Below are 72089 nucleotides of genomic sequence, written 5' to 3' on the forward strand. Positions count from 1 at the left end.
CCATTTCCTAGTGTCTTCTGCAATTTCCCACTTGAGTGTTTTAAAGTTTTTCATTGTAGAGATCCTTTACTTCCTTGGCTAGGTTTATTCCAAGGTACTTTTTTTTTTTTTTAAATACAATTGTTAATGGGAGTGCTTCTCTGATTTTATCCTCTGTGTTTGTTATCATATAGGAAGGGTACTAATTTCTGTGTGTTTATTTTGTATCCTGCTACGTGGCTAAAGGTGTTTATCAGCACAGTTTGCTGGTAGAGTCTTTACAGTCTTTTATGTATAGAATCATGTCATCTGCAAATCATGATAATTTGATCACTTCCTTTCCAATTTGTATCCCTTTCATGTATATCTCTTGCCTTATTGCTATGGCTAAGACTTCCTGTACTATATTAAATAAAAGTGGGGACAGTGGACACACTTGTCTTGTTACTGATTTTAGTTGGGAAGTTTCCAGTTTTTCCCCTTTTGGTAATATGTTGGGTGTAGGCTTGTCATAAGTAGCCTTTATTATATTGCAATATGTTCCTTATATTCTCAGTCACTGTAGGATCTTTTATCATGAAGGGATGTTGGATTTTGTCAAATGCTTCCTCTGCATCTAATGAGATGATCATGTGATTTTTTTGTCCTTCAGTCCATTTATATAATGTATTGCATTTATCAATTTGCATATGTTGAACCATCCCTGCATCTATGGCATAAAGCCTACTTGGTCAGGATGAATGATATTTCTGATATATTATTGTATTGTTTGCCATTATTTTCATGAGAATTTTTGCATCTATGTTCATAAGGGAGATTGGTCTGCAATTTTCTTTTTTTGTTCTATCTTTGTCTGGTTTTCGTATCAGGGGGATGCTGGCTTCATAGAAAGAGTTTGGTAAGATACTTTCTTTTTCTATTTTATGGAAAAGTTTAAGAAGCAATGGTATTAGTTCTTTCCTGAAGATGTGGTAAAATTCACCAGTGAATCCATCTGGGCCTAGGCCTTTTCAGTTGGGAGATTTTTGATAACTGCTTGGATCTCCATACTTGTTATAGGTCTATTTAAGTGATTAATCTCATGTTGATTTAATTTAGGCAGGTCATATAAATCAAGGAAATCATCCATTTCTTCAGATTTTCATACTTAGTGAAGTATGTTTTTATAGTATGGCCCTATGATTTTTTTTTTTAAATTTCTCTGGTATCTGTTGTGATGCTGCCTTTTCCTTTTCTAATTGTATTAATTTTTGTCTCTTCTCTATTTCTTTTAGTCAGATTTGTTAAGGGTTTATCAATCCTGTTTATCCTTTCAAATAACCAACTCTTTGTTTCATTGATTGTTTGGATTTTTGTGGGTTTTTTGTTTCTATTTCATTAATTTCTGCCCTAATCTTTATTATTTCTTCCCATCTACTGATTTTCGGTTTGCCTTGTTCTTCTTTTTTCCAAGGCTTTAAGGCAAACCATTGTGTTGTTTACTTGAGACCTTCCTAATTTCTTAATATAGGCATTTAAAGCTATAAACTTACCTCTCAGGACTGCCTTCATTGTGTCCCAACGGATTTGGTATGTTTTGTTCTCCTTATGATTTGACTCTATGAATTTTTTGGTTTCCTTCTTGATTTCTTCACTGATCCATTCATCATTTAGGAGTGTATTGTTTAGTTTCCATGATTTTGTGTATGCTCTATAGCTTTTCTTGCTTTATTGATTTGTAGTTTAATTCCATTGTAGTCAGAGAGAATACAAGGAATTATTTCAATTTTCCTGTATTTGTTAAGATTTGCTTTGTGTCCTAATATATGGTCTCCTTTAGAGAAAGTTCTGCCACTGAAAAGAACATATATTCTGCACAATTTGGATTAAATGCCCTGTATATATATTTGTTAGGTCCATTTCTTCTGTGACCTCATTTAATCCAGATGCCTCTCTGTTTATTTTTTCCTGGGATGAACTGTCAATTGATGAGAGTGGTTTATTGAAGTCACCCACTACCACTGTGTTTGGTGGTATCAGTGACCTTAGTTGTAATAGCATTTGTTTGATGAAGTTGGGACCCCCCATGTTAGGTGCATATATGTTTATGATTGTAATGTTCTCCTGTTGGAGTGTGCCTTTAATCAATATAAGGTGACCTTCCTTATCTTTTTTGACTAACGTTGGACTGAAGTCTACCTTGTCAGGTATTAGGATAGCAACCCCTGCTTGTTTTCTAGGCCCATTTGCTTGAAACAACGTTTTCCAACCTTTCACCCTAAGATAGTGTCCATCCCTTGTAGAAAGGTGAGTTTCTTGGAGGCAATAAATTGTAGGATCCTGCTTTTTATGGGGCATTGAGGCTGTTGATATTAAGAGATATTATTGAAAGGTATGTATGTATTTTTGCCATTTTTTTTTTTGTAGTTCTTTTGGCTTTAGCTTTGCTCTCTTGTGTAAACTAGTATTTGAGTATGGTTTGTTTTTTCTAGGATCCTTATATGTGTGCTTTTCTTTCTCTTCAGCATGGAGGATTCTTTCAAGTATTTTCTGTAGAGCTGGTTTTGTTTTCAAATGTCTCTCTCTTTAGCCTGCTTTTGTTGTGGAATGTACTTATTTCTGTATTTGAATGGATAGCTCTGCAGGATAAAGTAATCTTGGTTGACAGTTGGTATCTCTCAGAACTTGAATACATCAGTCCAAGCCCTTCTGGCTTTTAAAGTTTGTGTTGAGTAATCTGCTGTGATCTTGATGGGCTTGCCTTTGTAGGTAACTTGATTTTTCTCTCTAACTGCTTTCAATATATTTTTCTTGGTTTGTATGTTTGGCAGTTTAATTATAATATGGCAAGGAGAGGTTCTTTCCAGGTTTTGTCTGTTTGGCGTTCTAAAGGATTACTGTGTCTGCATTGGCATCTCTTTCCCAACTTGGGGGAAGTTTCCTTCTATGATTTTGTTGAAAATACCTACTATGCCTATGGACTGAAATTCCTCTCCTTCTACTATACCCTGAATTCTTATGTTTGATCTTTTCATAGTGTCCCAAATATCTTGAAATTCCCATTCATACTTTCCAATTAGTTTGTCTTTCTCTTTGTTGGACTATATTATACATGCCACCTGGTCTAGTTTAGATATTGTGTCCTTTCCTTCATCCATTGTACTGGTGAGATTTTCTAGGGAGCTTTTTATTTCATTGACTTTGCTCTTCATTGCTAGTAATTTGGACAGTTTTTATTATTTCTTGTAGCAGACAGATTCAGGTTCACTGAGATAAACTTCCAGACCAGGCAGTTATGGAAGAAGGGATACTTATTGAAGCTTAGAGATCCAGAGGAAGTTCCATAATGGCAGAAGAAGCTGGCCTGCCTTCACAGGACCACACACAGAGAGAAAAGCACAAGCCAAAAAGCCAAAATCCAAAAGCCACACAGCACACTTCAGGAACTCCAGCTAGGCACACTTTGCATATCTTTAGATTGAAATCTGAAACCCACCACCACACCTTAAGATCACCCAGTGACACTGCCTCCAGCCAGGTGGCTACAGATGCAAACTACAAACAAATAAACAACTGAATATATTGGGGGCTATCTATTCTATTCAAACCACCACATTTCTATTGCCTTATTTATGTCTTATATGGACCTAGTTCATTAAATTGGTTTCCTGTGTCTTCTTTGATTCCTTTGATTTCTTTGTGCATATTTATAATCATTCTTTTGAAATCTTTCTCAGGCATTTCTTCTAATTCATTATTACTAGAAGTCATTTCTGATGCATTAATACTTTTTGGTGGATTTATGCTGTCTTGATTTTTAGTGTTTCTTGTGTTATAATGTACATATTTTTGCATCTTGGATTAATTTAGTGCTTGCATTTTCTAGTTAGCTGTAGTATTAGATATATCAGTCAATCTGATGTTGTATATCTTCAGGGTTGGAGCTTAAGGTGCTAGGTATGGCTCTTAAGATACTCAAGAGTATCTACAAAAGTGATCCTTGATGTTGGGTTTGCCTGCTGTGAGAATATTCAAGTAGGCTGAGTGGAATAAAATACAGGCAGATTCTAAAATTTAACTAAGCAATGTACATATTTAATGAAAAACAGCAGAGTATTTATGCAAGAGTAGGCATTATGACAACCAGATCCTCTAACAAAGTCCCTTAGGGTGCGTGTGACCCACACCCTTAATCCTATCAATAAGAGGTTAAGATTTCTGGTCTGTAGAGGGTTCCAAGTCAGCTTGTGACCAAGTGAGACCCTTCCCTAATGAACAACAAAAGAAAACAAAGCCACTATAAATCAGGAAGCAACAAATAACAAGCCCAAAATATAGCTTATTTAAGAATGGCAAATCCGACCATCCATCAGATTTAACATATAATTTATCCTGATATGGAAGGTGCAATTAGCACTTCCGATTCAAGCCTATATACCAGGCTTACTTGGTGGATACTGACCTGGTGTAATCCCAGTTACCTTTTGGGATGATTTTGGTCTCAGTTATGCTGCACTCCTGCTTGGGTCTCTCTCTGGTGCACTGTGGGTTCAAGAAGGCTGGCTGGGTGCTGTGATCTCCCTTCCCCAGGACTCTTATGCTTGCTGGTGCTTGCACTGGCAGTGGGGGAGGGGAGGCTGTGGATGGTGGTCTAGTTCTCCCGCTGGTTTACGTGGTCCTCTACTTCGTGATCTGCTCCTCCATTGGTTGCTATGGCCCTCCCTTCGCATTTCTTGAGTTTGCAATGTCTGGTGTGAGTGGCAAATCCCCTCACCTGGCTTTTCTTGAGGTTCAAGCTAAGCTTTGCAGCTGTAGCCCCACGGACCTGCCGCCACCACTGCTGGAGCTGCTTATGCCTGCCTATGTGGGCTCTAGATGCTCTGGATCTCTCTTACTTCTCTGCTACTTTTGTTAATTTCTTACACACCTCACTTTTTAGTAGAAGAGTGTATTTTGCTTTTTTTTTTTTTTTTTTTGGCTTTTCTCCCCTAGGCTACTTTGGCATGGTTCTTAAGTGGCCATCTTTTTTTTATTTTTTATTTTATTTTATTTTTTTTTAATTTGAGAGCGACAGACACAGAGAGAAAGACAGATAGAGGGAGAAAGAGGGAATGGGCGTGCCAGGGCTTCCAGCCTCTGCAAACGAACTCCAGATGCGTGCGCCCCCTTGTGCATCTGGCTAACGTGGGACCTGGGGAACCTAGCCTCGAACCGGGGTCCTTAGGCGTCACAGGCAAGCGCTTAACCGCTAAGCCATCTCTCCAGCCCTTAAGTGGCCATCTTAACTGTACGTCCCCACCAGCTTTTTTTTTTTTTAAGGTAGGGTTTCACTCTAGTCTAGGTTGACCTGGAATTCTCTATGTAGTCTCAGGGTGGCCTCGAACTCATGATGACCCTCCTACCTCTGCCTCCTGAGTGCTGGGATTAGAGGTATGTGTCAAAGTAACAAATTTTATTTCATTAATCTTTTGTTTCGTCCCCACTTTATTACTTTCTATCCTGATCTTTACTTATTTCCATGTTTCTTGTTCATGATTTTCTAAAATTTGGTTTCTGATCTGATTAAATGTAGACACAGCTATAGGTTTCTTAGAACTGCTTTTATTGCATTCCAGAGGTTCTTATGAAGGCTTTTCATTTATATTTGACTCTAGGAATTTGTAATCCCATCCCTGCTGATGTCTCCAATGATCTACTCTCATAGTCAGCTCTATGTTTCTGGGATGAACTTCTAAACCAGGCACAGTAAATGGGAAGAGATTTATTAAAACTTAACAGATCCAAGAGAAGTTTAGTTCCATAATGGTGGAAGAAGTTGGCCCTTTCCACAGATCCATGCAGAGGAAAAAGCACCCCCACCAGCACCATAAGCAAACACTCCAGGAACCCCAGTCAGAGCTCAAGTACTCTGCATAATTTAGACTGAAATTCCAGACCCACCCCCAAACAAGCCTTAGAGCTGGACCCTAGGATCCACCCACAATGACACCTCTTCTAGCCAGGCAGCTGGAAATTCAAGCAGCTTTCATAAAACTGAATTTATTGGGTGTCATCCATTCAGACTACCACACCTACTAATCATCTCCAAACATACTATGTAATCTCCATGTGTTTATATAATATTTTTGTAGTTTCTCTTGTTACTAATTTTTTTTAGTCCATTATGATTTCATAAGATACAAGAAAATAAGATACAAAAAGTAAGTTCTTTAGAAAAATATTTATGTACATACATGAGAGAGAATGAACATACCAAGCCACTGCAAACAAACTCCAGACACATGCACCACTTTGTACATCTGGCTTTATGCAGGCCTTCAGGCTTTACAAGCAAGAGCCTTTAACCACTGAGTAATCTCTCCAGCTCCAGATTTTTGTACTTTTTTTTTTTTTTGGTTTTAGGGTAGGGTCTCACTTTAGCTCAGGCTGACCTGGAATCCTCTATGTAGTCTCAGGGTGGCCTCAAACTCATGGTTATCCTCCTACCTATGCCTCCCGAGTGCTGGGATTAAAAGCATGCGCGACCACGCCTGGCTCAGATTTTTGTACTTCTTAGAACATGCTCTATGATCTAAAATGTGTGCCCACACACATAAGAACACAAACACAGACATGCACACAACACCCATACACATGCAAAAAAAAGAAAAAAGAACGTTTGGAAGAATTAAATAACAAATAAAAATCTGATTACAAGGGGTTGGAGTTACTTTAGAGGTTAAGGAGATTGCCCTATAAATTCTAAGGACCCAAGTTTGATTCCTCAGGACCCACATAAGAAAGATGCACAAGGTGGTGCATGTATCTGGAGTTTGTTTGTAATGACTAGAGGCTCTGGCATGCCCATTTCTATGCCTCTTTCTCTCTCTCTCTCTGAAATAATTTTTTCAAAATCTGATTACCAAATAAAAATATGCAAATAAAATTATATAAAAGAATTAAAAATAATAAATACAAAGCAAAACGAAAGCAAAACTAATAAATATAATCAAAGAAAAAAAATGTAAGGACTGTGCCAGGCAGAGTGCTTTTGTAGCATGCATAAACCACTGGTTTAATCCCCAGAACCACATAAACTGGGTGTGGTGGTTCATGCATGCAATCCAGCATTTAGAAAGTAAGAAAATCTGAAGATTAAACTCACTTCAGCTACACTGTGAGTTTGAAATGAGCCTGGGATACATGAGATGGATATAGAGAGGTTGAGGGAGACAGGAAGGGTGACACTGATTTTTGAAAAGCAAAGCAGTACAGAAGCTTCTCTCCAAGTCCTTTAATGATGGACTCTGTCAGACTTTTTTTTTTGGGGGGGGGCGGGCGGGTGGGTAGTGGGTTACAGCTGCAGTCTAGTGTAGTCCCCTTTATCTTCAACATTCGGGTCTATGCTATTGCCTGTAGGATATGTTGTCTCTCAGGGGTGCATTAACTGTAGAAGTTTACTTTCTTTACACACAGGGAGCTGCTGGTAGCTCACTGATGGCCAGGCAGATTCCCACTCACTCCAGAGGCACCTCAGTCTGCACCCAGTAACAAACATGCAAGCACACTGAAATGCAAGAAAGCAAACAGTACTGAGTTCTACACACTGAAGCAGGGTATTCTACCTGATGGTCTCGATGTTTCCTCACCCTTCCCTGTGGGATGGAGAAGACAGCAAAAATACTGTGATCTGCTGGAGCTGGTCTCCCATCTCAGACCTATTCAGGAGCAATACACACAAGGCAAGGAAGCAGGTCTTAAAGTTAACCTAACCCATGACTATGAGCTCTTAGATGTCCCTAGTAACCAACTGGCAATGGGAGCTTGGATCTTACTTCACCACAGAAGGTAGAGCTGCTGACCACCATCCACTCTAAAGCTACCTAAACTTCTCAGCTGGGTGCATATCCAACTCCCTCCCTCTCCATGACTGTCTCTAGAGGCTATCTGTCCCACACAAATTTAGGATACCCCAGTCTGCCTGACACACAAGCCACCACACACATCTTTGCTAAAGATCCTCAGATTCAACTTCAAATATTACACTCCCTCTGAAGATGGTGCCTGTCTATACCACTCCAAGACAAAGAATGTGATACAATCAATTTATCTCCAGGGGTAGCTTGTCACTGTCACATGCCACCATCCCATTCACTCCTTACACTGTAAGATTTAATGCTTTGTTAAACTATAGCTTCTCCTACAGGTAGGACTGCCAGGGTGTTTTTACCAGGGCTGCCTGCCTTACCATGTGGTGTGACTTACGGTCTCTCTCACCCTTGCTGAGTCTGGAGTCTGGAGCTGTAAACTTTTTCTTATTTCCTTCCTGTTTCTCCTTGCTTTTTAGCTATTTGGTCACCTGTTCCTCTCTCTCTCCTTATAATACATAATCTTATAGTGGCAAGTTTTTGTTTGGTTTTTTTTTTTCTTCCCCTTTTCTTGAGATAGGGTCTCACTCTATCCCAAGCTGTCCTAGAACTGTCTCTGTAGTTCCAAAGTGGCCTCGACCTCACAGTGATCCTACCTCTGCCTCCCAAATGCTGGGATTAAATGCAAGTGCCACCACTCCCAGCTAATCTATTCTGTATTGCCATCTTTTCATGCAAGTCTCATGGAGTAAACTTCTAATCATCTTACCAAAACATAGGAACTTCTCATAGCCCTTTTGTGTCTATAGACTTACGTGATATTTCCACTTTAATTTGTGGCTTAGTAAGAGACTTGGAATGCTCATGTATACCCAGCATTAGCTAAATGTACAGTTCTTGTTTCAAAGAGCCCACTTTTGATTTCACTCAGTTTTTCTCTGCTCTATAATTATTTTTAATAGTGTCTGTTATAATTTATGTTAGACCTTTAAATTGATCTCTTTATAAATATAAGCATTTCTGTTATAAAGTTTCCTCTGAGCACTCAGATTGTCACAACAAAGTATTGCATATTGGGATAATCAAAATGAAGAAATTTATTCTTCCTCAGTTCTGAAGGCTGGGAAGTCAAGATTAGGGTACCAGATAGTTTCTGATAAGGCCTCTTTTCCCTAAATTGGAGATGGCCATAGATAAGTGGGGTGGGGGAACTTACCTTAGCATGTTGTTTTCATTTGTCTCAAAAGTAGCCCTTGTAATTTCTTTATATAATTGACTGGTTGTTTGATGATGTGTTTAATTTCCACCTATCTACTAACTTTCTACCATGCCTTCTGTTATTAACTAACTTCATACCAATGTGGTTGAAGATGCTTGGCCTGTCCTGGCAGATGGGATCTATCCTGGACAGCTGATGTTAGTGGGTAGTGTTTTGTGTCTAGGGTGCTTTAGTATACTGTACTATACTGTTCAAGAAGTGTATTTCCTTCTACCCACAAAGCAAAATATCGAAGACTCCAATTGTTATTGTAGACCTATTTCTCCTTTAATTTTCAGTATTTTCCTTGGCGTATTTTGAGCCTATTATTATAATGCATAAATGTTTATACAATTTATGTTGGACCTTTATTAACAACTAATACCCTTCATTATTTCTTAAACTATTATAATCTAGGCGGTTTAATGTTATTAGTAACAGTCATTCTTGTACTATTTTTATTACACATATAAAATTATTTTGTGGTAGCACACACCTTTAATCCCAGCATTCAGGAGGCAGAGGTAGGAGGATTACTGTGAGTTCAAGGCCACCCTGAGACTACATAGTTAATTCCAGTTCAGCCTGAGCTAGAGTGAGACCCTACCTCAAAAAAAATTTTTTTTGTATCTTTTCAATTACTCATTATTTTGGATCTCTTTTACAGATAGGATCTAATTGGATCAATTTTTTTTTTTTTTTGGCTGTGGGTGGTGGGGAGTTCAAGGTAGTGTCTCACTCTCTAGCCCAGGCTAACCTGGAATTCAATATGTAGTATCAGGATGGTCTCCCACTCACAACAATCCACCTACCTCTGCCTCTAGATGCTGAGATTAAAGGCTTGCACCACCATATGCCTGGTGGGATCATTTTTAAATCCATTCCACTAGTCTGTTTTTGACTATAAATACTGATTCACTTACAATTAAAGTAATCACTGATAAGGAAACTTCTGCCATCTTATTGTTTCTGTATGTACACTATAGTGCTTGTTCTTGTCCTTAATTTTTTGCATCTCTATCTCTATGTTTAACATATCTTGTTTTAACCTCCCATATTTTCTTTTTTTAAAAAAAAAAACAATTTTATTTACTAGAGAGAGAGAGAGAATTGGTGCACCAGGGCCTCTAGTCACTGCAATTGAACCCCGACCCATGTGCCACCTTGTACACATGTGCGACCTTGTGAGCTTCCATCACCTTGTGCATCTGGCTTATGTTGAACCTGGAGAGTTGAACATGGAATCCTGAGACTTTGCAGGCAAGTGCCTTAACTGCTAAGCTCTTTCTCCAGCCCACAAATCTTTATTCTTAAGCCCTCAAGTCCTTATTCTTATGCTTTTGAAAGTTGACTTGGGCTTAGGGGCAGCTAGGGACTACTATGCTAAAGGCAGAAATGGATTGAAGTTAATTTCAGTTTACTAGTTGAATAGACTCAAGTTTTAAGAGCTCTACCCTTAACTGTTGTCAAGGTTTAGAGATGGATTCCTGGTACTTTCTACAGTATCACCTTCCCTGAAATCATTCTGAGTACCTCTTCATATAAACTCCTCCTGCAGATCTTTGTTTTCAGCATGCAATACATGTAAGCACATCTATCCCTAAGAGGGAAATCTCTGTATCACAAAAACTACACTATTATAGTAGTAATATACAGGTATACTTTGAAAATGCCCTGAGTATAAAATGCTCAATGAGTAGATCATCTCTATTTTTTAAACTACATGCAAGGTTAGAAGTATACCTGTGTTCCTTTGTAGCCAAGAAGTGGTATCTTTAATATTTTAGTCTAGTATGTCTGCGGCGTGGTGACGCATGCCTTTAATCCCAACATTCTGGGGGCAGAGGTGGGAGATCACTGTGAGTTCAAGGTCATCCTGAGACTACATAGTGAATTTCAGGTCAGCCTGAGATCCTACCTCAAAAAACCAAAAAAGGCAAAATAAGCTGCCGGCTGTGGTGGCACACACCTTTAATCCCAGCACTCTGGAGGCAGAGGTAGGAGGATCACGTGGGTTCAAGGCCACCCTGAGACTACATAGTGAATTCCAGGTCAGCCTGGACTAGAGTGAGACCCTACCTCAAAAAGCCAAAATAATAATAATAAGTTTCCACAGAGATAGCTTTTATGGAGGTGCTGGGGTGTTATGCTTCATTAAATATGCAATTTTCACCAATGGTCTACTACAAAAAGAGATGGCACATTTAACTGCTGCAGTACCTAGGGTATTTTATTCTCACCCAGTTCATATTATTTGTTCATTTTGCATTTGTCCGGTAATAGTGATTCATAATAAACCAAAACAGAACTAAGTAAATCAAAGCTATTTTCCTTTGTAGGTTTATTTTGGATAAAATTGTTGAAGACAAGCTACAATGATACAGTGTACAAAAAGTCTAGAGAATAATTTAAGAGAGTATTTTAAGTACTCAGTTCTGATATACTCATACAAGTGCTTGCTCTCAAATCTGCAGGACAGGGCTGGCAGCCTTCTGCCTACAACTAAGTGGAGAAGCTTTCCTTACAAAAAACTGGGTTCTTCATGTATAACGAACCAAGATTTTCTTAAAAGTTTCTGCTCCACCAAAAAACCCACCATACTTGTGGCAATAAATCTTCCCAGTTCTGCAATATGAAGAAATCAACACTCCATCGATGCAGAAACACGGTGTACTTAAAATATTTGTAGTATTACGCAGTGACAAAAACTCCCCACACCTCTATAGAGTTAACCCATTTTCAGCTAAGCAACAAGCACTTTCATTTTGTTTCTTTCAGTTATTAGAACATGATTTCAATTTTATAAAACTATATCATACCAAACCAAGAAATAAACAGCAACAGTCTAATCAAGCAAAGTCCACTGAGAAGGACACTATCTCCTGTCCTTTTTACCAGCTTTCCTCTTTCCAGACAGTAAGTGCTTGGGCTTCATATCAAACACATGTCTATCTGCCTCCCCCTTCCTTCCCAAGCGATTCATCTTCTTCTGAGCATTCTTCATCATTGTCTTGGCTTTCTTTAGCATCTATAAAGGGACGAGTGGAGATGAGACATTAGTGAACACTACATTTCCACTGCCTGTTCTGGTAAATCTTATTCACCGTTTACTCTCAGGCCTACCATGTATCTGTAGGAACTCAGTAATTATTCATGTATACCTATGACATTTCAGAGCTAGGAGATTCCACTGATTCAACCACTTATACAAACCAACACACTGAAACTCTGGACCCTTAGACTACTGATAACTGCAAATGCCAATAATAAAACCCTATTTCAGTGGTGTCATCACAGAATTTGGGAGGCTGAGGTGGGAGGACTGAATCTGGAGGTCAGTATGGACTACACAGCAAGTTTTAGGGCCACCTAGAACACATAGTAAAACTGTGTCTCAATCAACTTCCAGAAGAAATGGCATGAGAGAATGAAAGCCTTGAGCTTCTATTAGAGATTGCTTTCCAGTTAAAATAGATTTTTTCTTGTATCTGGAGTTTTCAAAATGCTGAAACTAAAATTTTTTTGTTTTTAAGACAAAAAATTCAGCAAAAAATTGATTTTGAAGACACAAAACATCTTTGCAAAGTCACAATTATGATAATCCAAACTACAAATATGAGGAACAAAAAGTTACCATTAATAATGTGAAGACACACAGGATTACCTGATGATTGTGAAGTCATTCCCTATGGGATGCTTCCTCACAGGGCACTGCCAGGACTGAGGCCTCCGTGGTGCTGAGGAGGCTATGGCCTATCAAGCTGGGATGTAAACTCATACTTCCAGCCTTGTATGACGTTGTTTTGGTCTATTCTTCAAATCAAGAAACTATTGCAAGATGGTCCACCTAGTGTAACTGTCCAGGGGCATTGTGGTGGTTTGATTCAGGTGTCCCTTAGGTGTACTGAATGCTAGGTTTCCAGCTGATGAAGATTTGGGAATTAACGCCTCCTGGGGGCAGTGTATTGTTGGGGGCGGGCTTATGAGTGTTATAGCCAGTTTCCCCTTGTCAGTGTTCAGCACACTCCCCTGTAGCTATTGCCCATCTTATGTTGGCTAGGGAGTGATGTCCACCCTCTGCCCATGCTATCATTTTCCCATGCCATCATGGAGCTTCCCCTAGAGTCTGTAAGCCAAAGTAAACCTTTTTTCCCACAAGCAGCTCTTGGTCAGGTGATTTCTGCCAGCAATGCAAACCTGACTGCAGCAGGCATCTATCTAATTGTCACTCCCTGGCTCAAGCTCATCATTAAAGGTTGTCAAGAAATTAGGAAATAAGACACACAGTTAATCCCTTAATCCAACAACCCTTACTCCTTTGCACAATAAAACATTGTTCTTTCTAATGTTCTTGTGTTCCACATCAGACACTTACCTTGACATCTCTTAGACCAGAAACATCACGTGGCATTCGAGAGCAACTCCGACTGCGGTCTACAGCAACAGATTCTTCCCGCTTTCTTTTCCGGGTGACACTCCGAGATCTTCTTGCCTGCACTGCGTAATGGGCCTGCAATGTACAAAAGAGCAAACTTTAGCCCTCAGCACCCCAGTTGGTTTGGTTTCTCGAGGTAGGTTTCACTCTGGCCCAGGCTGACCTGGAATTCACTATGTAGTCTCAGGGTGGCCTTGAATTCATGGTTATTCTCCTACCTCTGCCTCCCACGTGCTGGATTAAAGGAAATAAGCCACCACACCTAGCTCAGCTGAGGTTTTAATAACAATTTTCATGCAAGCTAAATATCTTTAAGACAGACATAGTTATTTTCATATTAATTAGTGGTGAAATATTCTTCACATAACACAAGTTATTTGATGTCACAATGCCCATGTTCCCATTGAAAACTATTACTGGACAGCATTTCAAGGGGGTTTGATTCATGTGTCCCCCATAAATTTAGGTATTCTGAATGCTAGGTCCCTACCTGGTGGCAACTTGGGAATTGGAGCCTCCTGAAAACAGTGGGGTAGGCTTATAGGTATTATAGCCAGCTTCCCCTTGCCAGTGTTTGGCACATTGTCTTGCTGCTATTGTCCATCTTATTTTGGCCAGGAGGTGATGTCCAGCCTCTGTTCATGCCATAGATTTCCCCTGCCATGATGGAGCTTCCCCTGGAATCCGCAAGCCAAAATAAACCCTTTCCTCCCACAAGCTACTCTTGGTCAGGTGTTTTCTGCCAGCAATGCAAAACTGACTGCAATACTATGTATATGTCTATATATTTATATACATACCAGATAGCCTAGGTATATGGTAGGCTACACCACCTAGGTTTATTAAGTGTATGTTAACATATTTACATGATGAAATCACTTATTGGCACATTTCTCAGAATCAAGTAAAGTTAAGCAGGGCTTTGGCATATGTTTGCAATCCTAGCACTCGAGAAAGCAGCAGGAGAATCCTTGGTTTGAATCTAATCCAGGCTACAGAGCAAGACCTCTCAAAACAACACAAGGACAACTGAATCTGAAACCACCCCTCCCTACACACTTACCTTATCTTTATCATCCATGTCAACACCAAGACTACGCATCTCATTCTCCAAATCTGCTCGCTGAACCTGAAGTGGAGAAGGGAAGATACTTGTTAAAATTTAAAAATGAAATAAACAAAACACAAAACCCACAAAGGTGAAACATATAAGATAGGCTATGATATATTTTGGTTTTTGTCCACACCACCTGGCTCCTATCTTCCCTAGCCTTTATTTCCTAGGTGATTAGAGCAATATAAAGCATTGGCCTTTCAAAAAGTCCTTGGTTCCATAAGCAACTTGAGGTGAAGGAATAGTCTTCTGTTATAACGGAGGTACTTTGGGTCTTAGAAAAGCTCTTTTGTGACTCCCCCCCCCCTCCCCCCGCCAACTGACCCTTGTCCTTACCTTTCACACACTCCTTTTTCTTCTCCAAGAATCTATTATTACTCTTCCCCAAGACCTGCCACAGAACTTAAAACTACAATCTCAATGAGTGTGGTGGTGGCTCACACCTTTAATCTCAGCACTCAAGAGGCAGGGGTAGGAGGATTGCCATGAGTTCAAGGCAGTAAGGGTCTCTCTTTACCCACATTTATGCCAGCATGGTATACTGTCATTTGTGTTCTTGGTGATAGCCATTATATACGGGGTGATATAAAGACTCAAGCAGTTTTAATCTGCATTTCCCTTACAGCTAAGGATATTGAAGTTGTGTTTTTTTTTTTTAATTTTTACTTGTTAGTGAAATTATCGGAGCAAGAGAGATCTGGTCCAACTGCCAAAATCTCATCAACAATTAAAGCATTCAAATGCCATGAAACATTTGAAACTATACCAGAAAATAAAAACTTGAAGTAAGTTTTACAAGGTCAGTTTTCCAATGTGTGAAATAAACAGCAAATGTGTTAAATTTTAACAGCTATGCAATTTTAACACATAACATGTATGTTTTGTACAAATACTTTCTTGTTAAAGTAAACAAAAAAGTTGAACCCATCTAAAGAAATCAATTAAGTACTAGATCTTGAAAGAAGAATATGTGACAGAATTTCAGAAATATTCTAGGTCACTGTTCTTAGTCCTAGGCTACACTAAAGAACCACTAAGGAAAAAAAGTTTTGTAGCTTAGATATAATTAAAATGTTTGAGACAGGGTTTCATGTAGCCCAGGCTGGTCTTGAACTCACTATTTGGCTGAGGATGACCTTACACTTACATCCCTCTGCCTTCTCTAGTGCTAGGATAAAGCACTAGTTTTATTTGGTATTAAGGATCAAATGTAAGACTTCATGTACACTAGGCAAGTATTCTCTACCAACTAAGCTATGCCCCTAGCCATTATGTATGTAGGTACGTATGTGTATATGTATTTGATTTTTCAAGATAAGGTTGCACTCTAGCCCAGACTGACCTGGAATTCAAATTCACTATGTAGTCTCAGGGTGGCCTTGAACCCATGGTGATCCTCCTACCTCTGCTCCTGAGTGCTGGGATTAAAGGCATGCACCACCAAACCCGGCATATGTACATATTTTTAAGCCACACAATGAAAAGCTATGCCACCCCCTTCCCCACCCCTAACACAGACACCTGTACTCCAGAATAGTGAAGAAGTAGACAGGGAGGGCAGTTCGACATGGAAATGATCACTTTTGAAAGGATGGACTTGGTTATATAAGAAAGCTCATGTCAGAATTTGGGGTAGGATGGCACAATAGACAGTGCATTATGGGATGTGGTGATTAAGAGTCAGGGCAGCAAAAAAAGACAATGTTTCAAAGAGGAAAAGAACATCTGGCATCACAAAGCAATGATATCACAGCTGAGAGGTGAGGCCACATAGGACAGCTCTGCAAAAGGAAGAAAGAAACACAAGGCTATGACTCCCCAGGGAGGGAGGGACAGAAGCCTCCTCTGAAAGGTAAGCTAGGTGGCCAGGTGAAGAGAATGACAATCATACCCATAGGACAGGCCCACAGTTCTCTCAAACCTTAATCCAGTTGTAGGTTTTGGTGAGATAGAGACTCCTTTGGCCCTCTCCAGAGCAGTGAATAAGCACCGTTTTGAGAAGGAACCTACTCTTTTACAAATGAGCTATCCCAGAGGACAGAGAACAGGAACAGTTACTAGTTAGAAGTCCCAAAGTCAACCTGCCTCACAACCCCCCAAGCCCCACCCCAGAGGCAGTAGTGGAGAGGTGGAGGGCAGTGTGAGGGCCTGTACCCTTACTCAGTGCTCAGGATCTGACCTCTTCACCTAAGAATCACTGAACCTGCTAGCTCCAAACTGGGGCCAATGGGTGATGAACCTCTGGAGCCACCTGTTTCCCATAAGGTTCAATGGCCCAAACTGAGAACTCGAGTTCCAGGGGACTATCTGGTGTCTATGGTCACACTCCTTCAAGGAGGGTATTTAATACTTACCAGGCTTTCAAAGTAGAGGCAGGTCCACCTATATGGATAGCAATGTTTGCTTCCCTGACTCCCAAAACATTAAGGAAATGGCCCCTAATAGAATTGGCCACCCTACAGAGTACCAACAGGGGATTCTCAGAGGGATGGGAGAACCCACCTGGGTCACAGACTTTGGAGTTAACTGTCCAGCAGAGGCAACCCAAACACAGAAAAAAAAGCTATCAGGACTGGAGGGATGGCTTAGTGGTTAAGGCATTTGCCTGCAAAGCCAAAGGGCCCAGGTTTGATTCCCCAGGACCCACGTTACCCAGATGCACAAGGGGGCACATGTGTCTGGGGTTTGTTTGCAGTGGCTAGAGGCCCTGGTGCGCCCATTCTCTTTCCCTCCATCCCTCTCTCTCTCTGTCAAATAAATAAAATAAGTAAATAAATAGTTAAAAAGAAAGCTATCAAAGAAGACAGCTTGAGAAGATACCTGACACTTGTGGAGCGCATGCTCGTACCACATAAACTGTAGAAAAAAACCAAGATTCTCTAGGATCCAATTATACATTCCACATCCACACTGCAGATTCCAATTGTAGAGACCCCAGAACATACATACATAGTAACCCTGAGTAAGGGTACAGGCCCTCACACTGCCCTCCACCTCTCCACTACTGCCTCTGGGGTGGGGCTTGGGGGCTGTGAGGCAGGTTGACTTCGGGACTTCTAACTAGTAACTGTTCTTGTTCTCTGTCCTCTGGGATAGCTCCAACATTTCATTTTGTGCCCTTATGTTCAACAACCCTCCCCCCCCCTTTTTGCTGTATTTTAGAAGTATTTTGACTTTATTTTTAAAAGTTTTTATAACCTTTCTTATATTAATCTAAGTTGTTCATTCATTTTTCATTACTGGCAGTTTTAAATGCTCTTGCACTTTCCCTATTCCTCGTTTACAATTTATTTATTTATGCATGTGTGCACGCCACACAAACAAATGTCAAAGCTAGAGGAGAACACATGCCATCTTCCTCTATAGCTCCTCACCGTGTTTGATATGGATCTTTTACTGAACCCTCAGCTACTATTTTTCAGACAGACTGGCTGACCAGCAAGACAGGGACCTAGTAATTCTCTAGTCTCTACTTCCCACAGGACTGGCGTTATAGGTGTGTGTGCCACATCCAGCTGTCTAAGTGGGTGTTGGAGAATAAACCCAGAGCCAATCAGACCTTCATATTGCATGACAAACCCTCTTTCCTACAGAGCAATCTCCTCAGGCCCATTTCTTTTATTTTAGCCATGCTTCTCCTCTATTTTCCTTTTCCCCTGCCCCTCTTCCCTTTATTTAGTTCATTTATTATTTCTACACTTATACCAAATTATTTTAACTTCACAGTACACTCTGCATATTATACCACAGTCAATTACAGTCACTGGTGATGTATTAATGGGGTATTTTTTGTTTGTTTGTTTTTGGTATTTTGAGGTAGGGCCTCACTCTAGCCCAGGCTGACATGGAACTCACTATGTACTTTCAGAGTGGCCTCAAGCTCACAGCAGTCCTCCTACCTCTGCCTTCCAAGTCCTGGGATTTGAAGACTCGGGCCACCACACCTGACTATTAGTGGATTTTAATTGACCATAAACGTATTTCTGTGTCTTGCTCAGTTTGGTATTATTTGGTATCATTATTATTTGGTATTAATGTCTTCTGAGAAGCCCTGGAGACTGAGCTCTCATGAGTTGGCTGCACAATAAGATCTCTAAATTAAAACATGTCTTAGAAGTCACTGGTCTTTCACAGACTGTTCTTCCATTTAAGATGAACCTTGTGAAAACAAAGAAACTATGTAAGAAAACTATGGTCATGTCACAAGAACACTGGAGACACAAGAGAGGAAAAGTATGTATGCGAGGAGAGGCAACAATCTTGATGGCCAAAGATGGGACAATGTTAAGATTAAAGAATGAATGGGGACTGGAGAGTTGGCTTAGTGGTTAAGTGCCTGGCTGTGAAGCCTAAGGACCCTGGTTCAAGGCTCAATTCCCCAGATATACAAGGTGGTGCATATGTCTGGAGTTCATTTGCAGTGGCTAGAGACCCTGGAATGCCTAATTTCTCTCCCTCTCTAATAAATAAATAAAATATTTTTAAAAAAATAAAAAAAAGAGAGCCAGGCATGGTGGCTCATACTTTTAATCCCAGTACTCGAGAGGCAGAGGTAAGAGGATCACCATGAGTTAGTTCAAGGCCACCCTGAGACTAAAGAGTGAATTACAGGTCAGCCTGGGATAGAGGGAGACCCTACCTTGAAAAACCAAATATATATATGTATGAAAAGAATGTCTGTGCTCATAATAAATGACATACTAGAGACACTAACGTGCTCTCCAAGGCTTAAGGAACATCATGGAAGTGGAGGTGGAAAGAAGAATATAAGGCACACTATGCTCCCAACAGGAACCAACTGGTATATTCATGACCCTACACTGATTACTGATACTCCCACTGAGGAGGACCTTCAGTAGAATGGCTATATAAGAGAATGGGTCAAAAGAGTATAGCCCAATGGGAATACAGCCAATTTACACAATCATAAATTAAACTTCCAAATAAAACTTACTTTTCAGTTGGGCATGGTAGCACATGCCTTTAATCCCAGCACTCAGGAGGCAGAGGTAAGAGAACTGCTGTGAGTTCAAGGGTAGTCTCAAACTCATAGTGAATTCCAGGTCAGCCAGACTCAAGTGACACCCTACCTCAAAAAGCACAACTCCCCTCCCCAATTTCTTTTCAAAACAGTTAGCTAATGGCTTAGAACTTATAATAAGCATAAAATATAGTGGTTTATGTTTTGAGGTAGAGTCTAACTCTAGCCCAGGTTGACATGAAATTCAACATGTAGTCTCGGGCTGGCCTCAAAGTCAGGGCAATCAACCTACCTCTGCCTCCCAAGTGCTGGGATTAAAAAGGCCTGTGCCATTACACCCAGCTACAAGTTACAGTTTTAATTTGCACAACTGCCAAAAAAAAAAAAAAAAAAACATTTGGATCACTGTAGTGTTGTACTTGAAGCAGAAAGTCACCAAGAAAAGAACAATAATCAGAATCTCATAATTCCATGCAAAACATCTTGCAGGTTAATATACACCAATAAATCAATCTCACAGTGGTTGAAGGCTGTTTCTAAGAAGGATTTACATCCAGTAAGCAAGATCAGCCCTGTCTCTCTAGAATATACAAAACTTGCCTTCTTAGCAGTTCGGGGCATCCTGGGTCCTTGGGTATTCTTTTCTTTGGACTGCAGAATTTTCAACTTCTTTTTTTCTCTAATTTGTTTTGCCAGCTGCCGGATTTCCACCATTTCCTCATCTTCACTTTCAGAGTCACTGTCATACTCCCCAGCAGCTGTTCTTAGCTCTTCTTCCTTTTCTAATTCTTCTAGTTTCTTTAAGAGTCATCATTAAATAAGATTAACAAAGGAAAACTTACAAGGAAGTAGGTACACCAACATATATGTGGGAATCATATTTTCTTTAAGCTTTGAAGATATGACAATACCACAGTACAATAACAACTAGGCCCCAATTATGTACAGACCTACTCTCTCATAGGAATGGGGTGCTATGAGAAACATGGAGATAACATGAGCATTTCTTTTTTTCTTTTTGTAACATTTCTTTTTTATAACAAACTTCAAGGATTTAAGATGCATGAGCTATAGAGATGGCTTAGCACTTAAGGCACTTGCCTGCAAAGCCAGAGGACCTAAGTTCAATTGCCCAGGACCGACGTAAGTCAGATGCACAAGGTGGTGCATACATCTAGAGTTTGTTTGCAGTACCTGAAGGTACTGGCACACCCATTCTCTATCTGCCTCTTTCTCTTTTTCAAATAAATAAGTAAAAGTATGTATTTTTTAAAAATGCAGAGCCCATCATAACCGAATGCTCCCAGCAGATAAATGAAATAAACAACACCCTAAACATAATCTTATTCACTGCAAAGACAAAATGAAAATGCAAAACTATACACATGTATCTCAGTGACATAGTATAGACGTAGTATGCAGACACAAAGCCCTGGGTGTAATCCTAGCTAGCACTCTGGAGGCTAACATAGGAAGACTGCCAAGGGTATGAAAGCCAGCTTGGACTACAGAGTAAGTTCTAGATCAGCCCATTCTAGAAGTAAGACTTTGCCTCAAACAAAAACTCTTAAAATTTTACATTCTACAAAAAAACAAAAAACAAAACAGGTATGGACTAGGTACCAAGGCAGGAGAAAGAGGTCAGTGATGAAACGAAGCTCTTGAGAAAGAAAAGCACCCTCTTTCAGATTAGGAACCACAGACCAGAGTTAATTCCCATAACTCAATTTGCTTGATGTGATGCCACCTGCTGCACCGGCAGAAAGAAACAACAGCAGGAGGTCTGAAAAGCTACGAAAACCTCAGTCAGTCACTGAGGGAAGACCTAGCCTGTGATAAGTCTCCACAGAATAGCAGCAATGACAGCCAAGGTGGCATTATCAGAACCAGACAGGGCAGAGGCGACATAGTGTCATCTGAAGTAGAGGGGTGGTGATGCCTCCAAGTAAATGGAGAACAGGGATAGGAAGATGCTTCAGAAGTTGTGCCCATACTTTCTAGTAGAATCATGCTAAAAAGAGGAAAAAAATTTAAATAATGCAGACCTTCATGATAGCAGGATCAATATAATCAGCAACATTATGGCCTTCCCAAATCTCTGGTATCTTATCATATTTCTCAGACGAATTCATTAAATCCCAGTATTCTGAGGTTTAAGGAAAGAAAAGTTACATTCATCATACTTCCTAATATCTTGACATACCATGTGCCTAAAGTACATTTTTCTTGATGTGACATAGTATCCCTCTACAAAGACAATAAAGCAGTTATGCTCAACACTGTATACATTATTAAAAAGATGAACAATGACCAACATAATGTGGTTAACTTTCACATATGAGAGCTATAAAATCAATCCCCTAACTCAAAAAGAACAGAAAATAACCGGGAAGGAAAACACTCTACAGAACTCTCAAAGAGCATGCCAACTTTAAATCTTTTTTTGGTTTGTTTTTGCTTTTTGGTTTTTCGATGTAGGGTTTCACTCTAGGCCAGGCTAACCTGGAATTCATAGTGATCCTCCTACCACTGCCTCCCAAGTGCTGAGATGGCATGCACCACCATGCCTGGCACAACTTTATAAGAAGTAAGAACCTGCTTTTACTTGCCTACCAGAACTAGACAGCAAGACTCTAACAGGAGACAGGTTGGGTACAGGACAATGAGAAATCAAGCTGGAGCTCAGCTGGAAGAAGCCTCCTCCTGCTTGACCAGCTATCACAGTGCTGGAAAGAGCTATACAGTTTGCTGGGCGGTGGCGGGGGGGGGGAGGGGGATAAGTAAGCAATAGTCTCAACCAGCAGTGAATGCTGCAAGCTACAGAGCTGGCCACCCAGGCAAAAATGTGCTAATGGGTACAATGGTGGCATATCTGTTATGGAGGAAACCAACTGCTTTCTGAATGGATTTTAGGCCTACTTCATGGGAGGGAATTCAAGCTTGGTACTGAAGCCTTATTCAGAGGCCTATGGTTGGAGAGGTCATAAAAGCTGGGGGAAAGCTGTTGCATGGTTAAATGTACATATTACCCCACTAAACTGCCCTCCAGATATTTACATTTATGCCCATATATTAATGTTACTCTCACTTTTTTTTTCTTTAAAAAGAGGCAAAGAGAGAGAAAATGGGCATGCCAGGGCCTCCAGCCACTGCAAACAAACTCTAGATGAATATGCCACCTTGTACATCTGGCTTACATGGGTCCTGGGGAGTCGAACCTGGGTCTAGGGTTTACAGGCAAGCGCCTTAGCCACTAACTGATCTCTCCAGCCCTACTCTCACTCTTGGTTACAGACACTTCTTTTTTCAGATGGTGTAATAATAATGGGGAGATTTAAAACTCATCAAAGTGCTGAGAGGTGCCAGTGTATTCCATACTAAGTGAGACCCCCCTCCCTCCCCCAAGATTCAGGACCACTGTGAAAGAGAGGATATAAGAGCCAGGCATGGTGGTGCACGCCTTTAATCCCAGCACTTGGGAGGCAGAGGTAGGAGGACTGCTGTGAGCTCAAGGCCACCCTGAGACTACATAGTGAATTCCAGGTGAGCCTGGGCTACAGCGAGACCCTACCTCAAAAAACCAAAATAATTAAGTAAATAAAAAAGTTTAGGCCAGGCATGGTGGTGCAGGCCTTTAATCCCAGCACTCAGGAGGCAGAGGTAGGAGGACTGCCATGAGTTCGAGGCCACCCTGAGACTACATAGTGAATTCCAAGTCAGACTGAGCTAGAGTAAAACCCTACCTTGGGGGAAAAAAAAAAGGTTAAAAAAATTAAGAACCAGCAAATATGTCTGTAGATGTTTATTCATTAAAGCCCTTTCTTACTTTTCTGAAATACTTTACATGTATGTAGCTAACACTAACTCCCCATTACCTTCTAGTACTTACTCTGAAGATCCAAAATATACTCATCTCCCATTTCCAGCTCGAGATCTCGTTCCTGCAATGGAAAAAAATAATAGTTTTATTTTACCTTTTATGCCCCCAAAATGTGTTGTCACCTCCTGGCCACAAAGAAATAATCTCCAATCCTTTTAGATTTGTGGAGTTCTATTTCTATTTCAACAAAGAAAGCTGATTTTACCCTTTGGTAGATCATATATCCTGTATATTTCATTCATTATAATGTAACGTCAAGTGAAGGTTTCATGAGACTAGGGACTTTTCTTAAAGATTCGCAGCTGGGTCCCAGAATTCTACAGGGCTCTACCTTGTCAAGCCTTCATATTGTCACTGGTACACAGGGAGCCTTTCAGTTTCTCCTCCTTAAGGAACCTAGAATCAGAGTAACAGAAACCTACCCTTTTCTTCTTAGACTCCCCAATATCCATTTTCTTCTTGCGTGCCACCACTCCTTCTGGGATGAAAGGGGGCCTCTCCTAAGAAGATGTTATTGAAAATATTATGTGAAATTTAAAGAAACTTAAAGAACTATAATCAAATTCTCAAAGTAAAATATAAAACTGTACTCATACTAATTAAAAACCAATGGCTACACATCCCTGACACTGAAAACTTAAAACAGGGTTAGTCATGAGCCCTAGGGGTATAACATCTGCTGATGTCGAGAAAAATGTTTATACTATGCTTATCAAACTGCCCTGTAAGCACTTCTCTTAATATTTATACCCTTATATTAACACTATTCTCACTTTGGGTAGAGAATCTTCTCTTTTCAGATGGCAGTGACCTTGGGATGACTCAGAAGTATCATAGTGCTGGAAAGAAATGACTGCAGTACTGAGTAACATCTTAATCACACCTTCCAAGGCTCATGGTCTAATGTGGAAGAGGTGGTGGAAAGAATATAAGAGCCAAAGGAAGGGTAGGACTCCTTACAACGTGCTCCCTCCAGACATAAAATGGCCTGGATATCCATGACCTCATAGTGCCTGACACTACCTACACAAGACCATCATAAGAGGAGGAAAAGATCATGACATCAAAATAAAAGAGAGACTGATTGAGATGGGGAGGGGGTATGATGGACAGTGGAGTTTCAAAGGGGTAAGGTGGAGGGAGGAAGGGTATCACCATGGGGTATTTTTATAATCATGGAAGTTGTTAATAAAAAAATTAAAAATATATATATATATATATATATATATATATATATATATGAGAGGAAAAAAAACAATAGCTAGGGCTGGAGAGATGGAGTAGGTAAGGCCTGTGAAGCCTAAGCACCCAGGTTCAATTCTCCAAGACCCACGTAAGCCAGGTGTACAAGGTGGCAAATGCATCTGGGGTTTGACTGCAATGGTTAAAGAGACCTTGAGTTACCCATACTCTATCTTCATCTCTCTCTCTCTCTCAAATAAAAAAATACCAGTGGTTAAAGAAACAAAAACAATTATTCTGGTGGAATGGGTTTCAAGGTCAAACTGGGCAAAGAAACCTGGAGGGCCTCACAAATTGATTCTATAGCCATGTAGAAAGAATAAACAAAAATACAAAACAAAACAGTATTGTAAAAAAAAATTCTTTAAGAAAATAACATAAGATAGAACAGTATGATCAATGAATGAATGAGAAACAGACATAAACCTAATTGGACATAAATTCAATGAAAAGATATTCAATGATCAGTTCTGAGATGAATGTCATATGAAAACAGAATTCCTAATAACCTGCACGTCTTTCAGAACAAAATGATGACTTCTATATAAAAAGGATAAAAAAAAAAGGTGGTGGCACACCCCTTTAATCCCAGCACTCGGGAGGCAGAGCTAGGCAGATCGCCGTGAGTTCAAGGCCACCCTGAGAATACAGAGTGAATTCCAGGTCAGCCTGGGCTAGATTGAAAGCCTACCTTGAACCCCACCCCCCCAAAAAAGACAGGGCAGTCTAGATGCCTGTGAGGCCTAAGGACTCATGCTCGACTCTCCAGGTCCCACATAAGCCAGATGCAGTGATGCAAGCATGCAAGGTCCCACAGGCGCACAAGGGGGTGCACACATCTGGGAGTTTGACTGCAGTGACTGGAGGTCCTAGTGCACTAACTTTTTTTTTTCTCTCTGTCCCATTAAAAAAAAAAAAAGCAGTCAGTTAAGCTTGCCCCCCCCCAAAAAAAACAATAAATAAGAAAGACAAAAACACAGAAAAAGGGCTGGATAGTTGGATTAGCGGATAAAGCGCTTGCCTGTAAAGCCGAAGGAGCCCAGTTCAAGGCTCCATTCCCCAGGACCCATGTTAGCCAGATGCACAAGGGGATGCACATGTTTGGAGTTCGTATGTAGTGGCTGGAGACCCTGGCGTGCCCATTCTCTCTCTGCCTCTGTCACTCTCAAGTAAATAAATAAAAACAAACAAAAACACAGAAGTAGCCAAACATGGTGGTGCACATCCTTAATCCTAGCATTCAGGAGGCTGAAATAGAATGATTGCTGTGAGTTGAGGCCAACCTGGGCTAGAGTGAGTTACAGGTCAGCCTGGGCTAGAGTGAGACCCAGCTTCAAAAAAAAAATAAAAATAAAAATCAAATACACACACACCAGAAATATGGAAAAAAAGACTAAATAATTTGAAAATGGATAGCAGCCCTCAGCCCTTCCTCTACAGGACACAAAATACAGCAACCATGAAAAAATGTTGATGGCTTAGTGGTTAAGGCATTTGCCTGCAAACCCTAAGAACGCAGGTTTGAATGCCCAGTTTTCACCTAAGCCAGATGCACAAGGGGGTGTGTGCATCTAGAGCTCATTTGCAGTGGCTGAATGTCCTGGTATGCCCACTCTCTATCTCCCTCTCTGTCAAAATGGATAAATAAAAATTTTTAAATGCTAATAGTTTGAATATCAAATTTGATGGGTATAAAAAGAAATCAAGGGACAAAAAAAGAAAACATTTATTAGGAGATATGAAAAGAATCAGATTTCCTTATGTAAAAATTAGAAAAAATGGGCTGGAGAGATGGCTTAGCGGTTAAGCGCTTGCCTGTGAAGCCTAAGGACCCCGGTTCGAGGCTCGGTTCCCCAGGTCCCACGTTAGCCAGATGCACAAGGGGGCGCATGCGTCTGGTGTTCGTTTTCAGAGGCTGGAAGCCCTGGCGCGCCCATTCTCTCTCTCTCCCTCTATCTGTCTTTCTCTCTGTGTCTGTCGCTTTCAAAGAAATAAATTTAGAAAAAAAAAATTAGAAAAAATAAGAAAAAGACAAATTGATTTTTTAAAAAAAGCTAGTAAAGGATGTGTTTAAAGAAACAGATACCACTAACACGCCATCTTTACACTATGAAAATGACAGAAGTTAACACCCAACATTGCTGGTAACATGGGGAAACATGCTTTTCAAACTGTTATTGAAATATAAACTATAAAAGGATATTTTTTACTTTTATTTTTTTTGGTTTTCCAAGGTAGGGTCTCCCTCAAGCCCAAGCTGACCTGGAATTTACCATATATATATATATATATATGTATGTATGTATGTATGTATGTATGTATGTATGTATGTATGTATGTATTACTATATATATAGTGTCAGGGTGGCCTTGAACTCACAGTGATCCACCTACCTCTGCCTCTCAAGTGCTGGGATTAAAGGTATGTACTACCATGCCCAACAAAAATGGCATTTTTGAAGAATGCTAATATATTCAATGCCACTCCTGAAATTCAGATTTATTTGTGGTAACATTAAGGTACATGTATAAATATATGCAAGAAAATAAGAAATTTAAAGCTAATAAAATTCCATGTGCTTCTTAAAAACTCCTCCAACACCATTTCTGAATGACAAGCTGACAGCAAAACCTGGTAGAGTGAGAAGGGTTCACAAAGCCCTGTAGATTCTCTTCTTCACTTTAGCAATTCTTTCCCACATAAACATATAACCCCACCATGAGTAACAAACTGAAGCCTGTGCATGAAGTCCATCTGTGTGCATGCAATGATGTGCAACCCCCAGGAATGGATCCATGACCCAGCATCTAGTGACTGTGTCAACAACCCAGAACTCTTATCTCCAAGGCTCCCTTCCCACAAAAAGCCACTTGCCTTATCATCTCTCTTGTTTGGTACAGCTAAATGCAATCTGTTCAGCACATCATTCACTTTATTTCCCTTCATTTTGGTTTCCACTCGATGAGCCAAAAGTCTATCACAAGCCTACAAAAAGTATAAAAGCAAGGCAAAGTCACAAACATATACCACCAGGCCCCTCCACATATCCCAAGGAAGAACTAAGTCCCCCACTCACTGATGGGTGAAAATGTGGTTTGGAACTTCCTAGTACCTAGGCTGGGCCAACTTTTTCTGGGCCAAGGATCAACCTGAGGCAAAATTCCAAAGAAACCCCACCATGTCCCAAGTAGACCTTGCTCCTTAGTGACTAGTAAACAGATTCAAGAGCCCTTACCTGCCTTTCCTTACAAAGATGCCATGCTCCTGACTAAGACATTAGAGACTTAAGCAACTAATCCTTTCTGAGGAAAAATAACATACTGAAGCAGAAAATAATTAAGATAGCATGGAAAATTAAACAGGAAACTGCTTTACCCACACTATTGGTTTTTTAGATTACTTTATTTCCTTCTATTCCTAAACAGGTTTTATACATCCCTTTTTTTTTTTTTTTTTTTTTGAGGTAGTGTCTCCCTCTAGTCCAGGCTGACCTGGAATTTGCTATTTAGTCTCAGGGTGGCCTCGAACTCATAGTGCTCCTCCTACCTCTGCCTCCTGAGTGCTGGGATTAAAGGCGTATGCCACCATGCCCAGCATCACATTTAACTATAGTTGCTATAGGACTATTTAAAGATTAAAAGGTCAGCAGCCATTTTAAATTAGTATTTCCAGCTGTGGGAACTGTTAGGTACATCTGTTCCTCTTCCATGGGTTCCACATCTATGAAATCAACCAATTAAAAACCAAAATTAGAAGAAAAACACTGCTAAACTGAGCTCTTATTTTTCTTGTCATTATTTTCTAAACAATGCACGACAGCAGCTATGTGTGTATCATTTTAATATATGAGGTGTTACAAGAACTCAAGATGTGATTTTAAAATATTACATAATTTTATACAAAAGACTTGAACACCTGAAGATTTTGGTATAGAGAATGTTGTCTTGGGGCCAATCCCTGACAGATAGTAGGGGACAATCTTATCACTTCAAAACCCATCATTCATGTGAGTAGGACAAGGATCAATGTTCTGATAGTATTCTAAATCTACCCCATAGTGTATTATTCCTGGCTGGCTATGTGAATATTTTGAGTGCTAATTATTCCTGGAAAGAAAAATATTCTTCCTGTTCCCTAAAATGAAAGAAAAAGAATGGTACTTGAATTAAAAAGTACTGACCTCTGTTTTAACTTTAATAACACCTTCCTCAGTCAGGGTGCTGGTCTCAATTACAGGTAATCCCTCAGCATGCAAGTCTATAAATATTTTCTGGGAATGCAAAAGAAAGTAAATCATATATCACTCATTTCCAGTCCCCTACAGAAGAAACTACTGCTCTGCAAATGGAAGTTACAAACACTATTCAGACAGCTGTAATTTTTCAAAAATATTTTAATCTTATCTTTTAAGAGAGTACCCAAGGAGAGGGAGAAAGGCTATAATCTATTATCTACCTACCTATTAGAGAACAAGGGAGGGAGAGAAAGAATGGGTGGCCAAGGCCTCTAGCAGGCTACATATGTACTCCAGATGCATGTGACACTTTGTGCATCTGCCTTTATGTGGACAGCAGGGCATTGATCCTGGGCCAACAGATTTTGAAAACAAGCTCCTTTAACAGTTGAGCCATCTCCCCAGCCCCAGTTTTGATTATGTTTTAACCCTTGAAAATCAGACATCTGTAAGTTTTTTCTTTTTTAAGAATGTTCTGCAACTTAAAAAAAAAAAGTGAAAAAGAAAGACATAAAAACTGGATCAAATGTACAACAAAGTAAAATCAGAGTTCTATAGAATATTCTTTAGCTAAGATCACGATTCCCCACCCCGCTTTGAGACAGGACCTTGTTATTTAGTTCAAGCTAGTCTGGAACTCATTATGCAGCCTCAAATTCACAATCCTCCTGCCTCAGCCCTCCAAATATAGGGACCACAGTTATGTAATACTATTTATTGCCTGACCAAGGTCAATTTTTAAAGTCTTCAAGGGCCAGAGAGATGGCACATTGGTTAAAGGTACTTGTAAAGTCTGCCAGTCTCAGCTCCATTCTCCAATACCCATGTAAATCCAGATGCACAAAGTAGTGCATGCATCTAGAATTTATTTGCAGAGACAACAGGCCCTGGTACACCTTTTCTCCTTCTCTCTGCCTGGAAATAAATAAAAAATATTTTAAATGTTTTCAATGCTATTTCCTTTTTAAATTTTTGGCATCACACCCTAAGAGAAATCTTTAGAAAACATAAGAAAAGCCAGGCATGGTGGCACATGTCTTTAATCCCAGCACTTGGGAATCCCAGCACCCAGGAGGCTGAGGTAGGAGGATTTCTGTGAGTTCAAGGCCACCCTGAGACTACATAGTGAATTCCAGGTCAGTCTGGGCTATAGCAAGACCCTACTTTGAAAAACCTAAATAAAAAACATTTATGAATCTATATAGTTATGAATCACTAAGACTCTAAAAGGGAATTGGTGTGTGTCCAACCAATCTCATCTTAATATCTAAGTATAAATATCATCCAAATTATAGAGACAGATGATCAATGCATGATACTAAAGCAGCTCACAGACGAGAGATAGTTCAGTAAATAATGCACTTGTCAAGCAAGCATAAATACTTAAGTTCAGATCTCCAGAGCCCATGTGAAGCTAGATGCACTACTGCAAGCATCATAAAACCAGCACACCCAGGTGAGATGGGAGGCAAATTGCCTAGAAGCCTGTGGACCAACTAGCCTGGCAAACCACAGTGAAGAAGAGAAACCTTGCCCCAAACAAGGTGAAACGTAAGGACCAACACCCAAGGTTGTGTTCTTGTGTTCTGACCAGCTACAGCATGTGCCCACTTGAACTCCCACACACCCACATGCACACAAAAATTTAAACTTTTCTTTTTTTTAATTTTTTTATTTATGAGCGACAGACACAGAGAAAGGGAGGGAGAATGGGCGCGCCAGGGCTTCCACCCTCTGCAAACGAACTCCAGACGCGTGCGCCCCCTTTGTGCATCTGGCTGACGTGGGACCTGGGGAACCGAGCCTCAAACCGGGGTCCTTAGGCTTCACAGGCAAGCGCTTAACCGCTAAGCCATCTCTCCAGCCCTAAACTTTTTTTAAAAAAGCTACTCAAGAACAAGATCTACTTCCATTATCAAAGGAACAAAGCAGGGGCTGAAAAGATGGCTCCATGGTTAAGGCACTTGCCTGCAAAGCCTAAGGACTCTGGTTCAATTCCTCAGTACCCACATAAAGCCAGATATACAAAATGGAAGCATGCATCTGGAATTTGTTCATTGCAGTGGTTAGAGGCCCTGGCACGCACATTATCCCTCTTGTATCTGCTTTGTTCTTTCTCTTTCTCAAATAAATCAATAAATATTATTTTTTTTAAAAAAGCACCAAAGCAATGGTATCACATAGTCAAGTCTGCGACCCATGTATCAGCACATGACCCTGGTCAAAACAATTACTGAACCTACCTACCATGTGTCACCATCACCTAAAAATAATGGTGATGGCCAGGCATGATGGCGCACTCCTTTAATCCCAGCCCTCAGAAGACAGAAGTAGGAGGACCACTGTGAATTCAAGGCCACCCTAAGACTACATAGTGAATTCCATGTCAGCCGGAGCTACAGTCAAACCCTACCTGGAAAAAGTAAATAAAAGGTAATGGTCATGCTGGAGGGCTCCTAAGTAAAGAGCAGGCTCTAAAAATATCAGCATTGAAAAAATAGTAGAATCTACTTTCCAATCTCATGAAATGTCAACAACCAAAGATACAGGCACAACCTCCACTGGACAGATAAACCAAGGATCGAAAGTGACTTTACTTCCCTACCACACAGCTGCCAAATAGCCAATTAGCCTGGTATTTGCTTCAATAGACAGACCTAAGTCTCAACAGAATGTAGGGACTTTCCCACCACATAGCTGGTAAGTAACCAATAATGCAGACATCACCTCTACTAGTAAACCAGAGCTAAGAAGGATGACCTCACTTCCCTATCACACAGCTGGGAAGTAGACTCTGGACCTGAGCCTGACTCCCAAAGTATAAATACCTGACCACAGCTGGTCTCTTAACTCACTTTTTTTTTGTGTGTGTGGGGGGGTTTCAAGGTAGGGTCTCACTCTGGTCCACGCTGACCTGAAATTAACTATGTAGTCTCAGGGTGGCCTTGAACTCTCGGCAATCCTCCTACCTCTGCCTCCCGAGTGCTGGGATTAAAGGACTGCACACCACGCCCAACTTAACTCACTTCTTAAGCCTTCTTGCTGTTACTCTCTCTTTTCCACCCTCCAATGCCTTTTATACCAACAAATATGTAAGACATTAAGGATTCTTTCAAAGACAAGTGTATTTTCTGACATCAGTGTTGATATAATTAGAATTTTTTTTTTTTTGAGGTAGGGTCTCACTCTAACCCAGGCTGACCTGAAATTCACTACGTAGTCTCAGGGTGGCCTCGAATTCACGGCAATCCTCCTACCTCTACCTCCCGAGTGCTGGGATTAAAGTTGTGCGCCACCACGCCCAGCTATAATTAAAATTTTTAAAAATATACTATCACACCCTGAGAAAACCAGTATGACTAATGAAGGCAAATTAATCCTCATGAAACATAAAATTCCCAAACAAAACAGACACTAAAGAAGAAACTACATGCTTCTTGTACCTCAGGACCTTCTACTTAACTCAGTCAAATGAAAAAGGCTCCAAAGATACAACCAGACAGCATTCTAATGCAGTGGGTTCTCAGAACTCCATTGTGCATTTGTCACATGGACAACTTGCGGCCACATCTTAGAGCCTGATGTACCCAAGGATTGGCATTTCTGACAAGTTACCTGGCAAAATTGTAGATGCTGCTGGTCTAAAGTCAGTGTGAGTACAGCAGACTAGTGCATGTTTCTCAAAGCACTTATCTTAAAAGCTGCCTCTTAAAAGGATTGCAGGATCAAATTACTCTGAAAAGATCAAGCCTACCAATATTACCCACTTAGTGGAGAATGTTAGCAAACACCTCATGCTTCATTCACAGTTCTGGAAAGCTATCTTATAAGTTATAGACCTACATTTTCCTTAACTTAATCACTCACTTCCAAACTAATTTAACCACAGAACTCTTTATTATTAACAAAACCCTGTAACACCCATCCTAATAAAAACCTTGTTGCTGAGCATGGTGGCGCACACCTTTAATCCAAGCACCCGGCAGGCAGAGGTAGGACTGCCATGATTTCGAGGCCACCCTGAGACTCCATAGTGAATTCCAGGCCAGCCTGGGCTAGAGTGAGACCCTACCTCAAAACAGAAAAACAAAACAAAACAAAAATACCTTATTCTGAAAAATGCGCCCTAGAGATAAAGCACATATCCAAGCACACAGCTTCCTGGAAGAGAAACTTAAGAGCAGCCCTTCCCTATGAAACCATGTTTTCCAAGTTTTTAAATGTATCAGTCCATCAAACACAGATATTTCCAGAGTCAAGAACAGAATAGTAATCAGGAAAACCATGTTTCCGGTTTTTAAAATGTCACCAATCCACTGAGATTAAATCACTTGTAAAGTAAAAACCTGGTTGAGAATGACTAAAATTCCTTCTAATCTTTGCCTTAGAATACAAAATAAGTAAAAAGTATTCAAAACACTAAGGTGGCCAGGCATGGTGGCACATGCCTTTAATCCAGGAGAAGAGGTAGAATTGCCGTGAGTCCCAGGCCGGCCTAGGCTAGAGGGAGACCCTACCTTGAAAAACCAAAAAAATAAAAAATCCTACGGTGATTTACCTGATCATCTTCAGAAAGTTCAGATATTCTCTTCACATCACATTTGTTTGCTACAACTATAAGAGGCTGGCAAGAAAGAAAAATAATCATTACTTTCATATTTCAGAATGCTGCTGCTGTCCCCTCCATGTTTATAGACTTGCTTTCTATAATTTCATTTACCTGAGCTAAGATGAACCATGACTTAAACAGAAAACTCCACAAGTAAATTCACAAAAGTTTAAGTTGTGCATATTCTAAGTATCCATGCCTGTGCTCCATTCTACCTACAACAGGAGCATCCCTTTGTTCAGCTTCTTCACTCGTTGTACACAATCATCCAGGCAGTGACTTAGGAGCCTTATCAATTATCAGATCAGCTGTCATGGTACTGCGCTGCTTGTGTTCAAGTCCTTCAGTCCATCAGGTATCCACAGGTATTTGAGCATGTTATCCAAAATAAAGGAGAACTAGTGTTGCCCTACCAATTAAAATATGAGTTATAACACTTACCTTGTTGATAAAGAGAGGTTTGATATTCTGGAAGAGTTCTAATTGTTCCTTCAACCCATGTCCACATTGCTCAGACAAATCCATCACATACAGAATTGCAGCACGAAGGTGGGCCAGGGCTGTGATGGCCTGCATTTCAATGGTGTTCCGATCTTCCAAAGGATGATCCAAAATTCCTGGAGTATCTACAACCTAAAACCAGGCTTCATTACATTCATTTAAAAACTGTCATTCTCACACATCCTAACCAGAGCTAACAAAACTAGTAAATAAATAGATTTCTGGGCTAGAGAAATGGCTTAGCGATTAAGGCATTTGCCTGCAAAGCCAAAGGATCCCAGTTCAACTCTCCAGAACTCAAGTTAAGTCAGAAGCACAGGGAGGTACATGCATCTGGAGATCATCTGCAGTGGCTAGAGGCCCTGGCATACCAATTTTCTCTCTCTCCCAAATAAATAAATAAAATATATTTATTTTTTTCAGAAACTGGCCATGATATAATTTTTTTAAAAAAGCAGTGAGAGAGAACACTGTCTTTCTACAGTAAAAGAATAAGAACTGGGTGTAGTGGCCCATACCTACAATCCCAGCACTGGAGAAGATAATACACAATTGTCTAGAGTTTATGTCCAGTCTGGGATACATAGTGAGTTCAGGCCAATGGGAATTACTGAGTTCATTAAAGATTCATGACCTTGTGTAAAATAAGCCCTCTTTTCTCACTAACATTATAAAATGTAAAAACTGGAATACCTAGCCAAGTGTGATGACATACTATATTCATCCCAGCCCTTGGGAGGCAGAGGTAGGAGGATCACTTGTGAGTTTAAGGTCAGCATGAGACTGAGACTACAAAGTAAACTCCAGGTCACACTAGCCTACAGCAAGACCCTACCTTGCAAAAAAGCCAAAGCCTGGAATATATGACAGACTCTTAGACATGAGGGATTATGTTCTTCATAATTTATCTATCTTTTATTTTTATTTATTTGAGAGATGGAAATAGGCAAAGAGAGAGACAGACAGAATGGGCATGCCAGGGCTTCTAGACACTGCAAACGAATTCCAGATGCATGCACCACCTTGTACATCTGGCTTATGTGGGTCCTGGGGAATCAAACACAGGTCCTTTGATTTTGCCGGCAAGTGCCTTAACTGCTAAGCCATTTCTCCAGCCTCCTCATCATTTATTAACTTAGATTTGACAATGGATCTAGACTGATGCTTTTAAATAGTAATGTCATTTCTAGTGACAATAGTTTAAAACAATACGAAGGGAATTTCATTTAACTATAGGCATCACTACTACAGAATACAGAAAGCTACAAGGAAGTTGGTTGCTGCTTCTGATTTACACACATCTGAATTGTCCCTACCCATCCTGATAGCTCAGATAAGTTTTCTTTATGGTGATGGAAGTTCTATGCAATATCAGATCAACTATTTCTCCACCTCCTAGAATTCTCCCTAGAGGATGTTGCTCACAGCTGACTGTATAACAAGTGCATTATAGAATGAACATGTGCTATAGATCTTTACAAGTCATCAAATTCCATTAAGGCAAATCCCAAGGTGTTTGTGGCATATTTAAAGATAGAAGTCTCACCTGCCAACGCAGATACTTATAATCCATGTGTCCAACAAACAAAGACTTGGTCGTAAATGCATAGGGCTGAACATCCACATCTGCTCTAGTCACCTTCAAAGAAAAGAATACTTTTACAATCTCAAGAATTCCAGCCGGGTATGGTGGTGCATGCCTTTAATCCCAGCATTCAGGAGGCAGAGAATTCAAGGCCACCCTGAGACTGCATTGTGAATTCTAGGTCAGCCTGTGCTACAGCAAGATCCAACCTTGAAAAACAAGCAAACAAAAAGAATTCCAAAGCACATGGATGCAAGAATGGCATCTGCTCATTAATTATCAAGACTGATTTATGTCCATCCTTGATGCTGAATGCCTATCTATGGTCAGGAGGTCTGTGCACATTCAAGGCCAACGTTGGACAACTTAGGGTTTTCAACTCAGTGGTAGAATGCTTGCCTAGCATGTACAGGGGCCCTGGGCTCAAACCCTAGCACTTAACAAAAAAAGGTCTGGGGAAATGGCTTAGCAGTTAAGGTGTTGCCTGTGAAGCCTGAAGACCCTGGTTCAATTCCCCAGGACCCATACTGGCCAAATGCACAAGGAGGTGCATGTGAAAGGCCCAAGAATTCAGAAGCTCAGAAATACTATCACGCTCCAAGGGGAGCTTAAGCGGGCCACCTGCATACCTCAAACTCCAGGTTTTACTCTCTGTCAGAAGCAAGTAAAGAATCCCTCTTCTCATTGTATCAGAGCCCACTCCTAATATAAAACTAGGTAAAAGGGCATGAGATAGCCCTCAAGGATGGGAAATGAGTAATGAAGTGAACCACTTATTTGGTTTCTGTAAATAGCCTGCACCATAAGCCTTAATAGCCCACACTGTAAGCCTTAGTAGCCTACACTGTAAGCCTTAGTAACTCGCACCATAGGCTGTAGCAGCCTGCCTCAGACCACCAAGGTCATAGGAGGCTGATACCATACTCTGTTACCCCCACCTAAGGAATTGCACAAGTGCTGACCTCCAAGGTCACAGGAGACTGATACCACACTCTGCTACTCCCACCCAAGGACCTGCGCAAACACTGACCACCAAGGTCATAGTCATAAGAGAGTGATTGGTCCATGAGGGGCTTGAGCAAAGTAAACTAATTGGCTTAGAAACTGTGGGGTGGCACAAACTGACTGGCTAACACCCTGCAGGGGCTCCTGATATTAAATAATGATTGGTCTAATACACAGGCTTTGTTAGAAACCCTGTAAAAACTACCCCATTCCTGCATTCGGGGCTCTGCAGTCCTCTACCCCTGTGCGGTGTACGACTGTGGGCCCCAGCGCGCTTGGAATAAAATCCTCTTGCAGTTTGCATCAAGACCGCTTCTCGTGAGTGAGTGATTTGGGGTGTAGCCTTATCCGGGCAGAGCGTGGGGACCCCCTGTGGGGGTTTTTTCCTACACATGCGTCTAGAGTTTGTTTGCAGTGGCTAGAGGCCCTGGCATATCCATTCTCTCCCTCCTTCTCTCTCTCTCAAATAAATATATATTTTTTAAAAAAGACTAATTTTCACTTTGGGGGGGAAAGAAACTTCCACAGATTTCATATGATTAAACTTTGTAGGACAGGTATTATCAACTTTAAAAAAAAATATATTTATTTGCAAGCAGAGAGAACAGAGAAACACAAAGAGAGAATGAGAATGAGTGTGTGTACCAGGGCCTCTAGCTGCTACAAATGTGTTTCTAGCTTTATGTGGGTACTGGGGAATTAAACCCTAGTTGTTAAACTTTGCAGACAAGCCCCTTAACCACTGATCCATCTCTACAGCCCAGTATTAGCAACTTCTGAGAAATGTCTCCTGGCTCCTCATTCTGCCCAGCACCATGAGCCTACCACCCCTCAGTTATGCAGCAGCCTTCATTTTCTCTCACTCCACCTTCATTGACAAGGAAAATGCTCTATATCTGCAGTCCAATAGGACCTGTAGTAATTTGAATGGATGTCCCTCAATAGATTTAGGAGTTTTGTTACAGCTTGTAATTTAGATCTTCAGCAGCCTGGCTGCAAGTGTCACTGTGGAAATATCTTAAGGGTCCAGGCCTAAGGTGTGGGAGTGGATTTAGAATTCCAGTATAAAGACAAACAAAGCGCTGGAGCTTTGTGTGGAGTTCCTGGAGTGTGTTTGTTTATGGTGCTGGTGGTGGCTTTTCTCTCTGCTGGAATCCGTGAAGGGGGACCAACTTCTGCCATTTTGGAACTTCCGTTTTAAAGTTTACTATTACTATTTAAAAGCTTCAGAAAGTCCCTTCTTTTCATAATCTATGTCTGGTTTAGCAGTTCAACTCAAATATGTAAGGCTATTACATAATTGGTACCAGGAGTAGGGTAGAGCTGCTGAGATGGATCTGACCCTGTGAATTTTGGTCTTTTGGAACATTTGTTTTTGAGGAATGCACAAGGACTTTGTATCTGCAACTGGAGATGACTTCTGGAGCAGTAAGCCAAGTATTATGGACTATTCTGATCAGAATTTGAAAATGCTAAATGCAGAGAAAATTGTATTTGGAAACTTGTCTTGTGAATTTTTCTAAGGAATTTTATTGGAACTAGGCTACTGGCATAATGGCTGGCTGCATTCTACTGCCCATGACCAGACAGTCTGATCAAGATTAAATTTGTAATGGACTTATGTGCTTGGCTGAAGATATAAGACTGAGAGATATAAGACTTAAAATTGGAAAAATTAAAACAAGTTTAAAATTTACTGGCACAGAGACTGGTTTTAGGTTCCTGAAGCTGCTATTGTTAACACATTAATAATCTCAAGAAAGATGGGAGACAGAACCTGGGATGAGGCGGGGGTGCAGAGAGGGGATGAGGGTATCTACACGAGACAAAGAGCAGGCGAGAATGGGCTAGAACCTGTGATGGAGACAGGGGAAAGAGAGACTGGAATACACAGATGTTTCAAGGATAAAACATGCACAAAGAAGAGAAAGCTTTCAGGGGGTACAAATGGGGACCACCAGAGAGGAGGCAAAGATAAGAATCAGAGAAGGGCGGGAAAAGACAGGCGTGGAGACAGAAGAGAGACAACAAGATGCAGATGGCAACAAGGACTACGGTGGAGAGCAGGAGAGGGCTGAGACCAAAAAAGTTAGTCGTAGTGTGGTAGGTACATGTGAAGTATAGCCTCAGAGCAACAAGGTCAGGGACTGCAGAGGTGCATGGGTGGACAGAAGAGCCCCTGGGGAGATGGGACCTGAGAGTCAAAGGAGCTCAGAGGATGCCAGGGCAAAGTGGTGGATGGGACTGAGGAGGGATTTTGGGGGGCTGAGTTCTCTCCCTCACTTATTTCAAGGGGTATACAAGGGCACACCAGGACCTCTCTTGCCACTGCAAACAAACTCTGATGCATGAGTAACTTTGTAGGCCTAGCTCCACATGGGTATTGGGGAAACGAATCCAGGCTGCAGGCTTTGCAAGCAAGTGCCTTTAACTGCTGAGCCATTTCCCCAGCCCTCCATAACTCTTGATCTTATAAAACCCAAACTCCACACCTATTAACCAATAACTTTCAGCCGGGCATGGTGGCGCACGCCTTTAATCCCAGCACTCAGTAGGCAGAGGTAGCATGATCACCCTAGGTTCAAGGCCAGCCTGAGACTACAAAGTGAATTTCATGTCAGCTGGGCTAGAGAGAGATGCTACTTCACAAAACAAAAACAAAAAAAAAACAGCCGGTGTGGTGGCACACACCTTTAATCCCAGCACTCAGGAGGATCACAGGGAGTTCGAGGCCACCCTGAGACTGCATAGTGAATTCCAGGTCAGCCTGAGCTAGTGAGACCCCTACCGTGGAAAATTTAAAAACAAAAAAAAAAAAAAAAGATGGCTCAACTGCTTTACATTAAAACAATGGAGAGAATATCTGATGTGATTTCACCCTAGAAGGACTGAATGATAGAAATACACTCTTTTAATAAGAGATTTGGCCAGACGTGGTGGTGTACATCTTTAATCTCAGCATTTGGGTCAGAGAGGTAGGAGGATCAAGGCCCCCTGAGATTACATAGGGAATTTCAGGTCAGCCTGGGCTAGAATGAGACTCTTCCTTGAAAACCAAAGGAAAAAAAAAAAAAATCTAAAAAAAAGGAATCTGCTCTTTCAGGTCACAATTTCATCCCTGAAATCCCTGAATTAAAAACGTGGCTGTGTCTTGCACACCTAGTATTGGTTTTAAAAACATGAAAAACACACACAGTGGTCATAAAGTACACACAGTTCCAGAAGCTGCTGCTAGGACAGGACATATAGACAAGGTGTGATAACCGTTATAATGAGACTGATAAAGCCATTGGAAGATAAGACTGGTTTACATGGAGACCCAAAGATGTTTTAGATATAGCCAGACTGTGAAAGGGCTACCATAGAGCTCTGCTGGCTCAGAATGAAAGTTTTCCCTGGCTATTCAGCATAGTTAGAGGGACAGAATTAAAAATCCAGAGACTGCAGATGTTTGCTTCATGGTTGAGTTTACATTGTTCCAATCTCTCCCTGTTATGCCTTACAGCAGTTAGAGATGTTTATTTATTTATTTTATTTTGGTTTTTCAAGGTAGGGGCTCACTTTAGTTCAGGCTGACCTGGAATTCACTATAGAGCCTCAGGGTGGCCTAGAATTTACAGCACTGAGTGCTGGGATTAAAGATGTATGCCACCATGCCTGGCTCTGTAACTTTATATGTTGAAAATATGTAATTTGTTTTGATTTTACAGGACTCACAGTTCAGAGATGATCTTAAATCTCAAAGGAGACGTGAGACTTTAGAACTGTCTTAAGTTGGCAAAACTGTGAGGACCTTTAAATTTGGAATACAATTAATACAATTTGAATACAATTTACAATATGAGATGGTCACAAATCTATTGGGGGTCAGCGCCGGAATATGGTGGTTTGAATAGATGCCCCTCCCAATGGATTCAGGAGTTTTATTAAAGCTTGTTATATAGATCTTCAGCAGCCTGGCTGGAGGAGGTGTCACTGTGGTGGATCCCAGGGTCCAGCTCTAAGGTATGGGGATGGATTTAGAATTCCAGTCTAAAGACATACAAAGTGCTGGAGCTTTGTCTAGAGTTCCTGAAGTATGTTTGCTTATGGTGCTCGTGGTAGCTTTTCTCTCTGCTGGGATCACCTTCTGCCATTAGGAAACTTCCCCTGGATCTACAAGCTTCACTAAATCTCTCCTTCCCATAAACTGTATCTGGTCTGGATGTTCATCCCGACAACATGAGACTGACTGCTACAGGGCCCATCAACCACTCACTGCTGAGGAGGGGGGAAGGAGAGAGAATGAATGAGAATGAGCACACCAGGACCTCTAGCCACTGCAAACAAACTCCAGACTCATGCATCACCCTGGCTTATGTGGGTACCTGAAAATCCAACCTGGGACCTTAAGCTTTGCACACAAGTGCCTTAACTGCTAAGCCATCTCTCAGACCCCTTGGATGCTGTTTTTACTCCTTTTAGGTTCTTTAGAGTCAAAATGCTTTAATGTACCAATTTACTGAGCTACTCAAATGTTAAAATTGGATCTAAGTCTTGATTGGTGATTCATGCTGACTCAAGAACAAAATTTTTCAATTTGCCAAATTAACTTAAACTGCAATTGAAAAAGTTACCTGTGGCCATTTCAGAGCATGCCAATAAGCATTTAAAACTTCAGTTAGGACCCCTGAGAGCTTTGCTACTACCAGTTGGAAGCTGACTTAAATGCTTTTTTCAAAAAGTATTTTATTTATTTACCTGAGAGAGAGAGAAAGGCAGATAGAGAAAGAGGCCAGTGTCTCTAGCCACTGTAAACAAATTCCAAACTTATGCACCACCTTGAGCATCTGGCTTATGCAGGTACTAAAAAATTGAGCCTGGTCCTAAGGCTTTACAGGCAGGTAGCTTAACCACTAAACCATCTCTCCAGCCCCTTAAATGCTATTTTTACTCCTTTTAGCTTCTTTAAGTTCAAATTGTTTTTAAAGTACCAAATTACTGAGTTACTCAAATGTTAGAATTGGATCTTAAGAATTCTAGTACATACCAGCCCTTGGAAGGCAAGGAATAGTAGGTTCAAGGTCAGCCCAGGATACACAATGAGGCACAGTTTCAAATCAGCAAAAACCACATAAGGCAACAATAATAAAATATAGACTCAGAAAACTCACTACTAAAATGGACATCACAGTTCTTATGAAAGCTAACATAGCCACCAGTATGACTAACACCCAGGCAGCTTCACACTGGGAGGCTCCCTAAGTGTTACCTGACAAAATCATTTTCAGAGTGCACTAACACACACAAGAATGAAAATGAATGAATTGAAAAGCCCTCCATTTTGTTGAAAAATACATTTCAGCTGGGCGTGGTGACACACACCTTTAATCCCAGCACTCGAGAGGCAGAGGCAGGAGGAGCACCATGAATTCAAGGCCACCCTGAGACTATACAGTGAGTTCCAGGTCAGCCTGGGCTACAGCGAGACCCTACCTTAGAACAGAAAATTCAATTTCTCAAATTCCTTAAAAAATTGTAGTAAGAGCTTCTGGTCATAGCTCTATAAATCTAGGTTCAGACAATGAGTTAAACCTTCCCGAGAGGAACTTGGACATACTCAAGTAACAGGGACTTTTTCAACACAAAGTTAATGTTTACCAAAGGACTATGTTGTCAGTCAAAAATATACCAAGTTCACCCCATATCCCACAAATTGATTAAAAGACAGACATACCTTATTGATGAAGCTGGATTTCCCAACATTTGGATACCCACATAAAAGCAGAGTCCTTGTATTTGGATCAATGGTTGGCAAGCGGGATAAATGCTGACGGACTATGAAAAGTGTAAATTGAAAAACAAACTCAAAATTCAAGATTTGCACAAAATTATGTTTTCAGTTAGTTATGCTCCAGGCTCACAGTTATATTAACAATATCCCTAATTCCTTATCCAACTTTTGTTTGAGGAAGGGGGCACATTGGCTATTAAGCTTTGTACATATTACACAGGTAGTCCTCTTTTTATTCAATTTTAAAAGACAGTCTTACTAAGGCTAGCAATCAACTCACTCTGTAGCTCACTGAGACCATGAACTTGAGATCCTCTTGCCTCAGCCTCCTGAGTAGTCTGGCCTATAGGCATACAAAACCAGGTCCAGTTGACTCTTAACTTTTAAAAAATTTATTTATTTACCTGAAAGCAGAGAGAGGTAGAAGAGAGGCACCAGGGCCTCCAGCCACTGTAAACTAACTCCAGATGCATATACCACTTTGTGCATAGACTTTACATGGGTGCTGGGGAATCAAAATTGGGTTGTTAGGCTCTGAAGGCAAGCACCTTAACCATTGAGCCATTTCTCCAGCCTAGCTCTTAATTAAAATGAAAATATAATGGAGAAAACCTAAGTGGGTAAAAAAGAATAAAGGCAAGGACTCAAGTATGCACACATCCACCCAATAGTATTTTCCAACTATGGCCGTACCAAGAGATCATATATTCAAGCCTACGAAACTGCTACTTTATTTCAATGAGTCAAAAGTAGGGCCAAAAACCATATTTATGAGAAAGGGGCCAGATAATTACCATTAAACAAAATTGTTTGGATAACAGTATTATTTTGAAGAAAGTAGGCATGCTGTAGCAGTCTATGTGAACTATTTCCATTTAGTTGCCTCATGTGTAGTACCAACACAACTCCAGTACAGCACCCAGCAGGCTATCATGAGGATCCCACAGATCTGTAGAAAAGCATTTTTAAGAAGCTACTATCATAAGCCTTGAAAAAAATCATTTCAGCCAGGTGTGGTGGCACACACCTTTAATCCCAGCACTTGAGAGGCAGAGTTGGAGGATTGCTGTGAGTTCGAGGCCACCCTGAGACTACATAGTGAATTCCAGGTCAGCATGGGCTAGAGTGAACCATATCTCAAAAATCAAACAAACAAATCATTTCAAGGCAAAGAGAATAAAGCCAAACAAGTCAAAAAGTTTCTTCCTATCTCTGCCTCCTGAGTGCTGGGATTAAAGGCATTCACCACATTCACCACCATGCCCAGCTTTCAAAAAGTATTTTTAGAACTGGAGTATAGAATATAGCTGAGTGGTAGAATATTTGCCTAGCATGCCCAAGACCCTCAGTTCAATCCCCTCCCTTGGGGAGGGGTGTGTATGTTTGTATTATATAAAAATATATGCAGGTATGAAGACAAATAATTTCTTAATGTCTTATTTATTTATTCATTTATTTGAGAGGAGGCACAGAGAATGAGCACAACAGGGCCTCCAGCCACTGCAAACAAATTTCAGACACATGCACCACTTAGGGCACATGGCTTATGTGGGTACTAGGCAATCAAACCTGGGTGCTTACACTTTGCAGACAAATGCCTTAACATTAACTCAGAAACTGTCCTATTAAATAAAAGTATTTCTTTAAAAAAAATTAGGGGGCTGGAGAGAAAGAGGGCTCAGCAGTTAAAGAGCTTGCTTGCAAAGCCTAACAGCCTGGATTCAGTTCTCCAGTACCCTCATAAAGCCAGATGCATAAAGTGGTACATGCGCCTGGAGTTCATTTGCAGTGGCAGGAAGCCTGGGTGCATCTACACCCTCTCTTGCTCTGTCTGCCTCTTTCTCTCTACCTCAAACAAGTTAAAAAAAAATTTTTTTTAATTTAATTAAATAAAAATGCTGAGCTAGAATAATGGCTCAATGGTTAAAAGCACTTGCTTGCAAAGCCTGGCAGCTCAGGTTCAGTTACCCAGTATCCATGTAAAGCCAGATGCACAAAGTGGTGCATACATCTGGATTTCATTTGCACTGGCAGGAGGCCCTGGTACACCTATCATCTCTACCTCTATCAGTAAATAAAGTATCATTTTTAAAATGTCATGGGGGGGTGGAGAATATGGCTTAACGGTTAAGGTACTTGCCTGCAAAGCCTAAGGACCCAGGTTCATCTCCCAGCACCCACGTAAGCCAGATGCATAAGGTGGCACATACATCTGGAGTTTGTTTGCAGTGGCTAAAGGAGGCCCTGGTGTGCCCATTCTCTGTCTCACTCTCAAGACATACATTCTCTGAACAGGAATATTAGATTGTAGGCACTTTTGAGAGATAGAAAAAAGAGAGAATGGGCTACCCTACTAGACTCTGTTATCAGGCTCCAAAAAGAAAAATTGATTCTGTCACCTCTAAAACAAACAACACAAAAATCTCAAGAACAAGACCTAAATATGAAATACATTCCTGCTTATGTGTACCAGGTACCTTGTTCCAAATACTCCAAACTCTGCCTCTGTCTCTTGACGATAGTGCACATCCGTCCAAGGGCAGCACGCTTCAGCTGCTTGCAGCGGTACAGAGAATCGCCATACTTCATAAGCCGCACGTAGTCTTTAGCAACACTTAAAAATATTAACAAGTAAGCTTCCACCCCTGAGTTTGAGCAGAACTTAAGACATTATAAAATAAGAAATTATCTTACTTGTCCACCAAATTTTTGGCAATATTTATTTGTCCTAGAGCCAATTTGTAATGATCCTTGTCATAGAGGATATTCATTAAATCAGCATAAAATGGATGGATATCCTATAACAAACAAACAAACAAAATGCATAGCCATTATTCTGGTCCACCAACAGTTTCTTATGCTAATGTGAATAGCACATGGAGAATACCTCCATGCAGCTTCGTCTGCCCAGTACCCTCTCCCAGCCAATGACCCTGTCAATTTACTCGAAAGAAATATAAACACTGAGCATGGTGGCACACACCTTTAAGCCCATAACTCAGGAGACAGAAGTAGGAAGGTCACTGTGAGTTCAAGGCTAGCCTGGAACTACAGAATGAGTTCAAGGTCACCCTGGGCTACAGTGAGATTCTACCACAGGAAAAAAAAAAGGGGGGGAGCGGGGGGGGGCTGCTGGAGAGATGGCTCAGCAGTTAAAGTGCTTCCCAGAAAAGTCTAAGGACACACATTTCAATACCCCAGTATCCACATAAGCCAGAAGCATAAGGTAGCACATGCATCTGCAGTTCATTTTCAGTGGCTATAGGCCCTGGCATGGCCTTTCTCTCTATCTGCCTACCTCTCTCTCTCTCTCAAATAAATAAAAACAATTAAAAAAAAACACATGAAATACAAGTACCCCCAGGGTGGCAACAGTGGTCACTTCTACTTACCCTAACCGCCATTCTCTAGACAATTCCTACTCCTCTGATTTAACTTCATTTCTTTTATGAGTCACCATACACTTTTATATTTGCTTCACTTTCTCCCCACTGGTTTGTTGGAGGTTGAGTCTCCCTCTAACGCAGGCTGACCTGGAATTCACTATGTAGTCTCAAAGTGGCCTTGAACTCACTGCAATCCTACCTCTTCCTCCGAAGTGCTGGGATTAAAGGTGTGCACCATCACGGCCAGCTTCTTAATTTCTATTTTTTTAATTTAATTTTTAAAAGGCTATAGTCTTATTTCTCCTCTCCCTTTCCCCCAATTTCTATTTTTCAATATAATTTTAAAAATTAATTAATTTTGATTACGTTACATGTGGACAGAATCTAGCTACGCATCAAACTTGAGAGCCCCCCACCTCTATCTCCTGTGCCAACAAGCCCCATAAAGAATAACAACTTTTATTACTACTGTATCCCTAGTACTTGAAACCAAACCTACCTTGTCCTAAGTGTTTAGTGAATGACAACTCTGTCCTCAGACAAATGAAAACTATGCTTATCTGAGAACAATTTCAGAATAGAGGGTAACAGTTACTAAGTAACTGAGTAGTAGTAATAGAATGTTTATACCTCTAAATTCTCCTACCCTAATGTATAAATAACAATGAAAAAAATAGTAACTTAACAAGGAGCCACAAGAACTTGATATAAATTACATTAATATAGATTGCTAAAACCAGATGTTTCCTAGCCTATCAAGTCTGTTTAGAATGATTTCATTCTTAATTTTTTTTTTTTTACACTCAGGTATTCTCTAACACTTGACTTTTCCCAAGAAATCATTCATTTATTTAACATGACTTGAGTAACTGTGTGAAGCCCTGGAGAAGACTCTAGTAGTAATTTTTACTTTGTTATTTTACACACCACTGCAATTTTAAAATGATAAGCCTCAAAAGTATCATGCAAACCAACCCTTTCCCTCTGCCTCACCTAAATTCAGGGACCATTGTGGGGCAATGGCTAATTTAGGCTCTTAGACTGTACTGATTTTCATATTCATCACAACCCCAAATAACCCACAGACACTCATAAGACTGTTTATCAAGCTGACAAGCAGTTTCCACTCTGCATTTTGTTTTTTGTTTTAATATTTTTTGTTTATTTATTTATTTGAGAGTGACAGAGAGAGAAAAATAGGCAGTTAGAAAGAATGGGCATGCCAGGGCCTCCAGCCACTGCAAACAAACTCCAGATGCATGTGCTACCTTATGCAAATGGCTAACGTGGGTCCTGGGGAATCGAGCCTTCAACCCGGATCCTTAGTCCACAGGCAAACGCTTAACCGCTAAACCATCTCTCCAGCCCGTTTTTTGAGGTAGGGTCTGGCTCTAGCCTATAGGCTGATCTGAAATTCACCATGTAGGCTCAGCATAGCCCCAGACTCATGATGATCCTTCTACCTCTGCCTCCCGAGTGTTGGGATTAAAGGTATGAGCCACCATGCCTAGCTCCACTCTATATTTCTGAAGCTAAACAAACAAGTGCTATCAACTACAGCTTTCAGCTTTTGTTCACAGCTCCCCATGCCTGAAGGAGAACATCAGTGTTGAACTGACCACCACCAAAAGGACCACAAACCACGGTAGGTCTTGAGCCATTAACTCTGAGTAAAAGCCTTAACTATAGGGAGGTGATGAAGTCTGGACAATCTAACAGGCCATCCAAGAATCCCGGCTTCCACAGCTTTCATCTAAACTAGGGCTGGCCTTAGCAAGTTCAGAGGCTGCAAGAGAAACTAAGGATTCAAAAACCGTGGATTCTAAACCCAGCTTTGTCACTGAATTAGAGTAACTGAGAAAAACAATTATTTTGTTTCTTTTTCTGCCAATGAGTACACTCAACACTGATTCTTTGAAAGTTTCTATTTACACAACCATATATATAACTTACATCTAATTTCGGAAAATCTGTTAGAATCTGTGAGAGTCTGTCATGGTAATTCTGTTGAGTAAATTTGACTTTTCTCATATAAAAATGTCTAATACGATGAATTTGGTAATGTTTATGAATAACCGTTGGAGTCTTTCGTTGAGTCTTCGATAATGTCAGGTCAATAAAGTCCTGCAATTATAAAAAAAGACACAATTCAAAATTTACTTTCCAGCAGCTTATTTGTTAACTTTAACACTTAAAACACTACCCTCTAATAATACTACATATTTTTATTTTAAACTACAAAATTTGTCAGGTGTGGTGGCGCATGCCTTTAATCCCAGCATTTGGGAGGCAGAGGTAGGAGGATCACCGTGAGTTTGAGACCACCCTGAGAATACAGAGTGAATTCCAGGTCAGCCTGAGCTAAAGTGAGACCCCACCTCGAAAAACCAAAAACTAAAAATAAATATTACACTATAAAATTTAATTTTTCCAACTCAATATTTTACATGCAACTTAGTTGACATTCTAAGTTTCTGGCCATAAGAAATACTAGCCAAATGGCTGCTGAAATGTACTTTTACTCCATTCTTTCTTGGTACCATTTTAGCTTCAAATACCTGCAGATATTTGAAACAAACACGTAAGTCAGGGAAAAAAAAGATACTTTAGACCATTTTTGTCACATCTGTAAGTCCCAGGAGACATTATGGAAGAAGAGGTGGATTAAACATTGAGTGCTGCTCTCACTGCTAGCCTGAAAACCTCCTCCAGGGAGATAGCAGTAACCTATGAGGAGACCCAAAACTCAGAGCAGAAAAGCAAAGGAAGCAGACAGTAACATCAAGGGAGACCTATAATCTGACTTCTAAGGCTCAGGGAACATGGTGGAAGTGGGGGCTGAAAGACGTTAAGAGCCACAGGGCGGAGAGGAGTATCCTAAGGTACTGTGGTCCCCCCCAAATTGACTGGTGTAATCATGATCCCATAGTGAATACCAGTAACTCCACTGAGGGCAGCCCTCAGTGTAATGGGTCAGAGGAAAGGAAACATTAAGAGTATAACCCAGTGGTAATATGACTAATATGTAATATGTTCATACAATAAAGTTCACAATAAATTTTTAACTAATTTTTAAGAAACATTTATTTATTCGAGAGACGGGGGGGAGGGGGAGAGAATGGGTAGGCCAGGGCCTCCAGCCAACGAACTCCAGATCTCCAGATGCATGCACCACCTGTGTATCTGGCTTACATGTGACCTGGGGAATCAAACCAGGGTCCTTTGGCTTTGCAGGCAAATGCCTTAACCACTAAGCCATCTTCTCCAGCCCACAATAAAATTTTTTTTGATTTTTTTTTTTTTTTCAAGGTAAGGTCTCACTCTAGCATAGGCTGACCTGGAATTCACTCTGCAGTCACTGGGTGGCCTAGAACTCACAGGGATCTGATCCTCCTACCTCTGTCTCCCGAGTGCTGGGATTAAAGGCATGTGTCACCACACCTGGTTCACAATAAATTTTTTAAAGCATTAGAAAATAGGAAAAAATACTTCAGAAAAAGACAAAATCCTTCCATTTCAATAGGTATAGCTTTGAATTTAAGAAGATGCAAAAAAGGAGTAAAACTAAAACCCATTGTTTAAAATATCCTATGAATATGGAAGGCAATAATCTGAGGGTTTTAAAGATTTGTCCATTCATTCTCCAATGAATAATGTCCCTCTTTGTGGTTTTTTTAAGTTTTTATTTATTTATGAGAGAGAGAAAGAATATGGATGTGCCAGGGCTTCTAGCCACTGCAAACAAACTCCAGATGCATGCGACACCATGTGGGTACTGGGGAATTGAACCTTGGTCCTTAGACTTCACAGGCAAGCACCTTAACCGCTAAGCCATCTCTCCAGCTCCCTTCTTTGTCTTTAATAGCAACTCTATCCTCATGCTATCTTGATCACTTGCACTCTTAAACATATCTATAAACTCAACAGTAGTGATCATTTCCTATAAAGAATGAGAGCATACTCAAGTGCTAAAGAAAAATAATGAACAAAAAAATTATTCTTCAAGAAACTCAGGATCCAGTAACAGAAAAGTAGGTAAACACAATACAGGGTACAAACAGCCATACTTCTGTCCCTATAAACGATATCTTTACTCTCCTAAAGAATCCTCACATCTTGCCGGGTGTGGTGGCACAAACCTTTAATCCCAGCACTCAGAAAGGTAGGAGGATTGCTCCTTGAGGCCACCCTGAGTTCACTATATACTTGTATAGAATCTACATATATCTGGAATATACTTTAATCTCTAGATTACTTATAACATCTAATACAACATAAATATTATGTAAATGGTTGTAACACTGTTTAGGGAATTTAAAGTCTGCACATGTTCAGTACAGACACATTTTTCAAAAACTTGTTTTTGATACCTAGTTGGTTCAATTTACAGTTGGATACAGATAAATACATTGCACATTCCTCCATCATTAACAATCTGTGTATTTCTACTATGGTTACAAGCGCTTGTACTTACCACCCTAGAAATGACTTCTAAAGACCCAGGTACTTTATCTTACGCATTTTTTTTTTTTAATTTGAGAGCAACAGACACAGAGAGAAAGACAGATAGAGGGAGAGAGAGAATGGGCGCGCCAGGGCTTCCAGCCACTGCAAACGGACTCCAGACACGTGCACCCCCTTGTGCATCTGGCTAACGTGGGACCTGGGGAACCGAGCCTCGAACCGGGGTCCTTAGGCTTCACAGGCAAGCGCTTAACCGCTAAGCCATCTCTCCAGCCCATCTTACGCATTTTTATACATGTCAGTGACTCAACAGCATCTATGACAAACTGTCCAATACTTTTGTGAAGTGAATTTTTACCTTCAACTACCAAAGGATTTCCACAACTATCTTTAAGTCAACTAATTACATGAACAGTATTCATATGATCCCCAAGATCTCTATTTCAGATAAAATAAAAAATGTGAGCAAGAGCTGGCTGGAGAGAGGGCTCAGAGGTTAAGGCACTTGCCTGCAAAGCCTAATGACCTGGGTTCAATTCCCCAGTACCTACATAAAGCCAAATGTGCCAGGTAGTACATGTATCTGGAGTTCGTTTTTAGTGGCTAAAGGCCTTGATGTACCCACTTTTTCCTTGCAAATAAATAAATACAATTTTTTTAGTTGATACTAAAAATGTGTGCAAATTACTTGAACACACTTGGGAGAGGATTAAGATATATCATGAGGACCAAAACCATATTATTCGAAATATGATTTCTTCATAAACCCTAGAAATATGGTGAGATGTACCAGAATGATTATCAAGACGTGGAAGAAGTGAGAAGTGGCAGACAAGTGAGGAAACAATTCTGAGTGTCACAGACAGAAAATACTACTTTACAAAACTTTTCAAGGTAATTTCATTCCATCCTTAGTACTTCAAGAAAGTAAGACTGTGGCCAGGCATGGTGGCACATGCCTTTAATCCCAGCACTTCGGAGGCAGAGGTAGGAGGATCACCGTGAGTTCGAGGCCACCCTGAGACTATATGGTGAATTTCAGGTCAGCCTGGGCTAAAGTGAGACCCTACCTCGGAAAAAAAAAAAAGAAAGAAAAGAAAAGAAGACTGTGGCTGAGCGCCGTGGCGCACAGCTTTCATATTAGCATTTGGGAGGCAGAGGTAGGAGGATTGCCCTGAATTCAAGATTCAAGGCCACCGTGAGACTACATAGTAAATTGTAAATTCCAGGTCAGCCTGGGCTAGAGCGAGACCCTACCTCGGAAAGCCCCCCCCCAAAAAAAGGACAGTGAAGGTTCTCCACGTAAAGATATAACAGTCCTGGGCTGGAGAGATGGCTTAGCGGTTAAGCACTTGCCTGTGAAGCCTAAGGACCCCGGTTCGAGGCTCGGTTCCCCAGGTCCCACGTTAGCCAGATGCACAAGGGGGCGCACGCGTCTGGAGTTCGTTTGCAGAGGCTGGAAGCCCTGGCGCGCCCATTCTCTCTCTCCCTCTATCTGTCTTTCTCCCTGTGTCTGTCGCTCTCAAATAAATAAAAAATGAACAAAATTTTATATATATATAAACAGTCCTGCCCTGGGCGGCAGTGGTGGCTCAGTAGTTAAGGCACTTGCTAGCAAAAGCGAAGGATGCAGGGTTCCCCAGGACACACGTAAAGTCAGAGGTACATGGCGGCGCATGCATCTGGAGTCCATCAGCAGTGGCTAGAGGATCTGGCTTCTCTCTCACACAAATGGAAAAATAAAAATATTTTTTTAAAAATAGCAGTCCGAAAACTTGACACTTTCTAAGCCAATACTTTTCGGACCGTACTTTGCTGCACAAAGTAACACCATACAAATTTAGCTTGGCTTTGTTTTTTTGGTACGCTTGAAAACCGCATTTTCCAAAACCAACGACAAATGACAACTACTCTCCAATTAAGTAGTAGTGCCGCGTGACTGCAGTGAGCTAGGTCCCCGAGCCGGGCGCCTGACGTAGGAGGGGTCTCGACTCACCACCGACGCCCCGCGGGGCGTCCTCCCTCCCAGCGCGGGGTCACCACCTCCGCCCGCCTCCGCGGCCCGACAGGAGTCACGGGCTCCGGGGGGCTCGGGGACCCTGGACCGGTGGGCGCTGGCCTCGCTTCGGAGGCTGGGCTCGGTTCCTGGACCCGGATCCCGACAGGACAAACTCAGCAACGCAGCGCGGGACGGGCGGACCCACGGCGTCTCCCACCCCGACTACAGGGCCCGGATGCCCCTGGTGACCGGGCACGGACAAGGGCGGGAGGCGGGGACACCCGCAGGCACCTCGTACCTTGGCCGAGGGCACCACCGTAATCTTCTTGAAATTGTAGTGCGCCATGCCGGCGGTGGGATGCCCGAAGAAACGTGGAGCGACAGACCGGACTTCCGCTGCCGAGAGCAGGCGGGACTTCCGCCGCCGGACGCGAGCAGGCGCGTCACTTCCGCAATGTCCGCCGGGCGTGGGCTGCCGGGCTCCAGGGCGCCCACGAGGCCCGCCGCGGGAGATGACGGCCTCAGGTGCTCTTAGGCAGAAGACCTCCGGATTTGGGGATCACGGAGGTCTGATCCTTCTCGAGTGAAGGAGGGACTCCAGACGAGCCACCTGGATGTCGCCGGACACGCACCGCGCGGCTAGCTCCGGGGGCCACCCCTTCAGCGAGAGGGCGCAGAGGAAGCTGCGGCGCCGGGCTGACGTGACTGGACGTCAGCTCGCAGCCAGGACTGCCGCCTGGGTCTGGGGAAAACAACGAAACGAGCTCGTCCTCGTCCCGTGGAGGAAAATGCGTCGTCTCCGGACGGGTCCCAATTTCCTCTGGACTCTGCAGCCAGATGGCGATCTGCAGGTGCGCAGCCTGCCCTGGCACGGGCCCCCTGAAGTTCTGCCCTGAACAGCTGCCCTGAGCAAGGCCAGCCCTGACTCATTGTCATGAAGTCCTTGACCTACAGAACCCCACGGTGGAGTAGATGCCTGCTTGTCCACTTTCGTTTTCCTGCCTGTTTACTTAAGCCACCTATTTTCTTCAGGTCCCTGCAGTCCTTGCTGGCTGGTTCCATCTATTTCCTTCTCAGAGAACATTCCTGTCGTCTAATCTTAAATATGTAACAATTTCTCAGGTACCCTTTCTTCTTCTGTAACATGATGACATCTATTCTGGTTCTGAATATCTAGGATTCACTCTTCTTTCCTAACTTTCTTTTGCAGTAGTCTTTCCATGACTGCAAATATTCCTGAACATTTTTGTCCTCATCTTTTGCTTTCTCTTCAAAGCCTCCTTCTTCCAAAGGGTGAATTTTCAGATTTCACATGAACCACTCAGGCATAATAGATTTTTTTCAGCTTAATTTCTTTCTCAATTCCAACCTGACACTCTCAGTCAGTTGTAGAATTCTACCTGTATGATTCCAGATATGGAAAACTCATATCTGAAAATTAAGTCATTAAGTTTTTATGTAAATAAAAGGATTCCCTGTGGGAAAGAAGAAATACCCTGGCTTACAAAATTCCAGAACAAGACTAGGCACAGTGCCAAGAGCAGAGCTGGCCAGCTGCTACAAACCTTGAAACAAAAGATAGTGGATGAAATATCTAGGGACAAAGATTAGGAAACAGATGGTTCCAAATATGTTAAATCCCTGGAATAAACAGGAGCAGAGAAGGAAAAGTATGATATAAAGCAAAAGAGCTGCAACTAGTCCCACACAATGCAATAAGGAGCCAGTTGTCAGACCCCATTCTCCAGAATCTCAAGAAGGTAAAAGTGGACACATAGCCATTATCAGTATGACCACTCTGAAGGTAACCCAGAGTCACATACATAGGGCTGACTGAGTCAAGTACTGTTCAAAGTGCTTGGCCCAAATTCAGTCATTAAACTACAACAAATTTAGGAGGTGGGTAAGGAAATCAAGGCACTTCAAGGCCAGTAACTAGCTCATTGCTGTACAGTTATTTGGCAACAGAGTGCGATTTAAACCTAAACAGCTTCTGCAAAACTGTTAACATATGGCTTCTTAGTCGTCAGGGATGTCCCTCACTTCCCAAATATTTAACAAGTCCTGTTTGGTGGTGATGGTATTTTTGAGTGCTTGAGATTGAACTCTTTTTTTTTTTTTTCTTTTAATCCAGCATTTAGGAAAAATAAGTCAATTCTTTGTTTTAGTTGGGCAGCCATCCATTCCTTGGGTCTTAATACTAAAACAGTAATTGAAAGATAACTTACTTTTGCCGGGCGTGGTGGTGCACGCCTTTAATCCCAGCACTCGGGAGGCAGAGGTAGGAGGATTGCCATGAGTTCAAGGCCACCCTGAGATGACAGAGTTAATTCCAGGTCAGCCTGGACCAGAGTGAGACCCTACCTCGAAAAAAAAAAGAAAGAAAGATAACTTACTTTTGTCTAACATTAATGTTTGCAAAGTCCTTTACTTAGTATTTCGAAATTTCTCCCAACAATCTGCTGCTTTGATGCCAAGATAAGAGGCTTGCTTTTTATTCAAGGTCATATAGCTGTGGTAAGCAGAACAGACCCGGCTGAGGACCAATGTGTTTTTAGCTATCTCATAAACACAATCACTTATTTATACAATATACATCAAGGGCAGAAGTTTTTACATAGAGTATAAAATCTCAATATATGTGATCTTAACTGGATTTATGCAACACAGTTGAAGTCCATTTGCTTATACAGAAAATAATTGTTAATTAACAGAAACAAAGATTACCTTTGGCAGAGAGAAAATGTGTTAACATTGATGCCAGAAAATAAATGTGAATGGATTTATAAATCCCACTAATAAAAAGTTGATGGGTTTCAATATTTTTTACTATTTTCCTGGGCAGATATTGTCAAATAGCCACAGTTTTGAAGAGTGAAGAGACCCAAGTTCATGCTCCAGCTCCAATTGACAGGTTCTTTGAGCTGGAGCAAGTCATTTCATTTCTTAAAGCTGTGGTTCCCTCTCTAACAAAACAGATCAAATACTACATATTCTTAAAGGATTGCTTATGGCAGCAAAGAAGGACATGAGCATATAAGTGAGACACAAATTGACAGAAATTAATGATCATCAACAAAATTTTGTCCTCAAAATTCCTTTTAGGGGCTAGCGAGAGGGCTTAGGAGTTAAGGTGCATGCCTATGCAGCCTAAAGACCAAGGTTCAATTCTCCAGGTCCCATGAAAGCCAGATGCACGTTGTGGCACATGTGTCTGGAGTTCATTTGCAGTGGCTGGATGCCCTGGCACCCCCATTCTCCCTCCCTCCCTTCCTCTCTCCCTCTCTCTATCAAAAAACAAACATAAGTCTTTTTAAAAAATTCCTTTTGGTCAAAATGTATTGGATGTTATAGCAGACAGCTTCAGGTTTACTGAGATGAACTTTCAAACCAGGCATAGTTGTGGAGGAAGGGATAGTTACATAAAGTTACAGATCCAGGGGAAGTTTCATAATGGCAGAAGAAGTGGACCCTGCTTTCACAAGTCCAAGCAGAAAGAGAGAGAGAAGCCACAAGCCCAAAAGCCACACAACACACTGGTGGAACTAGGCACTTTTGCATATCTTTAGATTGGAATTTCAAACCCACCACCACACCTAAAGATCCACTCAGTGACACCTCCTCCAGCCAGGTGGCTGCAGATCCAAACTACAAACTAATAAAACCCTGAATATTTTGGGGGCCATCTATTCAAACTACCACATTCTGCTCCTGGCCCCCAATAGATTAAAAGCCATCTCACATTTGAAATTGTAGTTAGTCCAATTTCAAAGGTTCCCACAGTCTTTACCAACTTAAGATAGTTCCAAAGTCCCAAGTATCATCTGAGATTTAAGATTGTCTCTTAGCTGTAAGCTCTGTAAAATCAAACAAGTTAAATACTTTCAACATATAAAGGCACAGAATAAACATTTTCAACTGGTACAAGGCATAACAAGGAGCGACTAGAACAATGCAAACTTAACAACCATCAAGCAAACATCAAATCTCTGCAGTTCGAGTCCAGTATAACCAGAGACTGACATTCTCCAGATTTTCCAATTCTGCCCCTCCAGCTGGGCTGAATAACCAGGGAAAACTTCCATTCTCTAGCCAATTGTCTCCACGGTAGCCCTTGCATAGTCCTGGTATATCCAAAATGTCTTCAGGTCTCCTTGTGAACTACAGTCCATCTTCCAATGGCTTTGCCAGTCTATCAGTATCATCACACCCTGCTTCATGCCATGTCTCAGCAGAGGCTTATGGAACCATGTGTGCACTTCTTGACCCACTCCATGCATTTTGCATGCTTCCAAAACCAATACCAGGCCAGACGTGATGGTGCTTGCCTTTAATCCCAGCACTCTGGAGGATCACTGTGAGTTCAAGGCCACCCTGAGACTACATAGGTCTAGGTCAGCCTGGGCTAGAGTGAAACCCTACTTCGAAAAACCAAAAAAAAAAGTGTGCAGGACACAGCCATATTCTCAATATAGGGAAATAAATCATGACCTTGAAAAGCAGGTACATTCTCCAGTCACCTCTTTCCAAGAGATTGCATTTCTATCAGTCTTTCCTCAGGTATCCTCTACATTGTTTTAATGTAAAGCAGTTGGGCCATCTTCCTTAAGATTGTTAATATGAGCTGGGTGTGGTGGCACATGCCTTTAATCCCAGCACTTGGAAAGCAGAGGTAGGAGGATCACCGTGAGTTCCAGGCCACCCTGAGACTACATAGTTAATTCCAGGTCAGCCTGGATCAGAGTGAGACCCTACCTTGGGGGAGGAAAAAAAAAAGATTGCTAATATGTTTTGGCAATAGCAGCATCAGTAACCTAAAACCAGTCTCAATGCCTGTCATTTTAACTTGCTTGAGGTTTTCCAACTTAAAATCTTAAATCTTTCTGTCCAATATCTGTAGCCAAGCACATCAGTGCATTAAAAATTTAACCTTGGTCAAACTCTCTAGGACTGGGCAGCAGAATGCACCCAACCCTTATGCCAGTAGCTCAGTTGCAACAGAGTCCTCTGCAGCCTTTTCTTCCCCCTAGAAACCTCATAAGCCAAGCCTCCAAGGTCAATCCTCTCTGTGCTTAGCATTCTCAAACTCTCAGAATAGTCCGTAATACTTGGCTTACTGCTTCAGAAGGCATCTTCAGTTGCAAGTACCAAGTCTATGTCCATTACTCCAAAACAAAAGTTCCTAAAAACCAAAATCCATATGGTTAGATTCACTCACCCCACTTCTGGAATCAATTTCTGTAGCAGAGAACTTCATGTTTGCTGAGATTAACTTCCAAACCAGGCACAGTTATGAAGAAAGGGATATTTACTGAAGCTTACAGATTCAGAGGAAATTCTGTAATGGCAGAAGAAGCTGCCCCTGCTTTCACAGGTCCAAGCAAAGAGAGAAACCACAAGCCAAAATGCCAAAAGACACAGCACACTTCAGGATCTCTAAGTGGAACTAGGCACTTTGCATATCTTTAGATTAGAATTTCAAACCCACCACCACACCCTAAGATCCACCCAGTGACACCTCCACCAGTCAGGTGGCTGCAGACCCAAGCTACAAATTAATAAAACCCTGAATATATTGGGGGCCATCTACTCAAACTACCACAGATACCAAGGAATTCTTCACAGATATGCCAATACAGTCATCTCTTAAATTGCTTGTGAAACTGAAGGGAAACCTGAAAACCCTAACTTTCCTTGCTTTTAGTTGATTTTAAAAAGCAATAATTCCAGAGGTCATGCAGTTGAACAATGTCTTATTAGTCTCCTGGTAGCTTTTCTATAGATAACCCCCCTTCTTGATATGGTCATGATGATTATAGTTGCCTAGTTTGCTTTTCAGGGAATTGTAGGCTATTTTTTTCTGAGGCCACTGACTCTTTCCTTGGGGGTGCATAAGTGTCAAACAGTTTTGTTAGGCAGTGAAAAACCCCATCCTGAGATCATGATAAACCCACAGATTTCTGAACATGATTACCCATGTGTTGACCATTGGTTACTTCCCCTCCAATCGCCTTCTCCATGCCTTAAATAATCTTCTTTATCCAAATATTTTCAAATCCTATTGTCAGTGAGGTGGATTTCAGACTTGGTTCTTCCATCTTTTTACCCATAACAGAATAAATATCCCTACCTTTTGTTACAAAAACTTATCACAGGGGCTGGAAAGACAGCTTAGTGGTTTAAGGTGCTTGCTTAGAAAGCCTAAAAGCTTGGATTTGATTTCCCAGTACCCACATAAAGCCAGATTCACAAAGTGGCACATGTATCTGGAGTTTGTTTACAGCTGCACTCATATTTATTCATTCTCTCTCTCTTCCTCCCTCCCTCCCCACTCCCCCCCCCCCTCTCTCTCTGTCTCCTTCTCCCTCTCCTCTCCTTGAAAATAAATTTTTAAAAATGTTTTTAAGCAATCATCATTTCAGGCTGGAGAGATGGCTTAGAAGCTAAGATTCTTGCCTGTAAAGCCTAAGGACCTGTGTTCAACTCTTCAGGTCCCATATAAGCCAAACACACAGTGACACAAGTGTGCATGGTCATACATACACATAAGGGGCACATACATCTGGAGTTTTATTGTAGTGGCTGGAGGCCTTGGCATGCCAATTCTCCCCCACCTCACATAAAACAAAAAAGTCCAGTCTGTTAGACTTGCCTCATAAAAATAAAAAAAATCATCATTTTAATAACTGGCACACTAAAAAGTAGGCAGAACGAGCCTGGTATAATAACATTTAGCCATAGAGAACTTAATTTATTTGTTAACTTCAAAGGATAAGAATTAGCACAGGAGGGCTGGAGAGATGAGTTATCAGTTAACATGCTTGTCTGCAAACCCTGACAGCCCAGGTTTAATTCCCCAGTATCCACATAAAGCCAGGTGCACAAAGTGGCACAAGTGACTGGAGTTTGTTTGCAGTGGCTAGAGGCTATGGCGTGTCCATTCTCTCCCTCTTTGTCTCTCTGTCTAATAAATAAATAAATTATCTTTTTAAAAGAATTAGACCAGGCATGGTAGCACAGACCTTTAATCCCAGCACTTGGAGGCAGAGGTAAGAGGATCACCTTGACTTCAAGGCCACCCTGAGACTACATAGTGAATTCCAGATCAGCCTGGGCTAAAGTGAAACCCTACCTCAAAAGACCCCCCCCCCCAAAAAAAGAATTAACACAGGAAAGCAGAAATGAAACACCTCTTTATCTGTGAGCGTCAAATTGGAAAAGGTAGTGTGGGAAAACAAGACCACTTATCAGGAACTATCTGCTTTTAAATGGTTCACCCAGCTTTGTGGGGGGGGGGGGTCGGTGGTGCGCGCCTCTAATCCCAGCACTTGGGAGGCAGAGATAGGAGTATTTTCTTGAATTCAATACATAGTGAATTCCAGGTCAACCTAAGCTTGAGAGAGACCATACTTTGAAAAACTAAAAAATAAAAAAAATTAAAAAATAATTGTTTACCCACAGATTATGTCTGTGAATGTACAAACATCACAACTCACCATGGGCCAGGGATATGTCACTAATGATGAGCTACCAAGCATCTTACACCCCCTGCATATCATTGCAAATTACCATTCCTCCCCATTCTGCCTGTGAGTTGCCTGCCTTGGTGTGGCATCCTGGAGACACGTGTGTTTCACATGACCAAGAACAAGTTTCACCATGAACCATGCTGATACTTTTCTCCAGGATGAACATACTGCTGGTCCCCAGGAAATCAAGTCATTAAGCACCCCCTTTTTTTAATTATACAGGTTACATTGAGGCCATTTTCATGCAAGTATGCAACATACTCAAGACTTTCTGACACTTCCATATCCCAGTAGTCCTCTTTGTTTCCTGGAGAGTTTCACTTCTACTTTTAGGTGAGCTGTACAAAATCCAAGATCCACAAATGAGAGAAACATGCAATATTTGTCTTTCTGAGACTGGCTTAATTTGCTCAGAATAATTATCTCTTGTTGCAACCATTCTCCTGCAAACAGAACTCCATTCTTTATGGCTGAAAAAAGTTCACTGTACAGCTAAGCCATATTTTTGTTTCCATACCCTAGCTATTATGTACAGGGCTGCAATAAACAGGTGCAAGTATCTTTGGTATGTTAAATTAAAATCTTCTGGGTAAATTTTGAGGAGTGGTATGGGTAGGTCATATGGTAGGTCTATTTGCAGTTTTTAAATTTTTTTTGTTTATGTTTATTTATTTATTTGAGATTGACAGACAGAGGGAGAGAGAGGCAGAGAGAGAGGGGGGGAGGGAGAGAATGGGCACGCCAGGGCCTCCAGACACTGCAAACGAACTCCAGACACCTGCGCCCCATTATGCATCTGGCTAACGTGGGTCCTGGGCAATCAAGCCTTGAACCAGGGTCCTTAGGCTTCACAGGCAAGCGCTTAGCTGCTAAGCCATCTCTCCAGCCTTATTTGCAGTTTTTGAGGGACCATAACACTAATTCCCATAGAGGCTGGACTATTTCACATTCCACCAGAAGTGTACAAGGGTTCTGTCAAGAGCTTTATTAAAGGAAAGCTGGAAAAAATACCTGTAGCAAAAGTCAAATTTCCAGTTCTCCATTACATTGTAAAGGAATCCAGTTACCAGAATCAGTGCATGCCTTATGACAGAGAAAGGCAAGCTTGGCTATCTCAAGGGTACTCTGCCAAGCTTCTACCTGCAAAGTGTGTCATGATAAAAAGTCTTGTTTTTCAGCCTCCTTTCATTGTAGGCTTTATGGGCTTTATATGCATGTTACTATAACATTGATTGATGAAAAATACATCTTACTTCATACTCTGTGCTAAGGAAAAGTAACTAAACTTCTTTATCCTTCCTACATGTACAAGCTGAAGCCCTAAATCCTAATGGATGGTCTCTGGAGATGGACATTTTGAGAGGTGAATGTATTTAGAAGAAATCATGAAGGTGGGGTCCTCATAAGATTAGTATGTTAGTAAGAAGAAACAGCAGACAGCCTGCTCTTCACCTCCCTCCATGTGTACACATAGGACAAGTCGTGTGTGCTCAGAGAAAGCAACCATTGGCCAGCCAGGAAGAGAGTGTTCACCAGAACCCAGCCAGGAAGGGAAACTTTCAGTCTCAAAATTGTGAGAAGATTTTTTTTTTTAAGTAAGTAGAAACTTTGTATGGACACATCATATGTTGGTATCATCATTTCCCTCATCCTTGCCTCCTCCACGGAAGACCCTCCTTAGTGGGATTCCTGGTATTCACTATGGAGTTGTGAGTTATGAGTTGTGAGAGCAGCAGTCATTGTGTGTGGGGGGGAGTGGGGGGAACAATGTCTCTGGATATTCCCTCCCACCCTGTGGCTCTTACATTATTTTTGCCCTCCTCTTCTGCAAAATTCCCTGAGCCATGGTGGATGTGTCTTAAGTCTACTTTAGTGTTGAGCACTCAGCAGCTTCTAGATTTCTGCTTTGGTGCATTTTGAGTATCCTCAGTGTTTGTCTCTCTCACCCTGGCACAGGGTGTCAGGCTCATAGTGGAAGCAGCACTCTTGCTCCAGTTTCTGTAGTTTCACCTGGGCACTGGCTGCTGTGCAAGGAGTGGTTCATCTGCTAACAAGGAGTCAGCTATCCTTGTCATTGATAAATTTTGATTATCCTTGGTTCTTTCTGCTTTCTGAAAAAGATTAATACATGCAGTGTGGCCCTGCAATCAGCCACTATTGCCAAGTTTTCTTTTTAAGCACCCAATCTAAGGTATTTTGTTATAAAATTACAAGCTGTAGGTCAGCAGGGGCTCTATTTAAGATGATCACTGAAGGAACAGGCTACTAGAGAAAAGACTGGCAGTTGCCATACCTAGGACAAGAGTGGACAAGCCTAGTTGCCATACCTGGGACAAGCCTTCTTCTATTCATCCACCCCAGATTCACAACCATATTGGCCAATAATATAGGCACAACTGATCATAGCTGTTCCTTCATTGAAAAGCTTTAGAAACACCTCTCCCTGGGGTCTGCAAAGGAGAAATTGCAAACTCTTTTTTTTTTTTTCTTTTTCTGGTTTTTCAAGGTAGGGTCTCACTGTAGCCCAGGCTGACCTGGAATTCACTATGTAGTTTCAGGGTGGACTTGAACTCACAGCAATCCTCCTACCTCTGCCTCCCAAGTACTAATGTGCACCACCATATCTGGTATGCAAACTCTTAAGTGAGCATAAAGGGACTCTGGTAAATTAACTTCTCCCCAGTGTTCTAGGCTATCCAGTTAGCTTTGCCCTTAGGTGTGCCTCTGTTGGTTTCCATTTTCATAGCTGACTGTCCCTTAGATCATTCACATCACTTTTTTTTGTTGTTGTTTTATGTTTATTTATTTATTTGAAAGAGGCAGAGAGAGAAAGAGAGAATGGGCATGCCAGGGCTTCTAGCCACTGCAAATGAACTCCAGATGTGCCCCCTTGTGCATCTGGCTAATGTGGGTCATGGGGAATTGAGCCTCGAACTGGGGTCCTTAGGCTTCACAGGCAAGTGCTTAACCACTAAGCCGTCTCTGTAGCCCCATTCACATCACTTTTATGTGTGGTGTTATCACCATGTTGAAAATCTTAATGGAGGAATTCTGCATCAACATTCAGCAAACATAATGAAATACATTTAAGACAAAAAAGTGCTAGAGTGCATATGTAATAGATGTAATGCATGCATATGTAACAGAAAATTTAAACTCTAAAATTTTAATAATTTTATTTGAGAGACAAAAAGAGGCAGATAGAGACAGAGAGAATGGGCAAATGAACTCCCGACACATGCAGCACTTTGCATCAGGCTTTACATGGGTCCTGGGGAATCAAACCTGGGCCATCAGGTTTTGCAAGCAAACACTTTTAAGCATTAAGCAATATCACCAGCCACCCAGAATTTTAATAATTTTAAACAATAAGTCTAGAGAAATAAAGGCATGTAAAATCATGATTTGCTGGGCATGGTGACAAACACCTTTAATCTCAGCACTTGGGAGATAGAGGTAGGAGGATCACCATGATTGATACATGTTGTCATGAGCAAATAAAATTTAGTTAAATTACTTGAAAATAAAACACCAAAAGCTATGGGTTCAAGAAGTAAAAACCAAAGGATAGCTTTAACTAGTGTATATGCTAGATTAGATGCAGGCTTCCCCCACTGTGTGGAGATGTAGGCCTTTTCAGATTTCTTGCACTACTCACAATAACACATTTCTTCACACCATCATCTGGGAACCCAAGTCTGTCTCACTTTGAAAACAACCAAAATATCCAGGTGTCATGGCTCACATCTATGATCCCAGCACTCAGGATGCTGAGGTTGGAGGATAACTATGAGTTCAAGGCCACCTTGGGCTACAGATCTACAGATCAGTCTGGCCTAGAGTGACCCTGCCTCAAAACAGCAATAACAAAAACAACAAACTCAAAACAAGTGAAGCTATCTGAAACTGTGAGCAGTAAATTCCTGCTTTTTAACCTATAAGTTTTAGGCTGGTTTGTTATAGAACCCTAGGAAACCAATGCATAAACATGTCAGAGTATTAGGTATCATTGTCACTTTGTACTCCGATATTTGGTACTGTTTATCATGGTATTTCTCAAATGTTACCTGCCTTAATTTAATGAACAATAAAAAATGAAGTCTAAAACAAAATGAACCATACATTTAAAAATTCATTCTGGGCAGGAGAGATGGCTCAGCAGTTAAAGATGTTTGTTTGCTGGGGAGAGGATATGATGGAGAATGGAATTTCAAAGGGGAAAGTGCAGGGAGGGGAGGAGGATATTACCATGGGATACTTCTTATAATCATGGAAAATGTTAATAAAAATTGAGAAAAAAAAGATGTTTGTTTGCAAAGCCTACTGGCATGTAAAGCCAGATGCACAAGTGGCACCTGTATCTGGAGTTTGCACCTACAAGAGATTAATAAGAATTTTAATGACATGCCACTAATCAACTTATGTACATTGGCAGCTGTTATATCACAAAGCTATATTATGTATGACATTGAATGGAATATAATGTTACACCTCAGCTAGCCAGAGGAATTTTTTTTTTTTTTTTTTTTTTTTTTTTTTTTTTTTTTTTTGGTTTTTTGAGGTATAGCCCGGCTGGCCTGGAATTCACTATGTAGTCTCAGGGTGGCCTTGAACTCACAGTGATCCTCCTACCTCTGCCTCCCCCGTGCTGGGATTAAAGGCATGTGCCACCATGCCCAGCTTCCAAGGAATTGTTGTTTTAACTGGGGAAAGAAGAACTGATTGTCAATCAGAAACACCATTTATTTTTATACAGTCACAGCTCCATTCATTCCCTTTTCCCTTGTGTCCTGTTTTCTCCTTTCATATTCTTCTCCTTGTCCTTCATAACAACTACTTTCTCCTGAATTCCCCATTGACATATGTACACATAGATATCTTTGCTCTCACTCCATGAATCAGACAGTGACACTTGACAGTACTATTAGTACTCTTTAAATTCTGTGAAGTTCCACAGTACATAGGTGTTCTTTGCACTTTAATCTGATTACATCACTGGTAGAATGTCTGTGTGAGCTGTTCCAAGAACCTAGCCATTTTTTTGTGATGCTGCTTATGGAAAAATAAACAAGTCCAAAAATTAACTGAAAATTTAAATTTCAAAGCTGTTTTAGCCCAATTCCATGAGAACTGCCTATATAGTATAGGTCAGATTAGACTCCATCTTATGACAAATAGGTAGAAAGGAAGAATACCAAGTTATGGGAATGGGGGATGGAGGATGTAGCCCAGTTGGTAGAGTGCTTGCCTATGTGCACATGCCCTGAGTTTGGTCCCCAGCACTATATAAATCCTATGGGCAAATGTTTGTTGTAAGGGAAGTATATGAGAAAAATGAAGTAGAACACCAGACTTGATTTCTACAGACAGACTGTTTTCTGGGAGGTGCAGTGAGGGGCAGCAGCCTTCCTGTGGGATGAAGGCTGAAGCACTAAGTTAGGCTGGGGTTCAAACTTGTTAGGCAGATCCTAAGACAAACACAGTGACTCAGCTGCAGGTCCAAGGAAGTAGATAAGGAATCAAATTTATTTGTGACATTGCTCAGAATAGGCTTTTTTTTGCGGAATTGTCTAGAGAGGACTGGATCTCTCCATTCTTTATGGCCTTCTAATCTTAATGTAAGTTATTAACTCTTTAGTTTCTTCTAGTTTTCAGGGAAGGCTATTAGCCATTCAATTGTAATCCCAGCACTTGGGAGTAGACGTAAGAGAATTAGAAGTTCAAGGTCATCCTCAAATACATAGTGACTTTGAAGCCACCATTGGCTCCATGTAACCCTGTCTCAAAATAAAAAATGAAAACACATCATAGATGTAAAGTGTTTGGCAAACTGATAGGGGACAGTGGAGGACCATGTATCAGTGTCATTTATTTATTTTTCTTTTCAATTTTTTTTAACAACTTCCATGATTATAAAAAATGCCCTATGGAAAAAAATGCCCTATGGTAATGCCCTCCCACCCCCCACTTTCCCCTTTGAAAGTCCATTCTCCATCATATCCCCTCTACCTCTCAATCAGTCTTTTATTTTAATGTCATGATCTTTTCCTCCTATTATGATGGTCTTGTGTAGGTAGTGTCAGGCACTGTGAGGTCATGGATATCCAGGCCATTTTGTGTCTGGGGGAAACACATTGTAAGGAGTCCTGTCCTTCCTTTGGCTCCTACATTCTTTTTGCCACCTCTTCCACATTAGACCCTGAACCTTGGAAGATGTGATAGAGATATTGCAGTACTGAGCACTTGTATCACTTCTTTCTAGCAACGTGATGCCTTCTGAGTCATCCCAAGGTCACTGCCATCTGAAAAGAGAAGATTCTCTACCAAAAGTGAGAGTAGCATTAATATATGGGTATGAACATTAAGAGAAGTGCTTACTGGGCAGTTTGATAAGCATAGTATATACATTTAGCCAGACAGCAGCAGATGTTACACCCCTAGGGCTCATGATTAACCCTGCTTTAAGTTTTCAGTATCAGGGATGTATTCCCTCCCATGGAGTGGGCCTCCAGTCCAATTAGAGGGCAGCTGGTTTCCACCATGACAGACGTGCCACTATTGCACCCATTGGCTCATTTGGGCTGGCTGGCCAAATATAAGGCTTGCAGTGCCTGCCATTGAGTATCTTCACTGGTGATTTCTCTTTCTCTCATTGAACTGCACGCAGAATGGCTTCTTCCAGCTTTCTGTTAGCTGGTATACATGGAAGAGGTTATCAGCCCAGTTCCAGCAGGAATTCTCAGTGGCCTTGCAGCTCAAATGTGTGGAGTCTTCAGCAATAGGGTCTTACCATATATTTCTGATGGGAAACAAAGGACCTCAGCAATGGCCTATAATATTTTGGAGGCGTCAGGGACCTTCCTGGCCAACAACTCACTGGAAGGTATCCCATCCTTGGCACTGAAAATTTTCTATTAACAATCTACGGCTCCTGAGTGTTCCATTGTCCAAAAAGTAGGTTTCCATATGATTTACTTATATCCTCTTAGATTTTGATTAGCCCTCCCTCCACCTTTCTTTTACTCAATCTCTTCCCCTGACCTCACTTTGGGCCTTTTCACCCCTAATTAATCTATTCTTCTACTTACATATATACAATACCATCCTATTAAGTTTTCCTCCTCCCTTCCTTTCTCTTCCCTTTATATCTCTTTTCTAGCTTACTAGCCTTTGATAATGAGTTTTCTTCCCACTCACACAGAAGTCCAATCATCTATAGCTAAGCTCCTGCTTGGGTCCCTCTTTGGTGCACTGTGGGTTCAAGTAGGCTGGCTTGGTCATTGGATTGCTGCTCTGGTCGCTGGTGCTGGGTGCTGTGATCTCCCTTCCCCTGGTCTCTGGTGCTTGCTGGCATTGGCACTGGCAGTGGGGGAGGAGAGAGGAGGCTGTGGGTGGTGGATCTAGTTATACTGCTGGTCCATGTGATACTCTACCTCATGATCTGCTCCTCCATTATTGGCTGTGGTTCTCCATGTTTCTTGAGTTTGTGAAGAGCTCTGGTGTGAGTGGAAAGTCCTCTCACATGAATTCTTCTGCAGATCAAGCCAAGCCTTGCAGCTGTGGCCCCGCGGACCTGGTGCTGCCGCTACCGGAGCTGCTTCTGCCTGCCTATGTGGGCTCTGGATGCTCTGGATCTCTCCTACTTCTCTGCTGCCATTGTTAAGTTCTTATACACCTTGCTTTTTAGTAGAAGAGTGTATTTTGCTGGGTTTTTTTTTTTTTTTTTTTTGGCTTTTTCTCCCATAGACTGCTTTGGTTCCTATGCCACCACCTTAACTGGAAGTCCCTATTTTTTATTTTATATCTAATGGTCAATGCATATGGTACCTATAAGGCAAAATATAAAATGATCTCTTAAATGTTTTTTTCTAACACTGTTTACAAAATGCATCATAAAGAGACAAGTTTGACATTCTCTAAGCACCTCGTAAGCAGTAATGTTCTTGTATTACCTCATTTAATCCTCACAGTAACTGTGAGGGTGAGTCAGGAACCTGAGGGATGTGGAGACTTATTTTCTCTGGCTTGCAGATGAAGAATGTTGGGCTTAAGGGGGGGACTATAAAAATGGTGCAGAAAAAAAAAGAAGCATATGCCCAAGAGCTTCCTGCCTTCTACCCAAGTTAGACTGTTAGACTCCAGAGCTCGTGTCCTACCTCAACATTGCTCTGTAGAGTCCCGAGACAAGATCCTGGAATAAATGGTGACTCCTCCATTCCCCTACTGATAGAAACAGAAAGGACTGAGCTGAGAGATGCATGTGCACTGACACATGAAAGGTCTAGGAAAAGGTGAGAGCAATGCTGAAAAAGGGTGCAATAATGCACATGGGAAATGATGGCACAAATGATGTTTATTTTATTTAATCAGTGGCATTATATTCAACTGAATAACTCTTTGGGTGGGTGGAGATATATAATCTGCATGAATCTTCTCTTTTTGAGTGAGCATCTCTCCAGTGAAGACACTCATTCACTGCTGCCAAGGATACAGTTCAGTGAACAACAAGAGAGACCATAGTTCTTAAGATTAGCTCACTTCATTTATTTCTGTTCCTCAAAACTTTTGAACGCAGTATTCCTCAGTGAACATTGATGAGAATAGTCAGAAATGAGTCTTCTCAATATAAAGATATTTCACTGCTTCTATGCATACACCAAGCTGTGCTAGGGTAAAGGTGTACACATTTAACAAATGGTGCTGAGTAATTGAATTTCCACATATAGAAGAATGAAACGATTTATATCTCTCACACTGCACAAAAATCAATTCAAAATGGGTTAAAGACCTGACTATAAGACCTGAAACTTTGAAATGACTCTGTGCAGTAAAGAAAACCATTAGCAGAATGAAGAGACAGACTTAAGAATGAGAAAAAGAAATCCTTGCCAATAGGGGATTAAGACCTAGAACATACAAAGAACTGCAAAAATTAAACACAAAAGTAATCAATCAATACATGAGCTGGTGAACTTAATACAAAGCTCATCTTAATCCAAAGTTCTCAAAAGAAGAAATGCAAATAGCCAGTAAATATTTGAGAAAGTGTTTAACATTCTTAGCCATCAGGGAAATACAAATTAAAATTGCTTTGAAGTTCCATCCCACCCAGTCAGAATGATTATCATCAAGAAAGCAAATGGAATGAAGGTCCACTGAAAAAAAAAAAAAAAGAAAGCAAATGGTGTTGCAGTCAGGTTTGCATTGCTGGTAGAAATCACCCAACCAAGAGCAGCTTGCAGAAAAAAAAAGGTTTATTTCGGCTTACAGGCTTCAGGGGGACGCTTCATGATGGCAGGGGAAATGACCACAATGAGCAGAGGGTAGACATCACCTCCTAGCCAACATAAGGTGGACAATAGCAGAAGAAGAGTGTGCCAAACACGGGCATGGAAACTGGCTTTAACACCCATAATCCAGCCCCCAACAATACACTCCCTCCAGGAGGCATTAGTTCCCTAATCCCCATCAGCTGGGACCCTAGCATTCAGAACACCTAAGTTTATGGAGGACACCTGAATCAAACCACCACAGCTGAGAAAAGAAAAGTCTTTGTTCACTACCATAAGAGTTAATAAGTCTGGGGTCCCAGCAATTACACAGAAATTACTGGGACATGCTGGCCCTGGAACGAGCTCTACCACAGAGAAAATTCTTTGGGTTATGAACCATAACCTGATAAGGTCACATGCAGGGCACAGGAGCTATGGAAATTTGCTACCATCAAGGAGCTAGTCAAAACCTAAGTCCTACCTTAAAAAGAAAAGAAAGTCAACAAAGGAAATGGCCCTGTTACATCCCTTTCCCCACTCTCTGCCCTGCTTGTCCTTGTTAAAGTCCATGTGAGAGAATTACAGACCACCACGCTTGTGTAGCCAATTGAAAGTCCTTTTTATAAAAGCACCTGAGAGGGGCTCATGCCAGAAAATGCTCTTAGTGCAGAAGCTCAGAGGTACAGCATTTTTAAAGGAAAAAGACCATAACAATTACAAGGGCATCAGTGCCAGATGTAGGTCAGGGTATCTTTGGGCTTGGCGGCATTTCACTCCCTATCCTGTAATTATCGTTTTTTTTTTTTTTCCCCTGGAATTATCTTGAGTTTAAACACCTGGACCACTCTTGGCTCATGGGAAGACCTGAGAGTGTTTACAATGCATACTTCAGCCTTGGCCTCTCTGGGTAGTTAGGGAGTTTACAACTGAAAGGTGCCCTAGCAGATAAGTGTTAGCTTAGCTATTTTATTTCCCCAATAAATGGAGTCAGTGCCTGGTTAGGGCAGGATGGCATCATCTTAGCTATTTCAGTCTCTTCCTTTAAATATCCAGCTCAGATGCTTCTGGGCACAGCAGCCTCAGACCCAGGGTCAGGGCTGGGCATCCTTTGCTGTTCACTTGCTCTCCATAAAGAACAGCCTGCTGTTGAGGTTGTATATTCACTCTCTTTATTTCCATGCTCAACCACCCTCCTGGGTAGTCCACAGGACTGTGCTCTCCTATATCCTCCTCCTTCCCTTTCATAGTGGGATCCACTGATAGCTCAAACATATGCCATGCTTCCTACACAGACTTAACAGTTGCCAGAGCACTACGTGAAGCTTCAGCTTTTGCAATGTTTGTCTTTGTAAGTAGTCCAGGCCCCTTGGAATTGAGGTCTTATTGAGGCTTTTGAGTAAACTCAGCCTGCAGTCTGTTAGCCCTCTCCAGGTCCCCTACTCACTTTCCTATCCCTATCAACCTCCAGCAGGGGCCTCTTGCCATTTGATCCTCCCTCCATCCAACACTCCATCAAAATTCATTAAGACAAGGCCCCAGACTCAGCCTAGACGCACCCTAGACTGTCCTCCTTCTGGACCTCAGGGGTCCTCTGGCTCTTTTGCCTTTGGCTTTATGCTCCCCAGAGGGTGAAGACTGGGCTGGGGATGCCATTCTCCACTCCTGGGATTTCCATCTTGGTCTAAAGCTTCTGGCTTTATTAAGTGAGGACTTAATACCAAGATAGAGACCCATCTTACCTATCCATAAAAATGGGCCCTAAGTGCTCCATCCTTGGGTTACCTATAATCAAATTTGAAATCTGACTTTGACCTCAAAACCAAACTTATAATTTGGCTCTCTACACCTGACCCCAGTTTGGAACTTTCAAATTACAAGTCCTTACTGATTTGGATAACTTCATAAGATGAAGTGCCAAGGGATCTGAGGTTCCTTATCTTCAGGTCTTTTTCCATTTGTGCGTGTCTAGACTTCTCTGCTAACCAGATTTCCCTTCTCCTCCTCTCTCCAGGCAGACAACTGCTTCCAGGGCTTTTCATCTACTGCCTGCCTTTTCTGAGTTTGATCCTGCAGCTGAATCCCCTCCCTTCTAAACCCATGGCTCGCCCCATTGATGGCCTCCTTTCCAGAGATTATCTTGGCTCTTTCCCTCTCTATCCCTCTCTCATCAGACTCAAGCCATTCCCCCAAATTGGGTACAAATTCTTCTGGACTGCCCCACATCTGCCTCCCAAAGGAACTTTTGTCTTTATTGGACCTCTTAAACTTCTTCTGCATATGGATACCTAATTTCTTTCTCCTTGCTTTTCCCCTTTCCCACCAGAGAAAAATCTGCAGGGGAGGTGGACAATCACAGTAAACCAGCAACTGCCTCACAGCTAGATAAAATAAAAAAAGACAGGCACCTAGGGAGGACCATGCCTGTGGCTAATGGCTAATAGAAAAAGAAGAAAGAAAGAAAGAAAGAAAGAAAGAAAGAAAGAAAGAAAGAAAGAAAGAAAGAGAGAGAGAGAGAGAGAGAGAGAGGGAGGGAGGGAGGGAGGGAGGGAGGGAGGGAGGGAGGGAGGGAGGGAGGAAGGAAGGAAGGAAGGAAGGAAGGAAGGAAGGAAGGAAGGAAGAAAGAAAGAAAGGGAGAGAAAGAGAAAGAAACCAAGAAAGAAAGAAACCAAGAAAGAAAGAAACCAAGAAAGAAAAAGGAAGGAAGGAAGGAAGGAGGAAAGGAAGGAAAGAAAAGAAAAAAAAAATAGAAAAATTCAAACTAAGGACAGGTACTGTCCTGGTGGCTGCCTGTCCCAGGACCAAACTGAATTCCCATGCAGTTTCTGCTACTCATCCTCTCTCTCTCCTTTCACCCTGATAAATTGCTTGAAAATCCCAACTCCCCTGGGCTCTCAAAACTCCCAGGTGGTTGGAACAAATCTCCAGAAGCCAGATAGAATAATTCACCTGCCCTGACTCCAATCATAGAGAGGCCATTTGCCATATTCACTTCATCTTTACCCTTAAGAGGGAATGAA

General features: G+C 41.4%; 1 protein-coding gene across 1 annotated transcript; it reads right to left on the reverse strand.

Annotated features, from left to right (window-relative positions):
• Positions 1-11380: 11380 nt before the first annotated feature.
• Gtpbp4 (GTP binding protein 4) lies at positions 11381-52682 on the reverse strand. Its single transcript, XM_004662201.2, has 17 exons — positions 52570-52682; positions 47762-47932; positions 45117-45220; positions 44900-45036; positions 42366-42466; positions 35606-35698; positions 34000-34191; positions 33508-33573; positions 28896-28985; positions 27590-27700; positions 23896-23973; positions 23483-23534; positions 21639-21739; positions 20194-20391; positions 14562-14627; positions 13439-13573; positions 11381-12091 (listed from the first exon to the last, which is right to left on the reverse strand). Exons 1-17 carry the CDS (start codon positions 52615-52617, stop codon positions 11939-11941), a joined length of 1896 nt encoding a protein of 631 aa, XP_004662258.2. The 5' UTR covers positions 52618-52682; the 3' UTR covers positions 11381-11938.
• Between the last annotated feature and the right edge of the window lie 19407 nt (positions 52683-72089).

This window comes from Jaculus jaculus, chromosome 6 (genome assembly GCF_020740685.1).
Source record: "Jaculus jaculus isolate mJacJac1 chromosome 6, mJacJac1.mat.Y.cur, whole genome shotgun sequence".
NCBI classification, from domain to species: Eukaryota; Metazoa; Chordata; class Mammalia; order Rodentia; family Dipodidae; genus Jaculus; species Jaculus jaculus.

Bases quoted from the DNA above. Each gene is read 5' to 3' on its own strand.
- Gtpbp4 (XM_004662201.2), bottom strand. From the start codon at position 52,617: ATGGCGCACTACAATTTCAAGAAGATTACGGTGGTGCCCTCGGCCAAG. The intron at 34,192-35,605 runs GTGAGACTTCTA...GCCTGGTTTTAG, and splicing joins ATAAGTATCTGCGTTGGCAG to GTTGTAGATACTCCAGGAAT. The intron at 21,740-23,482 runs GTAAGTACTAGA...CTTAAACCTCAG, and splicing joins GTATATTTTGGATCTTCAGA to AATACTGGGATTTAATGAAT.